Below are 72089 nucleotides of genomic sequence, written 5' to 3'. Positions count from 1 at the left end.
CTCCCTAGAAGTTTCTATCACCAAATTTGCCAATCTATTCATAAAAAATGGTCACTTTGGAACCCAGTGCATTGTGGACTCTGTTAAAAGAGTATGGATAGCCCCTTGTATAATTACTATAGCCTCTAAAGTGTGTTCATCCTGCTCTACCTGCCAGACATATCAACACTAACTTAAGTACTCCTACTTAGTACTTCACTAGACTGAAGACAGGATTAACTCCTTGTCTACTTTTGAATTGAATAAACAAAAGATTAAACACCCTACTTAGTACTAGATGAGAAGCTAGCAACACACTTGGAAAATTCATACACTTAGAAATTCAATCAGCTGGGAATCTGTGAATCTTTTTAATGAGAACTTAACCTTGAGAAGGTGAGAAGGTAATCCTACAGAGATTGTCCCCTAGGCAGTGATAAATAATTTGGAAAATGTGATTGGCCCCTGTGAAGAGGGGAAGGAACAAGAAGTCACCATAAAAAGGAAGCCCTGAACTTCAGAGCAGATTGTCTTTGAGAAGATAAGTCTGAAGAGATTGTTTTCTGGAGATAGCCTTAGATAATCTTCAAGGGAGCTTCACTGGAGACAATGGCTTGGCTTGTGGGCTCAGAGCTACGCTTCTACTTGGACTCTGACTCTTGGATTACTTCATTGGCTGAGTAAAAGGCTGACCCCTTTTCTAGCTTCTGGAGGGACTAGCCTCCATTTTGAAGGAAGCCACATAGTTACTCACTACCAGCCTTCCTAGTTGAGAGCTAATTAATCTCTGCCTGGATTAAGTAGACCCAGAGCAAAAAATTTGATTGATTGGATAGATAATTTCCCTATCTTGTTACATTTATATTATTGGATTGAATATTTAATTGGTGGTTGCCAGGGATTTAATTTCTGAATCCCAAAATGAATTACTCAAGTAAATGGAATTTGTGGTAGTTGATTTTTACAATAGAAGGAAGATATTAAGGAAGAGAGAAAAGGGGCGGGAGGGGGGGGGAACCTCTGGCTTCCTCTGAGCCAGGTAGAAATTCTAAGCCACCAGTCGGGGGAAAGGAGTCTCAAGAGTCTAAACAGAAAGGGCAAGTAACTAAAGTCAGCCTTTACACTTACCATGGTGACTGTCTAAAACGAAAGTAATCTGAGGTCTCCTGCACAAACTCCTCCAGGGGTCCAGTTCCACAACCAAGTGTCTTCACTCCAAGTCTGAGTGTCTGTCTTCCAGTCTCTCCTCCAAGTGTCTGTCTTCCCTCCAGCTACAAGTGAACTGATGATTCCAGTCCAACTCTGAGTGACTAATGAGCTTTACTCCAAGCCCAAGTGACTGATTCTTCCCTTTGTGTCACCTCCCCTAAATTCTACATCTACCAATCACAGCAGATGATTTTCTCTAGGACTGCCCACTTTTTCCAGATGTGAGTCACAGACCTCCCACTCAATGTATGAAATGGATATTCATATCTTTTTGTTGTTAGTTCACACCTTTTTGTAGTTGGTTCATGCCTTTTTGTAGTTAAAATGGGTAGATCTACTTTTAGTACTGGGTTTATACCTTGGGGGTTAGAATCTAAAAATAGACAGGAGATCTTCACAATAAAAGAAGAGCTAAGTACCTTCACTGTTACAATCGGGGAGAGCTAAATCCAATCTTCACAACCCCCTCACGTTTCTCTTCTTTATTGTTTCCTCTCTGTAAATATTTGTAAATAAATTTCTGGCTCAAGATATAATAAATACTGGTGAACACACAATTTCATATAATCATTCTAACCTTTATAATACACAGATAGACTATATAATATGTAATATATATGCCTATAAATATATATGTGATATGCATGTGTATACATAAATGTACATCATACATACATTTGAACATAAAAATATACACTACACTCCTAAAATTTAGTGCTATTTTAATCACATAGCTTATATTTTTGTGACTATATTCCAAACCATCTGAAATGAGGATATTGTCTCATGCATCTTTTAGCGCCTCAGAGAACCTTGAAAATAATAGAGTTAAAAAGTAGACTGGTTTGACTCAGGAATTATTGCTTCCATTTAATGGAAAGTACAAGCATTGTCTGAATGGCTACTTCTCTGGAATGCTATGGAAGGAATTCATATCTTAGATTCCTACACTAAGACTCCTTAATCAAAAGTGAATTCCTTTCTAACCTGTCTATGATTGTACATGCCTCTTAAAATGGGTGAATTATTTTATTTTTTGACATTTAGGGAGGAAGATAAAGAGGAAGACATTTAGATCATAAAGACACATAATTGAGCGGTCTAAATGATAATGAAAATTTGATAAAGAGTGATTTTATAGATAAATAACAGAAAAAGGTTCAAACATAAGTTTTCTTTCTAATTTAGCCATTATTTAGTGATTTAACTCATTTGGTTTGTGTTAGTGGTTTGGTCTTGACAAGATATCTAGAAGAAATATTAGAGAACACCTAGAGGACCTTCCTCATTTTATAAAGGAGAACCTGAAGCATGGATAAGTGAAGAGACAGATTTGCTTAACTGAGGCACATGGCATAGAATTAAAAAAAAATAGTTCCTGTACTCACATAAAACCTTACATCTATTTCTGGGCAGATATTTCACATCTATAGAGCACTGGATAATAAGGTAATGTGAACATGTGAATGATTCACTGGAAAGCCATTATTGCTACTGATTTAAGAACTTAGAAGCACCTGCCTTTTATCTGGCCCATGGACAGCATGTCATAAAACAATGAATCAGCTTATAAAATTTGAAACAAGTAGAGCAAGGTTCAATTTTATTCATTTGGTAAGATATTGCCTTATTTTCCTTGCTGGACTTTAAATATTACAGATATTTAAAGATGGCATTAGAGTTTTGTTTTGTTTTTATTTTTCCTGAATAAACTTCCAGAAAACCAGGTTATTTAAGTACTTCAAGTTTTTAGCCCATAAAATAGCCAGTTGTAATTTTGTGAAATGATTCCTACTTATGTTACATGGTGAGATATGTAAATTCTCTTTCCTCCAAATAATATTCTTTTCCTTATTTATATGCTAGAGCATAGCATCAAGAATGTCTTCTCAAGTGTAAACACACTGTGACTAAAATGTTTCTAAAGGAAATTCTGTTAATTTATTTCTTTTTCTTTTTTTTGAATTCTAAATGAAGTAATAAAATGAGGATACTATTTTGTTCATCTTAATAGGCTCTTTCTGTGATATATGTTCATTGAATATTCTTTAAAATAATTGTTATTTTAGTGGGAAATACATTCCCAGTTCCTTTATCAAGGTTGAGTCCATGAATAGCTTAGTTTCTTTTCATTTCCAGTTAACTCCTATGAAACTCAACTATGTCAGACTTTCTCCAAAATTTTTTACAATCCTTCTGCAATTGATTTTTCTCTTTAATACAGAGGTGGAATAGGAAAAAAATCTTTCTTCCAACACATCTATTTTCCATGGCATCTCATGATTTGCTGGCTTCCAAGTACATAAAACTTTTTTTTTTCTCCCCAAATCCTGTCCTTACATTTTTGTAATTAAAAAGAGTAGTTTAGATAAGTTCCTGTTGTGGACATTTTAGGCAGCACTAAGAAAGTGGAAAACAGTTTTCTGTGTGAATTTTGGATGAAAAGGAAAAACTAAAAAAATTTAAAAACCCATACCTTTTGTCTTAAAATCAATGATGTGTATTGGTTCTAAGTCAAAAGAGTGTCAAAGCTTAGGCATTTGGGGTTAGGTGACTTGCCCAGGGCCACATGGGTAGGAAATGTTTGAGGCCAGAGTTGAATCAAAGAGCTCCCATTTCTAGGCCTGTCTATCTTCTGAGTTACCTATCTGCCCTCAAAAGTATAAATATGAAATCTAAGGGGTAGTCAAATAACAAGATATGATGGTGGGTTTTCTCCATGTTACAAAATTTCAGATTTTTTTGTTAGATTGTTGAATCATTTGATTTATTTTTTAAATCTCTTAGGGAGTTATGTTGCCTCAAAGCAATGAAAAGCGGCATAAATGTAGCAATGGATATCACCACAGTGGAGAAAATCCCCAGATTTCTAGTCAAGACAACTAGGTTCAAATTTTATCTCTTCTGCTTATTTTTCATGTTTTTGGGGCAGGTTGTTTTTGCTGGGAGCCTGCCATCCTTGACTATATCTAAATTTTCAGCTGATAATAAAGGACCTACTTTTTAGCATTTTAAAATTAGACTGCATCCTCCCTTCTATCAAGAACAACTGTGTCCCAACAATTTATGGTGGCAATGAATTAAGGAGATATATTTTTGTTCCCTATAAGTCAAGACTTCATTGATTCAAAATCTTCAGGAGGTATGAAAAGAAAAGATAGTGGCATGTTTTAGCACTCAGAGCATAGAATGAAAAAGAACATAAGTTTTATATTCTAATATTTTAATAACTTTGAATCTGATATAATGAGAAGGAATATAGTTTGGGAACATTTTATTCAGGGTGATTCTAGAAATTAGAAAAAAGAAATAAAATACAAATTTCTTCCAAAGTTTCTGGCATTTTGTATTACTCTTTTTCTCCAGTGTAGGAGGGAGATGATAGATTTAGAGCTAGGAAAAAAAAATTAGCAGTCAAGATCATCAGAACAAGGAAGTTGTACAAAACAATTGAATAACTTACTCAAAGACACCCATATAGTTAGCAGCAAAGACAATAATCCCAGCTCAGTGTTCTGACTAGAAATTCAATAATCTTTCCAATAAAAACATTGCCTCTTCTGTTCTTGTTCACTTCTTGCCTTGCCTTCCCTCTTCATCTCAGAGGGAAATAAATTTCTCCCCTTCTTTCATTCTTTTTTTGGAGGAATGAGGAGCAGAATGTAGTTCCCTTTGAAAGACTTCATTTGTAGTTCAGAGATAGGCAGATAGATATGTTTCCTACATACACCTTGAAATCGGGTTACATGTTATAGTGTCTTTACACAGTAAAAGATATTTCAAATAATTTATGCAAATTAATGAAACAACTATTTCTAAACCTTTCAGTATAGAAAAATTGGAGAACAGAGAGCAGATATGTAAGGTCCAAAAATGGAGACAGATATATGAAGAAGCAAATACTCGTATCTTGGCAACAGTTAAAAGTCGGGTCTAGTTAGGAGCCTGTATGCAACACCATTTCTACAATGTACTGGTCTATTGCTTTCTCTTTCTTTCTCTTTGTTTTATGATTGCTTGCGTATATTTTTTTAAGAACAGTGACAGAAAAAATATCAAGTATGGGTGATCATCAAGAAATCATTAAGGACACATAATTCTAAAAGGTCACATAATCTTAATCTTTTAAATAACAAGAGTGATGTCATTGGAGCCATATGTGCAGTGCATCTGGTACATTCCGTCTAGACAATGCAATAAGGCACATATATGGTAACCTATGTATGTGTTTATAGACACTATGATACTAAATCTAGTGTCTTCGGTCATGTCCCCAAAAATTTGCTGCTACAGTACTATGATAATAAGCTATCACAGATCCATGATAATAAAATCTAACATTTATATAGCATTTACTATGTGCCATACATTGTGCTAAGCACATTAGAAATATTAGCTCATTCTTTTCTCACTCAAAATAAAACTGGGAGGTAGGTGTTATAATCATCTCCATTTTAGAAATGAGGAAAGTGAAGAAAAAAGGAAGATAATTTGTTCAAGGCCACATAACTAATAAGTGTCTGTTAGAGTTGAACTGAGGGCTTTTTAACTATTAGCCTAGCATTTTCTATTACCCTTCCTAGTCACCAGATCTGAGTAAACACTTTAGAGACACTACATTTAGAATAATACTAAGAGAGAGGCAGAAGTAAAATGGCCATGGGGTAATAGGAATGGTCCAAATCTCCTTCCTACAAATCAATACAAGTCTCAAAATGACAAAGATCAAAATCAGATGAGTAAAGGGACTCTCCCATGGGGTACAGCCTTAAAGGTAGGCAGTGTTTGGGGATTTCCACATTATAAGGGGATGAAACTATACCTATCAAAGTGTGAGATGATCACCCCTTCCCCATACCATCTACCTCACCAGCGTCACAGTGAGGGATTGACAGTCTCTAAATTCTCAGGGTCTGACTGAGGTGTAAAACTAAAAGATAAACTATACAAATAATAAAGCAATGATTTGATTATTGGTTTATAAAATGATTTAGATACTCTGCTTGCTGGGCTTACAAAGTATCTTTAGTTTATATCAGTGAAGTGAAGCTCATAACTGAACTTCTCTTCATGGCCAGGCACAAGGATGTGAAAGATCCTGTTGTTATAAAAATAAAATATTTATTGAAATATATGTGGATAAAAGAATTTCCAACTCTAAGGGATTCTAATTCCACCCAAATAAAACTCCCTTGTTCCTCAAGGAATAGCTGCTGCTCCTGTTTTCACAACCTACACTGATCCTTCTTGATCTGATTAATGCAAACTCTTACTATTCTAAATAAACCAACATTATTATCCTTATAATTCTTAACTTTGTCTCCAAGTTATAAAAATAGCAAAGGCTAGCTGGCTGAGTCTTTGCAGCAAGAACCAAGTTAGGACTCTGAGAGATAGAGAGAATAATTCCTCACTACCTCCCAGAGAGTAATTCTCAATTCCCTCTGAGTAACTGCCACACCAGAATATGTAACTGTCTGGTTACACAGAAAAAACACAGGAAAAAAAAAAACAGAAAAAAGTTAACAGAAAGACCATTAAACTGTCAACATTTGATATTGACACTCTGTCTTAGATCTACTTTAAACTCCAATTCTTTCTCAAGCCAGCTTCTCTACTTCCTATCTATAAACGAATATAACAAGACTTAATTCTAATATCATGTCAATAGAGGGCACCACATACTTACCCCTGAGAGCAATGCAAAGCCTTGGCGGTGGGACTTTTCACACAAAACTATATTGAAATAATTGGAAAAATATCAATTGCTGATGGGTAGCATAAGCTCATATAATAAAAATGACAATCCTACCCAAATTAATTTAGTTATTCAGTGCCATACCTATCAAACTACCAGGAAATGTTTTTACATAATTACAAAAAAATAACCAAGTTAATTTGGAAGAACAAAACATCAAGAATATTAAGGAAAATAATAAAGCGTAAGCGATGAGGGACTAGCAATACCAGATGGTAAACTGAACTATGAAGCAGTGATCATCATAATAATCTGGTACTGACTTGGAGACAGAAGGGCACATCAGTGGAATAGTTTAGGGATAAATTATCTTAGCAAGCTAATGTTCAATAAACTCAAATATCCCAGATTTTGGGATGAGAATCCACTATTTAAAAAAAAATGCTGGGAAAATTGAAAAAAAATAGACAAAAATTAGGTTTAGATAAATATCTCACATCCTATACTAAGATAAATTCAGAATGCATAAATGACTTAAATATAGTGTGAAAAAATAGATAAATTAGATGAACATAAAATAGTGTACCTGTTAGTTCTATGGGAAAGGAAGGAAACTGAGGCCAAGCAAGAAATAAAGAATATTAGAAGATGTAAAATAAATGATTTTTATTAAATTGAAAAGTTTTGGTACAAACAAAACCAATGCAACCAAAATTAGAAGGAAAGCAACAAACTGGGGGGGAAATAATGATAAAAACTCTCTGATAAGGTTTAATTTCCAAACATATAAGGAACTAAGTCATATTTGAAGAAAAAATCAAGCCATTACTCAATTGAAAAATGGTCAAAGTGATATGAATAGGCAGTGTTCAGATGAAGAAATAAAAACTATCAATAATCACATGAAAAAGTGTTCTAAATCCCTCCTGATAAGAGAAATGATTTGAAAACAACTCTGAGATATCACCTTATACCTAGTAGATTGGTCAGTTTGTCAGCAAAGGAAAATAATAAATGTTGGAGGGGACATGGCAAAATTGGGATGCTAATGCATTGCTGAGACAGTTGTGAATTGATCCAACCAGTATGGAAGGCAACTTAAAATTATGTCCAAAGGACTTTAAAAGACTGCCTGCCCTTTGATCCAGCCATCCCACTACTGAGTTTGTATTCCAAACAGATAATAAAGAAAAATGTTTGTACAAAAATATTTATACACACAGTTTTTATTGAGGAAAAAATAGGAAAATGTTGGGTTGTCCCTCAATTGGGGACTGGCTGAACAAATTGTGGTATCTGATGGTGATGGAATACTATTGTGCTGTAAGGAATGGTGAACTAGAGGATTTCTATATGAACTGGAAAGACCTCCAGGAATTGATGCAGAGTGAAATGGGCAGAACCAGGAGAATACTGTATACAGAGATTAATACACTGTGGCACAATCAAATGTAACCAACTTTTCTATTAGTAGCAATTCAATGATCCAGGACAATCCAGAGGAATTTATAGGAAAGAACACTATCCACATACCGAGAAAGAACTGTAAGAGTAGAAATGCAGAAGAAAAACATAGGATGGATTGCATGGTTTGATGGTTATATGATTGGAGTTTTGGTTTTAAAAGAACACTCTATTGCAAATGTGAATAATATGGAAATGGATTTTGAATAACGATACATGTATAACCCAGTGGAATTGCTTGTCAGCTCTGGGAGGAGAGAGGGAATAGGGGAGGGAAAGAACATGAATCATGTAACCACCAAAAAATATTCTAAATAAATAAATATGTAATATATAATTATATGTAATAAATTATAAAATATAAAAATATGCATTCATGGAGTTATAGACATACATGTAGACACATTTATATTTTGGTATAGTTGTGCTACATTTGTGTTTACATATGTATAGGTATTCATATATGTGTGCATGTTTATATCTATATAGATATGTGTAGCATATAAATTGCCTTCTCTATATGCCATTCATAGAAAGAGATGTCTCTTAATATACACATACTTCTATAAATCTGTCTTCATATATCCATTTCTTTATGGGTCTCTTTATCTGTATCTATTTGTCAGTAGAGAGAGACAGCGAGAGAAAGCACATAATTTTAATTCATTGGAAGTAATGACTAGGACCTATTAAGATTAATCACCTACATTACATACTTCGTTCCAAAAAGAGAAAGGTAGTATGTACACTTTCTTCTTTAAATAATTTGAATCTTAAAGTTTTCAAATTTTTAGGCTAGCAACAAATGTTTGCATCTAAATGATTTAAAAAATTGACACTTGTGATTTTCACTTAAACTGGTTTAATTATACCCTCTATTCCCATGGAAAAGGCACTTACCATATGCCATTCTCCACTCTTGGGTGCAAATTTTTATGCCAGTGGAACAAGATCATAATATGAATTAAAGTGTCATATCCCTTGAAACTAAACTATATCATGCCTATTTGAAACCACTTTCTATTAAATGCAACATGGAATTTTCTAGTTTCACAATCAGAATATTTGTTCTGCCATTTTAACAGATGTATCTATAACATTCTTATAATTCATTCATTTCTCCCCCATAAATAGGGATTGATACTCAGGAAGTTGATGTTGGTGATACCCTCCAGTTTGGCAATTCTGAAATGTAGGCAATATATTGTAGTTGCAATAGGTCTAAAGGTACCCACACTGATTCTAACACCAAACTGGGTCGGCCCTGGGAACCTGGCCCATTTGGAAGCCAAGAAGGTCAAAGCTCCTGGAGTGACAGTCAATGATGTCTGCCTATGACTGACTGGCCACTGTCCTTTTAACTTGAAAAAATAGAGACAGTATCAAATATTACGTCCTAGAAATTTAAATGTAGCTTTTAAACATAAGTTCAAAGGGCAGAATCTCCCAACTGTATTGATTGATGCCTTAGTGCCTAGTTGTCAAACCTTTTAGAGATTGTGTGATCAAATTGCACCCTCAAGCCACCTATTAAAACCTTACCCCCTACCCACCATATTACCCCAGACAGGGGATGGAGGATGTACTCATATTGGACTGGTGGGCAGGGGGTGTAGCATATGAAAAATATGGAGACATATGTGCCATGGGTTCACCAACAGGGCCCTATTGTAACAGTTTAATTAGCTCTTACAAATGCAGATAGAGCAGAAATGTTAAGTAAATAACCTATCCTTCATAGTGAACACAAGTAATAAGAGCTCTAGACAAGCTTCTGAAAGTCTCTTGGTATCCATTCATGATGACTCCATTGATCCACCATTCTATTTCTTAGCCAGTAGCAGATTGTTTTGATGATTACAGCTTTATATTACAGTTTGAGGTGTGGCACTCCTAGACTAGTTTCCTTCACATTTTTTCATTAATTCCCTTGATATTCTTAATCTTTTTTTTTTCTTCCAAATGAATTCTATTATTATTTTTTTCCTATTTCAAATCTCCAACCAATAGGGTCTATGTTGGGTTTTAACTATTGCTTCTTGACCAAAATACAGATTCCCCTGGAGACAAATAAGAAGATTTGGTATTTTTCACCTTTTAAGAACTTGCCACTTTTTATTGTAATATACAAAGTCAAACTTTTAGTGTAGTCAGTGAAACAGAAGCAGATTTTTTTTTTTTTGGAACTACTACAATTTCACTATAATCCAGTAAGTTTTGGAAATTTGGCTTGTAGTTCTTCTGTCTCTTAAAAAACTAGCCTATTCTGGTAATTCTTGGTTCTTAAATTTGCATATTCTTGGTTCACTTATTATTGAAGCCTATTTTACAGAATATTAATTATAATTTTTTATTATGTTACATGTCACTATTATTCAGTAACTTAAACATTTTTTGGCTTTGCCCTTCTTTAGGATATAAAATTATCTTTATCAATACAGAGACCATTGTTGAGTTTTCCAAGATTTCTGGAATTTTGAGTAATTTAAGGTGTCATTTGTAACCCACTAGCCTTATTTTTAGCAATGCTTTCTATAGTGCAGTTAACTTCATTCTTTAGTATGTTTGATTCTTGATCAGAAACTACAGCTTGTGTCATCAGTGACATTAATAACTTTCTTATATAATTTCTCCATGTATTTTTCCATCTCTTTTTAATTGATTTTATTTCTATTAAATCCCTATTTTAAACTTTTATCATGACTGTTTTTGCATGAAATATTTCATTAATATCTTTAATTTTATTGAAGAGATCTATTTGTGATTCCTTTGTTTTCTTGTATTTCTTAGCATTAGTCATTAAAAAAAACATTTTAATTGCTATTTAGTTGAATTCTTAATTCAGTTGAGTATATATTTCCCTTCACATTTCCCTTATTTTCTCAGCTATTTGTAAAGCCTTATCAGATAGCCATTTTGATTTCTTACTTTTTTCCCCTTTGGAATGTTTTTTTTTATTCCTCCTGGACAATATTTTGAACCTCCACCCATAGTTTTTCAGACATTCTATTTACCATATCTAATTCCTTAGAACTTTTAGTCACTACTACTTCATATTTATAATGAATTTTTTTAGGTCATACCTCTTCAGTGAGATAATTTCCATGCATTCTTCAATTGAACTTTGCATTTTGGAATTAGAAGTTCATGATCTGAGTCACAGTCATCTTCTGGTATTGTTTTAACTTACTATATAAATCTTCACTTTTAGCTACACAGTATATGATCAGATCAGTATTGATATTAACCTCATTTGTGATATTCATTTGTAGTATTGCTTTTGTGCAGTTATAAAAACTGTGTTTGCTATGACCAATCAGTTAACAAACTCTGTTAGTCTCATCCCTATTTTTCTTTGTGCTTCAAGGTCAAAGTTGCTCATTTGTCCAATTATCTTTTGATTTCATATTTTAGCAATGCAATCCCTATGATGAATTGGACATTTTTTGGCAGAAAGGGTCTTATTCCTAAAATATGTTGTAGGTCTTCATAAAATTGATTAATTTGGGTATATTCAGCATCAATTGGTGGAGCAGATAGATATTACTAGTATACTGAACAAATCCTTTGTATTTGAACAAATATTCTTTCATTTTTGTGATTATGCCCAAATACTGCTTTTCTCATCATTTTATTGACTATGAGAGCTATTCCATTTCTTCTAAGGGATTCTTGATCACATTAATATATTTACAATCACCTGAATTAAACTTGAATATTCCTAACCATTTAAATTTACTGATATCTAAGGTGTCAATTAATCTTTCCATCTGCTATTTGACTACATCCATCTTATTTATAGATATTACATTCCAGTTTGCTATGTAATATTTATATTTGCAGATTTTGACTTCTTTTGTCACCAGGCACATCTACACCTAGACTTCCATTCAGTTTTGGCCTTGATGCTTTATTATATTGCAACTACTTATAATTTTCCTCAGTTCTTCCACAGGAACTTGTTGCATATCTTCCAATCAAAGGGACTCAACATTTATTGTCATATTTTTAAAAATCATTTTATACTATTCCTAGGCTTTTTTTTTTTTGGCAAAGGTACTAGTGGAATTTTCCTTTTCCTTCTCTAGTTGTTGACCTTTAATCAGAACTTTCCACTTTGATCTTTCTCTCTTGGGTAATCTGCAAGGCATAGTTCATAATTTTATTTAGCTATGAAAGCCCTTGTGCCACAACAAAGGGAGGGAGAAGATTATATAATCATATCATCAATTATATTGTATAGAAATTTTCTACCATTATTCTTATTCTCAATGTTTGGTAGATTCCCTATGTCCATTTTAAATGATTCATTAATAACTTTGATGGACATTTTCCTTCCTTCTGTAATGTATTTATATTTTGGTGAATTTTAAATGCTATAAAAGGAATCATTCAAACATTGCCACATTTTGGAATGAACATAGAAACATAAATTTTAGGGTTTGCATTCAAAGCCATATTTTGCTTTGGTGTCTAAGATAACTATAGGATATGCCATGAGTTGGTGAGATTGCTTCAATATATAAATGGGGCTAAAAAATCTAAGTGATAATGAGTAGAATGTATAACATAACTATCCTAATTGTGCTCTGACATTAGGCTCTTGAAACTAATCCAATTTGAAACTAAAAAAATCAAGTTGCAACGAGAGAGTGATTATTTTCATTTTTACATTTTAAAGCACTTAAATCTGCATTTATTACTTTAATTATAATGTATAAATATATGCAAATGAACCCATATGTGTATATATACATGCATCTATATTTTTACATGATTTTTCTGTGAACATTTTCCCTGAATAACAAATTGATAATTTTTAATATAAAATATAAACCAACAAAAATAATTATAATTTATTTGCTAGCATATGTTACAAAGGTCTAAAGAGGAAAATATATTCTATTAACAGTTCAACAAGATCCTCCCAAATCAATCAATATGAACTTTAACATTCATTAGCCTAATTGAAAAAGAGGACAAAGGACAATAAGAAAAAATATTTTGGAAAATACAATTAGATAAGGAATGATTCCAAAAAGGTAGAGTACACAGAAACCAAATCTATATACTTTCCATTCCAAATATTTTCTTTAGGGAAAAATATTAGAAAGGCTCATATATAAGAAGAACAATAACATGGCAAAAATGATAGTTGTTATAAGTTATTATAATAAAAATAATGCATCAATGAAATGAAAGTTATTTCTGAATCAGCTGCCTGCATAAGTCAGCAACCTGTTAGATAGAAAGTTGTAAAATTAATATAAAATTCAGACACAGCAAGGTCACAATAAGTGCAATTGATGGATCCCAATTTTTAGTAAGGATTTCATATCATTATTGACTTTACTAACTAATCCAAGTGATCATTAGCTTGCCACTGGTCTCTTGTCAATAAGATATATAATTTTTCTATTTCCTTTCAATGATTTCACAAGTTGTATATTCATAGTTTTTTGTTTGTTTGTTTGTTTGACTTCTAAAAGCTTCTGTGCAACTAATTATTTATGTTTGTATTTGAAGTTCTTTCTTTTGATCTCTCCTAATCTCTAATTCACCATTTCCAATAGGCTTTTAGATGTGTTGCAATGGAAGTATTGTAGTCATTCACAATATGTTAATAACAAAACTCACTATACTACCTACTCCACCAAAATCCTCCCCTCCTTCTAACATCTCAATTATTGTCTTGAACACTGCCATTTTTTCAGGCATCTGAGATCATAACTTAGATGTCATTGTTTATTATGTTTCTCACTCCCATATCCAATTTATTTCCAAAACATATACTATTTTAATCTGAAAAGTCTAATATGCATAATTATTAATGTAATGCCAAGACTCTTATATAAGATAAAAAATTCTTATATATTCTGTCAAAACCAATTTTTCATGATTTTCTTTTTTCTCTCTTAATTAGTTTTATACTATGAGTAATAAGTGTCACTTTTGATAGTATTCTCTGATTCTAGGTATAGTGTAATTCTCACTTTTCACACTTGGAACCATATAACTTAAATGATAAAGATTCTATTTCTGATATTCCAGGAGCCCAGGAAATGTGTACTTTCACTCAGACCTACCCAGGCATAAAATTGCCTCTGGATCATTGTATCCTCAAACTCTCAGTCTCTCTTCAACAAAGACCTTTTTTTCTGGCTACTTCCATGTTCTAATAGATAATTGAGATTAACCTACAGAACTCTGAAATAGACTTGCCTAAATGATTTAAAAATTTTGAAAGATTTCTCCTTTGACTAGATCACTTTCTAGTATAAATATTTTAGTGCTAAATAAAGGCTGCTCTAACACCAAGACTCTCCCATATTTGTAGAACTAGGTATCTGGGTGACACAGTAGATAAAATGATGGACAGAGAGTCAAGAAAACTAATCTTTTTAAGTTAAATGGAGTCTAAATGTTAAGTATCTGGCTTCAGACACTTGCTGGCTTTGTAACCTGGGGAAAGTCCCTAAATGCTATTTGCCTTAGTTTCTTAATTTATAAAATGAGTTAGAGAAGGAAATGTCAAATCACTCTAGGATCTTTAAAAAGGAAATTCCAAAGAAGGTCACACACAACTGACCACCATATCACAACTGTAAAGAGTGAATATTATGGTTGAGACTGAAAAAATCTAAATATAAATGGTCGCCAAGGGAAATCGCAAATAACAAAATACCCAAGTCAGCTGCCAAATTTTTATGGTGATTTATTTACAACAGGAGGAAGAAAATATTAGAGGGAGATAAGGAAAGAGGGAGAGAAGGAAAGGAGTTTAACTCAGAACCACTCTGGCTCAGGATGCAAAGTGTACGTTAAGGCCTTGGAAAGTCAAGGCAAAGAAAGGGGTCAGTCCTTATCACTCACGTGACGGGTCTGAAGGAAAGCTGTCTGTGGGGCTCCTCCAAGTTCAAGCTCCAGAATCGAACTGAACTGTAGCCCTCTCCACAGGAAGTCACGAGAACTCCAGAGGCTATTCTCTACCTCACTTCCTGTGTCTCACATGTGCCAATGGTGGCTCAAGCTTGACTTAGGACCTCCCAGAGGTCTGTTCTTTTTTTGCTCCTGCAAGTTGAAGGACATCTCCTCAGATTATTAAATCTTGAGTTTAATGCAGACCTTCCTAATCTTGTTAAACTAAGAAGGGAGGAGAAATTTAGTTTCCAAGACCTGATTCTGTTATTCCAAGAATCTCTATTGTTATTGATGATGAAATAGCTAAATCAGATCTTCTAAAGAATAGTCTGATTAGGGTGGAATAGTTTTGAAATTCACACTACCAACATCATATCTTTTATACACATTCTTCTAGCTTCTGAAACTGTCAATTCCCTAGTCCACATTCTCATCACCTAATGCCTAAACTATTGAATAACTTTCTGGTTTTCATACCTGCATCATATCTCTCTACTGTATTCCCATCTCCCATTTAGGCATCACAGTGATTTACCACATAGTCTTGACTCAAAATATGACTTTTTCCCACTATAAAGGTTAAAATTATGGTTGAAACTGAATGTAATAATTATTTTGGTTGCCAAGGATTTTATTTATAAAATCCTAATGAAACACCCGAGTCAGCTGGAAATTTATGGTGATTTAATTGATATAGTGGAGGAGATTAAGAAGAAGGAAGAAGGAAGGGGCTAGTACCGGGTGGGAAGATTAGGAGATCTAGAAAGTAAGGTTTTAAGTGTGAAGGAGAAAAGAATCAGCCTGACCTCCAAAGGGGCTCAGCTAAGATGCCCAAATCTGAATCAGCTCAAGGGCAAAACTTACCACCAAACCCAGACAACTGCCACCACTCCAAGATTTTGGAACACCTAACACTCTGCCAGCCAGAGTCACCTCTCCAGGGAAAGAGGAAGAGAGATGAAGTGATGTGCCTTATATAGACATTTTAGGTCACTTTCCTGCATCTCATCTGTACTAATGATAGCTTAGCTTGACTTAGGACAGCCCAGAGGTCTGGCCACTTTTTCTGCAGATTTCCTTAGGCAATTTCCTCAGATAATTAAATCTTGAGTTTGGTGCAGACCTTCCTAATCTTATTAAACTAAGGAGGGTGGAGAAATTCAGGATTCCCAAGATCTGATTCTGTTAGTCCAAGTATCTCTATTGTTATTGATTAGGAAATAGCTAAATCAAATCTTCTAATATACAGTCTGATTAGGATGGAATGGTTTTAAAATTCACACCACTTATTAAAATCCCTATTGTCTCCACAGTCAAATATCCACATATATACATGAATACATGTGTATGTATGTATATATATATACACATTTATGTATATATACACATATATGTTTGTGTGTATATATATGCACTATATTATTTAAAATAATATTTTATTGTTACCAAATACATGAGAAAAATATATTGTTGACCTTTGTGATTTTTTTAAAATTTGAACCAAATTCTCATTCTTTCCCCTTTTCTGTTCCCCCTCCCTGAGACAAGCAGTTTGATATATATTTTATATATGTAATAATGTATGATATCTAGAAATTTTCCATAATAGTCAATTTGTTAAAAGTAATTAAAACAAAAAGAAAAAATATATAGAAATAAAATGAAATATTATATGTCTTGGTTTCCATTCAGACTGAATTAGTTATGTCCCTGGAGTTAAATTGCATTTATCTGCCATCCATAAACACTACTTTGCTGTGCACAATAATCTCCTGGTTTTTCTCACTTCACTTTTCATCAGTTCATGTAGGTCTTTCCAGGTTTTTCTAAAGTTATTCTTATAATTATTTCTTCTACCAGAGTTGTATTTCATTAAATCACATACCACAACTTGTTCAGTCATTCCCCAACTGATGAACATTCTCTCAGTTTCCAATTCTTTGCCACCATAAAAAAGGCTGATAATAATATTTTTGTATGAATGGATATTTTCCCCTATTAAAAAATCTCTTTGGGATACAAGGTTGGTATTATTATAGATACTTCAAAGGGTATAAACTATTTAAAAACCCCTTTGGCATACTTCCAAGTCATTTTCCTGCATGGTGATATCAGTTCACAACTATACTAGCAATGCATGCATTAGTGCCCAAATTTTCCCACAATCCCTCTAGAATGAATTATTTTCATTTCCTATCATTTTAGCTGAGGTGGTGCCTCATATCTATTTTATTTTGCATTAGTCTAATCAAGAGCAATTTAACCTGAATACTGTTTATTCATAAATTTTCACCACTTATTAGGGAAATGATTGTATTCTTATGAATTTGACTCAGTTCTCTATATTTTGGGGAAATAATGACTTTATCAAAGATATTTGACATAATTTCTCCCCAAGATTTCTCCTTTTTTCTAATTTGGTCACATTGGGTTTTTTGTTTGTTTTTTGTGGAAAACTTTTTTTAACTTAATGTAATCAAAGTTATATATGTTGCATTCTATAACTCTTTCTATCTCTTGTTTGATCACAAATTATTACTTTATTCATTGATTGATAGATATACTATTCTTTGAAACCATCAGTTGCTAATTATAGTACCCTTTATTTCTAAAAAATGTATCCATTTTGACATTATCTTGGTAAGATGTTGGTCTCTGTCTCTGTCATATCTTTTTTCTAAGTTTTCCCACTATGTAAAATAGTAATTTCTTATCCCAAAAGCTTGGATCTTTGTGTTTATTAAACACTAAATAACTATAATAATGTGTTATTATGTATTCTATAGCTAATCTATTCCACTGAGCTACAACACTATTTCTTAGCCTGCACCAGATTCCTTTTTTTTTTTATAGCTTTGAAATACTCTGAAAACTGGTACCGCTAGGCAACATTCTTTCACTATTTTTTCATTGTTTTCCCTGATATTCCTGATCTTTTTTCTTCTAGATTTATTTCATTTTTTCTCAATTTCAGTAATTTTTGTTTTGGGGGAATTTAATTGACATGGCACTTAAGAAATTAATTAAATTTGATAGGATTGGTGTTTTTATTATATTGCTTTGTCCAACTTATGATCAATTAACATTTTTCCAGTTGTTCATGTCTGACTTCATTTTTTTTTTTGCGTGAAAAGTGTTTTCTAATTGAGTTCATATACTTCCTGGGTTTGTCTTTGCAGGTAGATCCACAAGTATTTTATTTTATCCACAATTAATTTAAGTGGAATTTCTTTTTATATCTTTTGTGTTATATTTATTGTGAAAGATGGGGGATTGTAAAAATGGGGGATAACAGAAGGTTTGTAGCAGGGTATGGAGGAGTTGAGGGGAGAGAGGGAAGATCACTCGGTGAGGCAAAGGAGAGAGATGCCTCCTGCCGAGAGGATGCAGCAGGGGTCCGATAAGGACTGTTTGCCATTGAATGACTGAACTGATGTTCAGCTCCCTCTATGCACAGAAAAGATTGTCCACTTATATGACTGCAAATTCAAATAAGATAAAGATTAATAACCAGTTTGGATTTTAGAGGTATCAGGAAAAAGGGATAAGGCATGTCCCTAAATAAGGTTGGAGGCTTCCTCAGCTTTGGAGCTAAGGCCAGGCTTCACAGGCTAGTGGAGGGTTTCTTCCACTCCCATCCTCTGCACTGGTTTTGTCAATTTCAGAATCTTAGCAGTAGACAGAAAGCAACAAGAAAATCTGACCTTCAGAGGTGATTGGGCCTGTGTCTTCAGGCTGAAGCAAGTAGAGTTACTCCACTCCTCACCAGGCACAATGAGCTCCTTCCTCCTCCAACACCAGGAAGGAAGTAAAGCCCAGCAGGAAGGAAGTGCTCCTCACAAGACCCAACTGCCACTCCCAGTTACCCCTTCTGCAACCTTCAGTCTTGACAATTTCTTCTCTCTTGATATTCCCACTGTTGCTTGTTCCAACACAGTGGCAGAAAGTTCAGAACTTATTTCTAGTTTCCTTTCCATATTTGTTCCTGGGCTTTGTTTGTAATATAAAGAAATGTTCATTCCTTGTGTGGATTGTTATATATCTTTGAACTTTGCTAACAATCATAATTATTTCAACTAATATTTTAATTGGATCTTTAGATTTCCCAAGTATATTGTCATTTTCAAAGAGATAGTTTTGTTTCTTTACTGCCTATTCTAATTCTATCAGTTTCTTTTTCACTTATTGCTATAGCTAGCATTTCTAATATCACAGTCAAATACCAAATAACCTATTAGTATTTTAAACCACATTACAATATGATCTCTTCCATCCTTTTCAGGCTTCTTAAGCCAAGCCTCTTCCCTAGGACATCTGTTGTAAAGTTTTCCCAGCCTATTTCAGGGATGTCATCAGTTTTCAGGGTTCATATTTCATACAATTCTCATTTGTGTCTCCAAGAACCTATAAAATTCACAGAGGTCATATTCTCTTAAACAATCTCAGCATATGAACTAAACCAGGCTTAGGGTAAGTGATGGCATCACCACAAATCCACTGGTGAGTTGGGTGGCTTTTTATACCCAGAATGTGAAGCCAAGCCATATAGATGGGTGAATGAGAACAAAATTATCTGACAGTCATGATAGCAACAAAACCAAATACTATGAAATGCTTTGAAGTTGGACAGAAATAAAAAATAAAAAAGAATAAAAACATCAAGACCATTCACTGTATCCTGGGCGATACATCACCTGTCATTCAGACTTTTGTCTTGCCATTGAACTTTGCTGTCTCTGAAAGAGAGTGAGGCTAATGACTTCATAAAACTCTAGCTCATTTCAATTCATGCACAATTCAAGATATCAAGATACCACTTTTGATGCTCTTGGTCCTCTTCAAAAATGAATAGCAAACAACAGCCTTTTCTGTATAGCAAATGAAGTAATGATATACTCATATGATATAGATTTTGTAGCAGATATGATCAATTTTGTCACCTTTGGTTATCAGACATTAATTTGAACTCTGTCATGACAATTTATTATAGCTATAACTATAGGGAAGGAGCAAATCCTTCTTAACATTTCCTTATATGATATATGGGAATTATCTTGCATTCTCTCAGTATTTTTTAAGAAAATGGGTTCTTGGCCATAAAAAAAATTTAATATACCATGAAATCATTGCCTTGAAGGTGAAATCTAGAATACTGGTAAAATTTCAGGGGTGTAACTAAAATTTATAAATGTGTAGATCACTAATTTACAAAACACTGAGATGTTTCCTAGACTATGAAGAACATATTCCAAATAGGGGAATTTCAAAAGCAAAAGTATAGAATTATGAAAATGAATCATGGTTGGAAGAATGAAATAAGACACAAAATTTTCAACAAATTGAATACCTGATTGCATATAAAGAACCCCCCAATTATTTTTTTAGTTATTAGAATCCCAGAAGATAAATCAGTATGGGTAGGTTAGAAGAATTATACACAATGAGGTCAAAGGTCAATTAAAATATTGAGGCAAAAAGACCAAAAAAATAAAAAAAACCCTACTGAAATACATGACTGAATTGGGGTGAGAACAATGGCAATGAAGATGGAGCAATAGGTATAAAACTATAAAAAACTATAAAAAAACTATAAAAGCTATAAAAAATAGGTATAAAAATGTGAAAGGGGTAAAAGTTATAGGTGTTTGGATGGATAATATTGTGGGAGTAGCACAGATAGAGGTAGGAGTCAACATTATTGACATGAAAATCAGATGCCTTACCCTTATATGTTTATTATTGTCAACCACCTTACTGATTTTCTCTAATGTAAATATTGATGTACAGGAGGATTTTTCCCTATTGCTTTTATAAAGTTAATGAATCATTTTCCTAATATTTTCACTTCATAAATCTGATAATATAATCAGTACTTCAAGGTAGAAAAATAGAATGTATGTTAAGGAGTTCTTCAGGGCACTTTGATCACAAAGGATGCAAAATATTGTCATTTGTAAGATGCTTCTGGTAATAGAAAACAAATTGTTATGGACCATCTGTCACACTTTGCATATCTCCAAGATTGACTTGGATGGTAACATTCAGATGACTGACAGAGGTTTAATTACACTCCCAGCAGTAGTTTTCAGCTTTTACTCTTTGTTCTAGAAACCTTTCACATGAAAGAAGACAAGCCATGATTACATACCTTTGGATATTTTCATAAATTCTCTTATTTCTGATACATTTTACAAATAGGAGATGCCTTGATTCATTACCAACAGGTGGAGTCAAATTGACTCAGTTTTTTTGATGGTCATTTCATCTTCAACTTTTCTTTTAGTAATGAAATATGCAAAAGTAAAACAAAGATTGAAAACTACATTTCTTATGTCATTTAAGTGACTAGTATGTCACTTGGAAGAAACAGAAGGCTTCATATTTTTATTGAAAATATGAAATTCATTTTGTATCTCTCTTCACCCCTTTACTGATCTCCTTTTATTTTCTTTTAAGTTGGTTTTGGTTATTTTTAAAATGCCCAGAGTATAGAAATAGGGATTTTTTCTTTTTTAGTTTAATTTTCATTTTATATATTACATATAACTATATATACATATATTCCATTATCCTCATAAAATGTTCCCATTAAAATAATCATTGTATGTACCAAGGTAAATTGGAAGAAAAATCATATAATTAATCAATTTTAATAATACAATTAATTTTCTGTGAAAATTTAGAATGATTAATTAATGTACATATAAAATGATTTTTATCAACCTAAAATGATGCTAAGAATAATTTTGTATCAAAAATCTTGTTATGACCTTCTAAACTGGCATTTTCAACTATTAATGAAGGAATGATTCCTTGTCTATCCTTGTTCTTTTTTTATTTTGTTTTCTAAGTCTCTATCTTGTTTTTGGCTTGTAAAATGGATTCCAATAACCAATCTTGAGTGTTCTAACATATTTTCATTTCATTTCTTACTCAAAACAAAGATATAGAATAAAAGTGAAGGAAAATAAAAGATATTAGAATATTTAAACCAATTTATAAAATAATTAGTATATTTTCACACATTCTTCTAATTTAAAGCATTTATCATTTGTCTTAATATCTCAGTTTCAGATATGGTAGGGATCTGTGTTTAAGAAAAAAAGGCAACCAGGACTGCATTTTTGAACTTGTTACTAACCATCTCCCTCCAGCAATGAATACAAATAAGACAAATTAATTGTGCCTTTTACATGCCAGAAATATGTACTTTTTAAGATTCTGAATAGCATTTTCCTAACAAACATGATTTCTAGAATAAGAGCACAAAGTGTGAGGGGGCAGTTAGTACTTGATACTAGGATGGCAAAATCCAGTAACTTGTCAGAAGCACTTGTACAAAAAATAAGGCATGGCAATGGCAGTGTTTCCTCATTCAAATATATGTATATCTGCTATTTAATTATTACATAGAGGTTTTGCAATTTTTATATTTATTATTATCTTTATTTTACTATAAAAAACAAATTTACATCTAAATAGTACAGTGAATAGAATGCTGGACCTGGTATCAGGAAAACCTGATTATGAATTTGGTCTCAGAATTTACTAGCTGTGGAATTCCAGCCAAGTTACTATACCTATGTCTGCCCCATTTTTTTCAATGTTAAATGAGAATCATAATAGCTGCTATCTTAAAGTATTGTTTAAGAAATTAAAATATTTGATATTAAGGCAGAGTTAAGATGGAGGTGTAGAGGCAGCAAAAGTTCAGACCTCTAAAATCCCTTCCTTACCGATTACAAACTAAATGCTCTTAGGGGACTCAAAATCAAACCAAACAACAGGACAGAGTCAAGGGTCCCTCCTGCTGGACTCAACTTAAAAAGTACACTCCCCAGAATCCTGAATTCGAAAACACTCAGGTTTAAGGGAAAGGAAGTGGGAAGGTCCCAGACCCCTCCCCCACCTAAGAGTGCTGAGCCTCCAGTGGTGGCTGGAACCTCTGGGCAAGCAAGGGTGCTGGTCTTGAGGGAGTACCTTGCAGGCAAAGCTGTGCCAAGCTCAGAGCATCTGAACACAGCCAGTGGGGAAGCAGTTGGAGAAGAAGCACAGAATAGGCAGCCTAGGTGTTGCATTGGAGACACTCCATATTGCCCCTCCCCCTTTCCCGAGGTTTTGACCTCAGAACACATCCAGCTCTGCAAGTTCAACTCAGACTGGGCTTAATTTCATAAAACCTTTCAGAGGACAGGGAAGTTCAAGGTCCAACACCCCTCTCCCCTAGACTGTGCTGAGAGATTTGCAAGACAACCAAGAATCAACTACCCAGCAAAACTGACTATATTCTTATAGTGGAAAGTATGGTCATTTAACAAAATAGAAGAATTCCAAGAATTTGTAAAGAAAAGACCAGACCTGAACAGAAAATTTGATGCCCAAATAAAGAACTCAAGAGAATCATCAAACGGTAATTAAGAAATGGGGGAGAAGAAAAATAAAAAAAACCTTTTTTTAAGAGACCCAATAAGTTAAAATATGATCCCTATAAGAAAAGGGGTCATAGGTAACTCTTAAAAATTGTTATCATCACTTGGGCAGTCAGAAGAATTATACTTAGAGGAAACAGTTACAAATTGTATAGGATGAAATGCCAAGACATACACACACAAACACACAGACATGCACACACACACACACACACACACACACACACACACATATATATATATATATATACACACAACTAGAGCTAAAAAAGAGGTTAATACTAATAGAAATGGGAAAAGAAACAAAATGGGATAAATTTATATGTCACAAAGAAGCACATGGTGGTGGGGGAGAACATCAATACAATGGAAGGGTAAAGAGGTTGGAGATAGGAAATACTCAATTCTTACTTGCATTGAAATTGACTCAGAGGGAAGAACAATCAAATACATTAGGGCAGAGAAATGATTTGAACCCTATAGGGAAGTAGAACAGTAAAAAATATACTGAAAGGGAGGGAAGCAATACAATGGAGGGAAAGAGTGGGGGAGTAGTTTTAAAAGACTGTAAAGACAATAAGAAGAGGAATAAGAAGGGAGGGTGGTTAGAAAGGGAAGTAAAATAAGGGTAGGATTTAGGGAAACTGATTAAAAACAAAAACACTGCTGTAGAAAGAAATAGTGAAAGAAGAAAAGTCAGGACTAAGAGTGGAAATAAAAATGCTTGGAAATACAAAGCTGGTAATCATAACTCTAAATGTCAATGGAATGAACTAACCCATAAAATGCAAGCGATTAGCAGAGTTGATTAGAAACCAAAATCATACCATAAGCTGCCTACAAGAAACATACACCTAAGGAAGGTTGATATGCATAGGGCAAAAGTAAGAGGATAGAGTCAAATTTATTGGACATCAACTGATAAAAAGAAGGCAGGAGTTTCAATCATGATATCAGACAAAGCCAAAGTAAAAATAGATCTAGTCAAAAGAGATAGTGAAGGTAATTACATCCTGATAAAAGGCAGTCTGAACAATAAGGAAGTATCAGTACTCAACATGTATGCACCAAAAGATATAGCATCCAAATTTCTAAAGGAGAAACTAGTGGAGTTCAAGGATGAAATAGGTAGAAAAATTATACTAGTAGGAAAATTGAACCTTCCCCTATCAGAACTAGATAAATCAAACCAAAAATAAATAATAAGGAGGTAAGAGAAGTGCATGAAATCTTGGAAAAAATATGGTTAGTACATATGTGGAGAAAAATAGGGACAAAAAGGAATACACCTTCTTTTCAGTAGCACATGGTACATTCACAAAGATTGACCATGTACATGGCATAAAAACATTTCAAACACGTGCAAAAGAGCAGAAATAATAAATGCAACATTCTCAGATCAGAATGCAATGAAAATAATAATTAGTAATGGTACATGGAGAGGCAAATCAAAAATTAATTGGAAATTAAACAATACGATTCTTCAGAATCAGATGAAGAACCAATCATAGAAACAATTAATAATTTCACTGAAGAAAATGACAATGATGAAACATCCTTTCAAAATCTTTGGGATGCAGCCTAAGTAGTACTTGGGGGGAATTTATATCCTTGTGTTCATATATTAACAAATTAGGGAGGGCAGAGGTTAATGAATTGGGCATACAAATTAAAAAACTAGAATGTGAACAAATTAAAAATCCTCAGATGAAGTCTAAAATACAGATCCTAAAAATCAAAGGAGAAATTAATAAAATTGAAAGTCAAAGAACTATTGATTCAATAAATAAGAATATAAGTTGATACATTGAAAAAAAAACAAATAAAATAGACAAAGTACTGGTCAATCTAACTAAAAAAGGGAAAGAAGAATACCAAAATGACAGTATCCAAGATGAAAAGGGAGACCTCACTTCTAATGAAGAGGAAATTAAGGCAATCATTAAAAATTATTATGCCCAATTATGTGACATTAAATATGGCAATCTAGGTGATATGGATGAATATGTACAAAAATATAAATTGCCTAGACTAACAGAGGAAGAAATAGACTACGTAAACAACTTCATATCAGAAAAAGAAATTGAAAAAGTCATCAAAGAACTCCCTAAAAATAATCCCCAGGTCCAGATGGATTCATAAATGAATCCTATCAAACATTCAAAGAACAACTAATCCCAATATTATACAAACTATTTGACATAATAAGCAAAGAAGGAGTTCTACCAAATTCCTTTTGTGAAACAAATATGGTGCTGATCCAAATCCAGGCAGGTCAAAAACAGAGAAATAAAACTACAGGCCAATCTCCTTAATGAATAAAGATGCAAAAATCTTAAATAGGATACTAGCAAAAAGACTCCAGCAAGTGATCAGAAGGGTCATCCACCATGATCAAGTAGGATTTATACCAGGGATGCAGGGCTGGTTCAACATTAGGAAAACCATCCACATAATTGATCATATTAACAAGCAAAGCAACAAAAATCACATGATTATCCGAATAGATGCAGAAAAAGCCTTTGAAAAAATACAACACTCATTCCTATTCAAAACACTAGAAAGCATAGAATAGAAGGGCCTTTCCTAAATATAATAAACAGTATATATCTAAAACAATCAGCAAACATCATCTGTAATGGGGATAAACTAGAAAGATTTCCAATAAGATCAGGAGTGAAACAAGGATGCACATTATCACCTCTATTATTCAATATTGTACTAGAAATACTAGCAGTAGCAATTAGAGAAGAAAAAGAAGGTATTAAATTAGCAATGAGGAGACCAAGCTATCACTCTTTGCAGATAATATGATGGTCTACTTAAAGAATCCTAGAGAATCAACCAAAAAGCTAGTGGAAATAATGAATAACTTTAGCAAAGTTGCAGGATACAAAACACACCCAAATAAATTATCAGCAATTCTATATATTTCCAACATATCTCAGCAGCAAGATTTAGAAAGAGAAATCCCATTCAAAATCACCTTAGAAAAAATAAAATACTTAGGAATCTATCTGCCTAGACAAACACAGGAACTATATGAACACAACTACCAAACACTTTCACACAATTGAAACTAGATCTAAACAACTGGATATACATCAATTTCTCATGTGTAGGACAAACTAACATGATAAAAATTACAATCCAACCCAAATTAATTTACTTATTTAGGGCCTTACACATTAAAGTACCAAAAAACTTTTTTTAACTGAATTAGAAAAAAAACATAGCAAAGTTCATTTGGAAGAACCAAAGATCAAGGATATCCAGGTAAATAGTTTTAAAAAATGCAAAGGAAGGTGGCCTTGCAATACCATAACTCAAACTATACTATAAAGCAGTGGTCATCAAAACAATTTGGTACTAGCTAAGAGACAGAAAGGAGGGTCATTGGAATAGACTTGGGGTAAGTGATCTCAGCAAGGCAGTTTATGATAAGCCCAAAGATAGCAGCTTTGGGGACCAAAATCTACTATTTGATAAAAACTTCTGCAGAAATTGGAAGACAGTATGGAAGAGATTATGTTAGGATCAGCATCACACACCCTACACTAAGATAAACTCAGAATGGGTGAATGACTTGAATATAAAGAAGAAAACTATAAGCAAATTAGGTGAACACAGAATAGTATATGTGTCATGTCCTTTGGGAAAGGAAAGACTTTAGAACCAAGCAAGACTTAGAAAAAATCACAAAATGTAAAATAAATAATTTTGATTACATCAAGTTAAAAAGTTTTTGTACAAACAAAACCAATGCACCCAAAATTAGAAACAAATCAACAAATTGGGAAAAAAATCTTCATAACAAAAACCTCTGACAAACATCTAATTACTCAGATTTATAAAGAGTTAAACCAATTGTACAAAAAAATCAATCCATTCTCCAATTGATAAATGGGCAAGGGACATAATTAGGCAATTTTCAGTTAAAGAAATCACAACTATTAATAAGCATATAAAAAGTGTTCTAAATCTCTTATAATCAGAGAGATTCAAATCAAAACAACTGAGGTATCACCTCAAACCTAGCAAATTGGTTAACATGACATCAAAGGAAATTAATGACTCCTGGAGGGAATGTGGCAAAGTCAGGACATTAATGCATTGCTGGTGGAGTTGTGAATTGATCCAACCATTCTGGAGGGTAATTTGGAATTATGCCCAAAGGCACTAAAAGACTGTCCTTTGATCCAGTCCTAATTCTGCTGTTTTTGTATCCCAAGGAGATAATAAGGAAAAAGATATGCACAAGAATATTAATAGCTGCCCTCTTTGTGGTGGTAAAAACTTTGAAAATGAGGGGATGCCCTTCGATTGGAGAATGGCTGAACAAATTGTGGTATATGTTGGTGATGGAATACTATTGCACTGAAAGAAATAATAAAGTGGAGGAATTCCATAGGACCTGGAATAACATCCAGGAATTGATGCAGAGTGAAAAGAGCAGAACCAGGAAAAAAATTGTACACAGAGACTGATACACTGTGGTACAATCAATTATAATGGACTTCTCCATTAGTGGCAATGCAGTGATCCTGAACAACGTGGAGAGATCTATAAGAAAGAACACTATCCACATTCAGAAGAAAAACTGTGGGAGTAGAAATGCAGAAGAAAAATAACTGCATGATTACTTGGGTTGAGGGGATATGATTGGGTAGACTCTAAATGAACATCCTAGTGCAAACATCAACAAAATGGAAATAAGTTTTGATCAAGGACACATGTAATACCCAGTGGAATTGTGCATCAGGTATGGGAAGTGTGGTGGAGGGAAGGGAGGGAAAGAATATTCTTGTAACCAAGGAATAATATTCTAAATTGTCTAAATAAATAATTTTTAAAAATACATGATATTTATAAAGTGCTTAGCACAGTGTTGGCATATTTTAGATACTAAAAATAGTCTTTCCTCTCCTTCTAGGTCTCACCCTCTTCTTTCTCTCCCCTTCCCTCCCTTTTTTTCTTCATTTCCTCCTTTCTTTCTTCATCCTTTCCTGCCCCTTTCTTTCATCCCTTCTTTCCTTCCTTTGTTTCACCCCTCCTTCCTTCTTTCCTTGCTCTCCTCTTTCCTTCCTTCCTCCCTAAATTCCCTTTTTCTTCTTTCCCTACTTCTTCCTTCCTTCTATCACTCTTTCTTTTCCTCTCTTTCGTGTTGTTTCTTCTATCATTTCTCCCCTTTCTCTTTTGTTTAAATTTCTCCTGTCCTTTCTTTCACCACTTTCCTTCTTATTTCCATTTTAACTTTCCTTTCTTTTTTCCTGGTCTCTTAGTGCGTTTCTTTTTATTCTCTTCCCTTCATCTCAGGCCATACTTATTTCCTCCCAACTACTATCTCTGCCTTTCTCACTTCCTCCAAACATTCTATATTCCTTTGCCACTTTCTCTTTTCCTTTTGCCCTTATTCCTTCTTAAAAGTGGAAACAAATATAGTGATTTTCAATTTCTTACTCATTTAACTTATAAGCTAATTGAATCGTGCCAGAAAAATCTAATTATAATAATATATAACTAAAATTCAGTCATTTAAAATAATTTCAGAAATGATTGGACATTTAAAAAAGGGGAAAATCATGCCAGTTGATTTTGATTGAAAAGCACCTAGGAAGAAGCATCAGCATATGATTGTTGAAGAGATTATATGAAGAATTGAAATATGAAAGATTTTAAGGTATTGGATATGATAAGCATGTGCTGAAACTCAATGCTAAATAGTAATTTAAAAAAAAAACTAAATAAAAAGGACTTAATTGTGACTATTATTAACTTAAAAATATTTTTAAAGACCCACTATCTTTTCCAAAGAGCCAGGCCTTTGCAGTCCCCAGTACAACCCACAGTACAACCCCATAGGTACTCAGGTCCATGTGACTCATGGCATAGCTATATAGGCAGCTAAGTCTCATTTCTCCAGCCCAGGAATTTGGGGAGAGGACCCATTTATCCCAGGGACAGAGTCAAACTTTAGAATAAAAGAACAAATTATCAAACTGGAAAAATGAGGGGGGAAAAAGCTATGAGAACTATGAAGGTAAAAGGAAAGACTGAAAAATAAAATTAGAAGATAAAATTCACTCAGGAAGACAATTCCTGTAAAAATTGAATTCTTAAATGGAAAAGAAAGTACAAATGTTCAATGAAGAGAATAATAAAAAAATCTGAACTGGGTAAGTTAGAGTTAATAACTCCATGAGCTACCAAGCAACAAATAAAATCTAAGAATGAAAAAATGGAATAAAGTATGAACTGATTTGTTGGAAAAGCTACTGATCCAGAAAATTGAATGAGGAGAGAAAATTTAATAATTCTTAGATTGTCTGAAACCCATAATTTAAAAAAAGAATCTAGATATTATTTTATAATAATTTTTGCAAGGGAAATTTTATTTGACATTTTTGAATAAGAAGTGAAAATATAAATGTAAAGAGACCAGCAATCTCCTCCTTAAAGAGAGCTCAAAATGAAAATGGCTGTTACTCATATTTCAGATATCTCAGACAAAGGAGTATACTGAGAATATATAGAAAGAAAAAATTAAAATATTGCTAACAAACCCACATTTAGGATTACAAATGACTTAGCAGCTTCTATTTTAAAGGATTAAAGATTTGTAATATAATCTTACAAAAGATAAAGGAGCTAGGGATTCAAGAAAAAATCACTGACACACTAAAATATAATCCTTTGTAGGGTGATGAATATTTAATGAATATTAAATTAGTGTCTGAGACAAGATTTGAACTCAAGTACTTTATACATTGTGCCACCCAGCTGCTATAGTGACAATTAGCTACATATGATTTTCATCTCATTTGATGGAATAAGATAAAAATGTGGGTCATCTGACATCTTGGACAAGAGTCACTAAGGATGGACAAATCCCACACATGGTTTCCTAGGACTGTTGAATTACTAGGATGTATTATTTCTCAGATGGTTTCAAATCTGCATTACATTATTCAAAAGTATAGATTAATACAACATGGTTTCTTACTCTTGGGAAAAAAATTTTATTCCAAGATGATGGGATTTGTATTATCATTCAGGAAATTATGACAATGACCTTTTCAACATTCTGAGTCTCCATTGAAACATCAAATTCTTTTTTTCACCCTCAGAATTTTTCTTTATACTTTGGACTAATGCTTACATAATGAACCTTTTCTTCAATACAACAGAAGTACTTTTTAAAAGTCTTAAAATCTACACAAATATATTCACAAAAATATACACATGACTAAAAGTGAGTAGTTTGGACTTCATAAAAATGCATATAAATCACACAGACAGAAAACATTTTATACATTAAAAAACAATTCCCTCTCAATGACTTTTGATATAGATATTATTACATTCATTTTTTCTATGTGATAAATGAAATTCAGTAAGATAAAGACATTTTCCCTGCATTGATTTCCTACTGTATTTATAATCTTTTTCATTCTTACCATCATCTTTGGAAATTATTGTTCTCCTCAAGGCTTAGTGCAGATTTTACTTCCTTTTTGATGTCTTCTATTTTTTTCTAGCTGTTAGTGGTCTCTCTCTCTGTCCCTCCCACTAAATTACTTTCTATTCACATTTTCTTTTTCTTTTTCTCATCTGTTTTCAAGTTATTTACCCTCAGATTAATGTAATCTGCCTGATGATGGGAACTGTTTCATTTTCATATTATCTGCCAAACCCATTTATGTGTATGTTATACATAGTAGGCATTTGTTCATACATTGCAGTTTTGTCTGACTCTTAGTAATTCCATTTGGATCTATTTTGGCAAAGAAAATGAAGTAGTTTTTCAATTTTATTTCCAGGTCATTTTCCAGATGAGAAAATTGAGGCAAACAGTTAAACGATTTGCCTAGGGTAATACAGCTAGCTAGTGAGTTACTAAAGCCAGATTGAATTCAGATCTTCCTGACTCCAGGTCTGGAGTTCTCCCCACTGTGCCAGCTACTTGTCCCTTGTAGAGATTTATTGCCTCCTCATTGATAGGAATGGATGTTATATTTTGTAAAAGACTTTTTTTGCATCTATTGAAATAATCATGTGATTTTTGTCAGTTTGCTTGTTAATATGGTCAATTATGTAGATGGTTTTCCTAATATTGAACCATCCTTGCATTCCTGGTATAAATCCTACCTGGTCATAATGAATAACATTCTTTGAATGTTTAATAGAATTCATTTGTGAATCCGTCTGATCCTGGGGATTTTTTCTTAGGGAGTTCTTTGATGTCTTGTTCAATTTCTTTTTCTGATATGGAGTTGTTTAGGTATTCTATTTCTTCTTCTGTTAGTCTAGGCAATTTGTATTTTTGTAAGTATTCATCCATATTGCCTAGATTGCCATATTTATTGCCATATAATTGGGCATAATAATTTTTAATGATTGCTTTAATTTCCTCTTCATTAGAGGTGAGTTCTTCCTTTTCATCTTTGATACTGTCAATTTGGTTTTCTTCTTTCCTTTTTTTAATTAGATTGACCAGTACTTTGTCCATTTTATTTTTTTCAAAGTAACCAATATCTAGTCTTATTCATTCAATAAATAGTTCTTTGACTTTCAATTTTATTAATTTCTCCTTTGATTTTTAGGATCTCTAATTCAGTTTTCATCTGAGGATTTATAATTTGTTCACTTTCTAGTTTCTTTTTTTAAATTTGCATGCCCAATTCATTGACCTCTGCCCTCCCTAATTTATTAATATATGAACTCAAGGATATAAATTCCCCCTTGAGTACTGCTTTGGCTGCATGCCACAGATTTTGAAAGGATGTCTCATCATTGTCATTTTCTTCAATGAAATTATTTTGCCTCCTTATTGAACTGTTTTAAAATAATCCTCTTTCAATGCCTACTGAGTGAGATACAGATTTCTCAACATTATGACATGGAGCTGAGAACTTTGTGTTATATTGATATGACTTGATAAAAATAAAATGTTTCTTTGTAGGGAAATGCAATAAATCTTTTCAAGTATTGCTACATCATTCATAGTGTGAGAAGTGCATTTTTGATGCTTTAAAGAATAATTCACCCTATAAATTGAAAACCTTTCTAGCCTTCTTATTGGGGATACCTGGTCATGTATCACAGCCTAAACAATGAATAAAATTCCCATTTGGGAGTGTCTATGATGTTTTGAATATAAAAATAATTTGACAAATTAATTTAACTAACTTCTTAGAATCTCAAGACCACTCCAGGACTGCATCTGATACAAAGTGTATGTCTAGTAATCAAGAGTAAGCATTGAGCCTGTGATCTCTTGATAACTGTTTCTAGTACAACTTTTCAAAGTTGGGTCTTGATTCCCTTGTCTTTGTAGTAACTGCATCCATAATTTCTTCAAACTTTTAGTAGTGTTTCCATTTTCAGATATAATGATGGTTATTCTCTCACCATTTTCTGATTTGTATCACTTTCAGAAACATTTTTGTTTACTTAGACTTAGCAGTATATTATATCATTTTTTCCCCTTACTACTATATAATATATCATGGACTGTGCTGTTAGTGTCCAAATGTGATATATTATATAATTGATAGAAAAACTATTTTATCATAAAATTTTGATAATTTCTACTTTTCCATTTTCATTGTATTTTGTTTTCATTCATTATTTTTCATATGATCTGGCTTTATATGACTATTGAATAACTTTCTTAATTTTATGGCCATCTGTTTCTTCTCATTGTTTCATGAGGTGATAATTGTTATCCTCAGAATTCTGTCACTGAGATGAAAGTCAAAACCATTTCATGGTAATAGAACTTATTATAACTTAAACTGCTATGGCATAGCTTCAAAAATTCAAATTTTTCTCTAATGAATCTCAGAGCTGGAAAAAAATCTGAGAAGTCGTTGAATAATATCTTAATAATATAGGCATAAGAACTTGAATAACATTTTTCATTAGTATCAGATGAGTGCAAACTTCTAAGTGAGGAAATGCCTCTAACAAGTGTAGCTCAGCACCTTATAGTCCTACAGAGACCCTTAAAAGCATTGAAAGGCTAAGTAAATTAACCAGAGACAAACAGTCAATTCAAATAAGAATCTAAACAAGCCTTTATTAAAGAAGGTCATTGAAGAAGTCTATGGTATAAAATCAGTTTTTTTCAGAAGTTGATATATATCTATTTTTCATTTTATATATCTTACATTTTCTCTAACTAGAGTAAGGCATCTCAATAATATATGTCACAATAGAAGTTGAATACATTCATGTAACATTATTGAAATCTATTCGCAATACCTGAATTAATATAAAAACATTCCCACAGTGTATTTAATATTTTAACACTGGTCATGGCATATGATAGGCTATAAAGAAAAGATCAAACCATTTGTTAATTCCTTTCTAATTTAGAAATAGTAATTTTCTTTTAGTATAATATAGATCAAAACAAAGAGTAGATGACAGTTAAGTCATTTTTAGGAATAATATTGTAAAGTTACTATGGTTTCACAGTGCATCAATTGTATATCTTTCTCTACTATTTGTAAAATATTATTATAACACACTTTTCTTCTCTTCTTTGAAAGAAATATAAAGAACTGGGCCAGCACCCTGAGTCAAGAATCAGACTTTATTGTTTTGGCACAAAATACAGAAGTCAGAGGTCTGTGTGCCAGGCACATTCTGCAGCATGAGACATCTGATGTCCAAATAACAAGGGTTGTATCAGCTTTGGACAACTGCTTAACAGATATAATTGACAAAGGTAATATTCAGAACATATTCCTAATGTGTGTTTGGGAACATTTTGCTGAAATGTTTAATAAAGTCCAGTAAAGGAGTATAGCTGGGTCACCTGGCTTTTCTCCTTTCCATTCTTAGGTCATTGGTTATGTCATTGCAGGAATAGGGGCCTAGTTTCCTCTTGTCACATCCTTTACAATGTAGAGCAAGGAGAAATACCAAAAGTATACAAACACTATCATCATTTTAGCAGCTCTAAATATTGTTCCCATTCCCATTTTATCTTATTTAAATCACAGTTACATCTTATCAAACTATTATAAAGGAATCTTTAGAAGTGATTAAAATTACTTCATTAAATTTCCTCTTAAATGGTAGAGACATGTATGATTGGATACAGAATGCTATATATATGTGTATATATATAGATGACTTAATTATTTTTGTCTATTATATTTAACTTTTTAATTTTTTTAACAAGACAAAATTAAGTTTTGTGTTGCAGTGGTAGAAATAGTTTAAATATTTTATAATATTTAAATATTTTAATTAATTAAATTAAAAACCAAAATATTTTAAAATGCAGTTCTGCTCTTAATTATGTATAATAGAATTAAGGTATTTATAAAATACAGTGAATTAGTTTTGTTGAATTAAGTAAAGCCATAACAATGATTGCTGAAACTTGCATATCTTGACTTTGGACTAGAGCACTCTTAGTTCACATAATCCTTTTACTCTTAAAAATAGTGTATTTTTCTAGAAGCAGTAGCATCTCAGGCATTATAGTACTAATCATCCATGGGGTGAAAAATTAGATTTACTTCTTTTTGTTTTGTTTTTTTGGTGGTTAAAAACATCCCTCAATCTTTATTTTATGGTTAGAAAACACATTCTTTAACAATCTTCTCTTGAACAGTGATTCATTTAAGTGAAATTTGTTAAATAAATCCATTTATGAAACTGAGCTACTAAGCAATATAAATGCCTTCCATAAATAATGAAAAGGAGGCATCTTGAAGGTTTCAACACTAGAAGTCTATTGATTAATAACTGTTTTTACATCTAGAACTTAATAAAGGAAGTCAAATGAAAGAGATTATTGAATAAGCATTTGTAATATCCAAGTCATTCACTCTAACAAAGCTCCTTTTACATAATAACCACAAAAGCCTTATTTCAAAGGACTAGGAAGTATTTTTAAGTAGTAGGCACATAGTAGAATAAAAACAATTTCTAAAAGGTTTTAATTTATATTTTAATTCAAGTTTGTGTGTAAGTCTTTCCCTTCTACTACCTATGAATAACTCTTCTAACTACTATGATAACTAATAAAGTTTTTGAGAGTTACAAATATCATTTTTCCATATAGGAATATAAACAATTTTACCTTAAGCCCTTAAAAGAAATTTTTTCCTCCTTTTCTTGTTTACCTTTTCATGTTTCCCTTGAGGTTTTTTTTTTTTTTTGACATCATACTTTCCATTTAATTCTGAAATTTTCTTTAGGAATGCTTGGGAATCTTCTTTTTTGCTAATTTCCCATACTTTCCCCTGAAAGTATATAGTCAGTTTTGATGGGTAGATGATCATTAGTTGTAGGCCCAATTTTCTTGCCTTTCTGATATCATATTCCAAACCTTGTGGTACTATAGTGTGGAGGCTGCCAGATCCTGTGTAATCCTGATTGCTGCTCCTTTATATCTGAATTGTCTCTTTCTGGCTTCTTGAAATATTTTCTCCTTAACTTTGAAGCTCTTGAATTTGGCAATTACATTCCTGGAGGTTGTTTTTTGAGGATTTAATGTAGAGGGTCATCTATAGACACTTTAAATGTCTATTTTGCCCTCTTGTTCAAGAATATCAGAACAGTTGTTTTGGATAATTTCTTGTAGTATGATGTCAAGGTTTTTGTTTATTTTCAGGTTTTCAGTTTGGTCTATGATTCTCAAATTGTCTCTCTTTGACCTGTTTTATAAGCCTCTCATCTTCTCAATGAGATATTTCATGTTTCCTTCTAATATGTCATTCTTTTGACTTTTCTTTAATAGTTCTTTTCTTTTTCATTAAATCATTAGCTGCTACTTGCCCAATATTAGCTTTTAAAAACTGGTTTTCAGCTATGATCTTTTGATTTTCCTTTTAGGTTTGGTCTATCCTGCTTTTTGTGGTTTAGAGCAGGTCATTTCTGGTCTTCAATTTGCTTATAATTTCATTTGATTTCTGGGCTTCTTTTTCTAAGTAGGAGATTCTGTCTTTTAAACAATTATTTTCTTTTTGAACTATTTTCCACTTTGCTTGCCAAGTTTCTTCTGTCTTTCTCAACATCTCAAATCTGAACTCTTCAAGAGCTTTTGTCCAATTTTCAATTTTTTGGAATGTTTGGATGTGTTTTTTTGTTTGTCATCCTCTACTGCCTCCTTGGTAGTCTGCAGTTTTTCTCCATAGAAATTACCCAGAGTTAGAGGTTTTTATTCTTTTCCCCTCCTCCTCTTCCTCCTCATCCTTCTTTTTGGTAGTTGTAGATTGGATTGTAGTTCTTGAGTGTTGATGGCCATTGCTTTGTTAGTTTCCTCTTCCCTTCCCAGTCAGAATTCTGAGTAAAGAGAGTAGGCAGGTCTCTTTGTATCAAGCTACAGAGTGGTTTTTTGCCTGAGGCTATTTTTTAGTCTCTGCTGAGTCTCCTGTGTGCAGCTCCTCTCTGCCCTATCTCTGTGCCCAGGCTCTGTGTTCCTCAGTCTTCTAGGGTTCCAAGTCTTGCTGATTTCTAGGGTAAATCTATGGTGTCCTCAGTCAGTCTCCCAAGAAATTAGTGATTGCCCTGTGCTTGCTCCGATTCTGGTGCACTTGCTCTGACAAAGATGAACTGGGGGAAGGGTGATCAGTTCATGCTTTGGTAGTAATACTTTTATCCCCTTATAGCATGGAAATGCCCAAACCCTGCCTACTTTCATGGCTGCACCCTACAGAAGAGCCCCTTCATTAGATTTTGGTTTTTGTCCTTTTGAAGCATTTTCTATCAGTAGGTAGTGAGGAGAGGAAACCCCTTGCTTCTATACTGTAGCTATTTTAACCTGGAAGTCATAAATCCCTCTTGATTAGAAAAATGCAAATAAAAGCAATTCCAAGGTATAACCTTACACCTATTAGATTGGCTATTATGTCAGTAAAGGAAAATGATAAATGTTGGAGGGGATGTGGCATAATTTGGGACACTAATACACTGTGTAGAATTGTGAATTGATCCAATCATTCTGAAGGCAATTTGGAATTATGCCTAAAGGGTCTTAAAAGAATGTATACCTTTTGATTCAGGAATACTGCTACTAGTTCTGTATCACAAAGAGGGAAAAATAGCAAAGAACCTGTTTATACAAAAATTTTAAAGCTGAGATTTTTGTTGTGGCAAAGAATTGGAAACCAAAGAGATATTTCTCAATTGGGGAATGGCTGAACAAGTTGTGGTAAATGATGATGATATAATACTAGTATGCTTTGAGAAATGATGAATAGGATGATTTCAGAAAGAACTAGAAAGACCTACATGAACTGATGCAGAGTGAAAAAAACGGAGTCAAGAGAACATTCCACATAGCAACTGAAATATTGTGAACTGATCAAATGTGATAAACTTTGCTACTAACAGCAATAAAATTAAACAAGACAATTCTATGGGAATTATGAAAAAGAAGTCTATCCACCTATAGAGAAAGAACTGCTGGAGTAGAAATGCAGGTGAAAACATATGATTTATGACTTGTTTATTTAAGTATATGACTTGGGGTTTTGATTTTATAAAATTATTCTCTTAAAAATGAATAATATGGAAATGTGTTTTGAGTGATAATGTATGTGTAACCCAGTGGAATTGTTTGTCTACTCCAAGTGGGGGAGGGAAGAAGAAAGGGGACAACATAAATCATATAACTTTGGAAAACTTATGTATAAATTTATTATTGAAATAAAGTAAAGATAAAATTTAAAAAAGAAATATGGAATTAATATAGCACAGTCATGAAAACTGAGGATAGGCTATAGATAGAATATAGAGGTCAATATTGTTAAATATTGACAGTAGTTCAAGAAGTAAGAAGATTAAAAGTGATCATTTGACAAGTAAGTGATCATTGGGATCACAGGAGAGCATCATTTTAGTTGAGTTAAGGTGTTGAGCCAAACTGCAAATCAGTGCCTAAGATGAGAAGGTGTGCAATTAATGTGGTTGGGAAGTTTATTCATGAAGCTTAAAAACAGAGGGTGATATATAATATGATAGCTTGCAAGGATGATAGGATATTGTAAAGATCAATAAGATTTTTAAAGACAGAAATCTAGTAGCTTTAAATATCTACTTAATATTTAGTAAAGCTATGATTGAAAGTCAAATCATTATTCATCACCAGAAAATCAAAGCTTCCTTGTTCCTGTCAGGAATAAGTACAAAATTTACCCTGAATCCTTTTTGGACTCAGCAACTTGAAAAATGAATACCTGTCTCTGCTTCCCCAGCCCTGAGACCTAAGGCATTCAGAGAATTTTTGGCATTGAAAACAGTTATCATATTTAATCCAGTCTTTGATCTCTTTTGGATGTAAGGCCTTATACAACATAATTTATCAGAGAAAAATTGTTGAGATGAATCCTAGAACTCACATTTTGCTCTTGAAACACACTTTCTAACTCTTCATGCTCTCTACATTTTCATAAAGAAAAAATTGTCTTTCTGATCCATATGGCTTTTAAATCCATGAACCTTGGCTTAAGCAGTGGGGAAGATAAGACAGTGATGGTAGGTTAAAATTGCAATGGGCATGACATTTGGTACCATATGGCTGGCTTTTTCCAATTAGGAGAAAGTTATCCTAGGAAACAGACTTACTACCTTGCTCATCTCCTTCTTCCACTTGGATCAATCTTTAATCTCCATAAAATTGTTTTTATATTCACAAACAGATCAATATAAATTGTGCCATCTGACTGAATTTTCTACTTTAAGCACCCTGGTCTCTTTACTTTCAGAAATCTTTAAAACAGTTAATCAGATCGATCTCTGAATAGAAATTTATTACATCCATATACTTTTAAGAATTTCTATGCTGAATGAGCATGAGATATATAAATACCCTGCCAAAATGTGGGTAATGGGACTTATATGTATCTCCTTTATATATTCCCTGTTTAATTTTATTTTTCCAATTTCAGAAGACTGAAAGAAATGTATGTTTTCCTGTTAGTATAAATTCTGCTTGCCCACTATTTAGCTCTTTCCTCTTTATTTGAAGTATAACAACTTCATTTATCAATCTTTTAACTTCGGTTTTGAGCTAGAAAACATAGTGAAAGAGGATGATTTAAAGCAGTATTTTGTTATTGCCATGGAGCAAAATATCTTATCTTGTTTGAACTTAGGCCAAAAAAAAGGAAAAGATACTAGCTCACTTTGACCCCATCCCTAAGGGAGTCCTTCAGTTAGCAAGCATTTTTTAAGTTCCTGTTATATGCCAAGATTACTGAAAATCGCTGGGTAAGCAAAGAAAGATAATTTCATGCTACTTGCCCTAAAGGAGACTATATACAAATAATCATATGTACAAGATAAATAGAGTGGAAATGTATATTCTAGTCTCTGTCAAAAGCATAGCAGAGGAAATATGGAAGTATGGGAAATGAACTAAAAAAAGGTTTCATCATATCTGAAAATTCATGGTGGAAAAATGACAACAGAATTCTTTGGACATGAAAGCATTTTTGGTAATAAGTCTTCTGGACTTATCCTGGATTTTCTTGCTAAATCTTAAAGAGTTGATATACTTCATAATACTGTAATGCTGTGTAATATTCTTGTACTGCTCATTTCAATTTGCATTACTTCATATAAATATTACAGGATTTTTTAAATTCATCTTCTTTATCATCTGTATATTTGCAAAAATATTCTATCACAATTATATGCCACAACTTGCTCAGCAATAAGCATGATTTCTTTCTGTCTAATTGAAATAATTTTTCATTCTCCTTGAAGCTCTCTAACTTGGCTATAATATTTGAGGGAATTTCACTTTGGGATTTCTTTCAGGAGGTGATTGGTTACTTTTTTAATTGCTTTTTGTACTCTAGTTTTATGCTATCTGGAAAAATTTCCTTGATAATTTCTTAAGATATAGCTCTGCATTTTTACCATGATTTTCAAGTGTGATAATAATTGTTAAATTGTCTCCTTAATCTGTTTCCAGATTAGTTGTTTCAACGAAATATTTTACATTTTCTTCTATTTTGTCATTCTTTTGATATTATTTTCTTGTTTCTTATTATCTCATGGATCCATTAGTGTCTACTTTCTTAATTCTATTTTTAACAAATCATTTTCTTTAGCAAACTTTAGTACTTTTTTGTCTAATTAGATTCCTCATGTAGTTATTTTCTTTAATATGATTTTGTGCCAGTTTTCTAGTTGGCCAATTCTGCTTTTTAAGGTGTTATTGTCATCAGTGTATTTTTGTCTCATCATTTGACCAGTTCTGTGTTTTTAAAGGTGTTATTTTCTTCATATTTTTGTGACTCTTTTATCATACTATTAACTATTTTCATAATTTTCTTGAATCACTCTCATTTATTCTCCCTACTTTTACTCTAGCTTTCTTATTTGTGGTTTTAAATAATTTTTGAGCTCTTCCAGGAATTCTTATTGTGTTTGTATAAAATTCAGATTTTTGGAGGCCTTACTTTCTTGTGGGCTTCTATTTTGGTCTTCTCTGTCAACAAAATAATTCATTACAGTCAGGTTACTTTTTTGTTGCCTTTTTTCTGATTTATTTTCTTATTTATTGACTTTTAGCTTTATGTTAAAGTTATGCTTTGGTCCTTGAGTGAAGGAGGCACTTCTCCAAGTTTCAGGTCTTTATTGATATCATTTTCAGAGCTATATCTGACCATCTGTAGGTTTTTGGTGCTTCCAAAATGATATGATCTAAGCAGAGGTGTGCTCACTGTTCTCCTAACCTGTGTTCAGATATTTAAATGGGAAGGGATCCTTGTAGCCAAGATTCCTACTCTATGGTGAAGGAGCATAAGCATTTCTCTTTTCTTGGAACCACAACCAGTCCCCTTTCACCCTTCGACCACAAGTGCTATTATTCCTTTTGGTCCTGATTCTGTTACCCACTGCTAAGTATGGACAATACAACCAGCTTCTGAATCCAACACCATAAAAGAGTCCCCATCAAAACCCTTCTATCCAATTTACTGTTCTACCCCACCTTCATCATCTCTAAGAGCTACCAAATTTGCTCCTGTGGCTAATGCAGCTGCCTCCAAGGTTTGCTACTGGTGTTATAGTTGGGTTTGTGCTACATGGACGTGACCATCAATCACATGAAACATACCTTTATTTCCTCTGTTACCACCTTTTCTCAGAGAACTATGGCAAGTAAAAAAAAATCTCAAAACCAAATTAAGAGAAGGAAAAAATGATAACCCATTAAAACACAGACAAATCTAAAAATCAGTGCAATATCCCACACTGATGAATGTTTTTCTTTTGAAAAGATGTTAGAAACCATTTTCTCACATATCTTATTTGAGTCCATGCTCATAGTTTAAATTTTCAACATTCATTTTCAATCCTTTTCTGTTTTTTTTTAAATTTACATTGTTGTAAACTTTGTGTATTTGTTTTTCTTGCCTTAATTTATTTAATCCTGTAGTTGTTGAAGATGTTTCCATATTTCTTAGTATTTATATCTATCATAGTAATAGTACATTACATTTAAATACTACTACTATGTAATTGTGATCATCAGTGGGCACCTATTTTGTTTCCAGTAATTTGCCATTAACAAAAATGTTTTTTATATATAGGAATTTTATTTTTATTAATGAGCTCTTTGGATTAAAATCCTAATAGTGAAATTTCTGGTTCAAAGTATATGGGAATTTTAGTCAACTTACTTGAATAATTCTAATTTTATTTTCTCAGTGGTTCATAGAATCACAGCTCTACCAATAATGGGTTGATTTGTGTTTCTTTCCATAAACCCACCAATATTGACTATTACCAATTTTGTGATATATACAATAACTGAGTGGAAATTTCAGCTTTATTTTGATTTTATTTCAATAATACTCAGTGATTTAGAATATGATTTCATATGTTTCTAATACATTTCAATATTTGTATTCTTTAACCACTACCTCCAGGGAGATGATTTTGTCTAAAATATTTATTTTAATTTTCTATATATCTTTAACATTAAACTCTTAAAGAGAAAAATGATTAAATTATTTTCCCAACCATTATTATCTTAGATGTTATATTTTTGTTTATTAAGAAGACTTTCACGTAATCAAAATTATTTATTTTATATTTTGGAATTACTTTTCTTCTTTTGCCACTGATATACTATAATAATATCTAAACAAGTATGACATTGTTTTAGTTATTACTACTTTATAATATAATTTCTGTTTGGGGAATTTTATTGTACTTAATTTCTAGTTTGTTTCTTCATTTGCCTTGAGTTTTTATATATTCTACCTTTTTAGATGAATATTCCTTTTATTTATATCTAAAATTTTTTTTTAATTCTTGGTTAGACATATTACCATCACAAACAAAGTCTTTATTATATTTATATACTTTTTTTAAGATTTCTTTTTTTATTTTATTTAATTTTTAAATAATATTGTATTTGAACCTTTCCAAGTATTATTCATTAAAGACAAAGATCATTTTCTTTTCCTCCACCCCCAAACCCCATAGCCGATGAGTGATTCCACTGGGTATCACATGTGTTCTTGATTTGAACCCATTGCCATGTTGTTAATATTTGCATTAGAGTGTTCGTTTAGAGTCTCTCCTCTGTCATGTGCCCTCAACCGCTGTAGTCAGTCATTTGCTTTTCCTCAGTGTTTCTACTCCCACAGTTTGCCCTCTGCTTATGGATAGTGTTTTTCTCCTAGATCCCTGCAAATTGTTCAGGGACATTACACCGCCACGAATGGAGAAGTCCATTACATTCGATTATGCCACAGTATATTAGTCTCTATGTACAATGTTCTCCTGGTTCTGCTCCTTTCGCTCTGCATCACTTCCTGGAGGTCGTTCCAGTCTCCATGGAATTCCTCCACTTTATTATTCCTTTTAGCACAATAGTATTCCATCACCAACATATACCACAATTTGTTCAGCCATCCCCCAATTGATGGGCATCCCCTTGTTTTCCAATTTTTGGCCACCACAAAGAGCGCAGCTATTAATATTCTTCTACAAGTCTTTTTCCCCATTATCTTTTTGGGGTACAAACCCAGCAGTGTTATGGCTGGATCAAAGGGTAGACTTTCTTTTATCGCCTTTTGGGCATAGTTCCAAATTGCCCTCCAGAATGGTTGGATCAGTTCACAACTCCACCAGCAATGAATTAATGTCCCTACTTTGACACATCCCCTCCAGCATTCACTGCTTTCCTCTGCTGTCCTGTTGGCCAATCTGCTAGGTGTGAGGTGATACCTCAGAGTTTTTTTGATTTGCATCTCTCTGATTATAAGAAATTTAGAACACTTCTTCATGTGCTTATTAATAGTTTTGATTTCTTTATCTGAAAACTGCTTATCCATGTCCCTTGCCCATTTATCAATTGGGGAATGGCTTGATTTTTTGTACAATTAATTTAGCTCTTTATAAATTTGAGTAATTAAACCTTTGTCAGAGGTATCTATGAAGATTTTTTCCCCAATTTGTTGCTTCCCTTCTGATTTTGGTTACATTGGTTTTGTTTGTATAAAAGCTTTTTAATTTGATGTAGTCACAATTATTTATTTTACATTTTGTGATTCTTTCTATGTCTTGCTTGGTTTTAAAGTCTTTCCCCTCCCAAAGGTCGGACATGTATACTATTCTGTGTTTACCCAATTTACTTATGGTTAGCTTCTTTATGTTTAAGTCATTCACCCATTTTGAATTTATCTTGGTGTAGGGTGTGAGGTGTTGATCCATTCCTAATCTCTCCCACACTGTCTTCCAATTTTCCCAGCAGTTTTTATCGAATATGGATTTTTGTCCCAAAAGCTGGGGTCTTTGGGTTTATTGTATACTGTCTTGCTGAGGTAGCTTGCCCCCAGTCTATTCCACTGATCCTCCTTTCTGTCTCTTAGCCAGTACCCAATTGTTTTGATGACTGCTGCTTTGTAATATAGTTTGAGGTCTGGAACTGCAAGGCCCCCCTCATTTGTGTTTGTTTTTTTTTTCATTATTTCCCTGGATATCCTTGATCTTTTGTTATTCCAAATGAACTTTCTTATGTTTTTTTTCTAAATCAATAAAGAAATTTCTTGGGAGTTCAATGGATATGGCACTAAATAGATGAATAAGTTTGGGTAGTATGTTCATTTTTATTATATTGGCTAGTCCTATCCATGAGCAGTTAATGTTTTTCCAATTGCTCAAGTCTAGTTTTAGTTGTGTGGAGAGTGTTTTGTAGTTGTGTTCATATACTTCCTGTGTTTGTCTTGGGAGATAGATTTTTAGGTATTTTATTTTGTCTAAGGTGATTTTGAATGGGATTTCTGTTTCTAGTTTTTGCTGCTGAGCTGTGTTGGAGATATATAGAAATGCTGATGACTTATGAGGGTTTATTTTGTATCCTGCAACTTTGCTAAAGTTGTTGATTATTTCAATTAGCTTTTTGGTTGAATCTCTAGGATTCTTTAAGTAGACCATCATGTCATCTGCAAAGAGTGACAACTAGGTCTCCTGCTTGCCTATTTTGATGCCTTCAATTTCTTTTTCTTCTCTAATTGCTACTGCTAGTGTTTCTAATACAATGTCAAATAGTAGAGGTGATAATGGGCATCCTTGTTTCACTCCTGATCTTATTGGGAATGCATCTAGTTTATCCCCATTGCAGATGATATTAGCTGATGGTTTTAGATATATACTGTTTACTATTTTTAGGAACGACCCTCCTATTCCTATGCTTTGTAGTGTTTTCAATAGGAATGGATGTTGTATTTTATCAGAGGCTTTTTCTGCATCTATTGAGATAATCATGTGGTTCTTGTTGGTTTACTTGTTGATGTGGTCAATTATGTGAATGGTTTTCCTAATATTGAACCAGCCCTGCATCCCTGGTATAAATCTTACTTGATCATGGTGGATGACTCTTCTGATCACTTGCTGGAGGGTTTTGCTAGTATCCTATTTAAGATTTTTGCATCTATATTCATTAGGGAGATTGGTCTATAGTTTCCTTTCTCTGTTTTTGACCTGCCTGGTGTTGGAATCAATACCATGTTTGTGTCATAAAAGGAGTTTGGTAGAACTCCCTCTATGCTTATTATGCCAAATAGTTTATATAGTATTGGGATTAACTGTTCTCTGAATGTTTGATAGAATTCACTGGTGAATCCATCGGGCCCTGGGGATTTTCTCTTAGGAAGTTCTCTGATGGCCTCTTGGATTTCATTTTCTGATATGGGATTATTTAAGAATTTTATTTCCTCTTCTGTTAGTCTAGGCAGTTTGTATTTTTATATATATTCGTCCATATCACCTAAATTTGTGTATTTATTGCCATATAATTGGGCAAAGTAATTTCTAATGATTGCCTTAATTTCCTCTTCATTGGAGGTGTTGTCTCCCTTTTCATCTTTGATGCTCTTAATTTGCTTTTCTTCTTTCCTTTTTTTAATTAGATTGACCAGTATTTTGTCTATTTTGTTTGTTTTTTCAAAGTACCAGCTTCTAGTCTTATTTATTAAATCAATAGTTCTATCACTTTTGATTTTATTAATTTCTCCCTTAATTTTTAGGATTTCTAGTTTGGTTTTCTGCTAGGGGTTTTTAATTTGATTGCTTTCAAGTTTTTTTATTTGCATTTCCAATTGATTGATTTCTGCTCTCCCTAGTTTGTTAATATATGCACTCAGGGATATGAATTTACCTCTGATTACTGCTTTGGCTGCATCCCAAAAGGTTTGAAAGGATGTCTCACCATTGTCATTTTCCTTGATGAAATTATTAATTGTTTCTATGATTTCTTCTCTAACTAAACAATTTTGGAGTATCATATTGTTTAATTTATAATTAGTTTTTGATTTGGTTTTCCATGTACCATTACTGATTGTTATTTTTATTGCCTTGTTATCTGAAAAGGCTGAATTTATTATTTCTGCTTTTCTGCATTTGTTTGCCATGTTTCTGTGACCTAGTGTATGGTCTATCTTTGTGAATGTGCTATGTGGTGCTGAGAAGAAGGTTTATTCCTTTTTGTCCCTATTTATTTTTCTCCATATATCTATTAATTCTATTTTTCTAAGAATTCATTCACTTCTTTTACCTCTTTCTTATTTATTTTTTTATTTGATTTATCTAAATTTGATAATGGTTGGTTCAAGTCTCCCACTAATATGGTTTTACTGTCTATTTCTTCCTTTAATTCTCCTAGTTTCTCCATTAGAAATTTGGGTGCTATTTTATTTGGTGCTTATATGTTGATTAGTGATATTTCCTCATTATCTAATGTCCCTTTTAAAAGACTGTAATTACCTTCCCTATCCCTTTTAATCAGGTCTATTTTTGCTTTGGCTTTATCAGATATTATGATTGACACTCCTGCCTTCTTTCTGTCACTTGAGGCCCAAAAGGTCTTACTCCATCCTTTTATTCTGACCTTTTGGGTGTCCACCCTCCTCATGTGTGTTTCTTGAATACAATGTATGGTAGGGTTTTGGATTCTAATCCATTCTGTTATGTGTCTATGTTTTCTGGGTGAGTTCATCCCAATCACGTTCAAAGTTATGATTGTCATTTGTGGGCTCCCTGGCATTTTGATATCCTTCCCTAATTCTAACCTTTCCTTCTTCAGCTCTAACTTTTTAATCCAGTGGTTTATTTTAAATCAGTCCCCCTTGTCCCCTCCCTTGATATATTTCCCTTTCTAGCCCCTCCCTTTCTGCTTCCTCCCCCACCCCTCTCTTCTTCCCTCCCTTTTTTATGTTCCCTTCCCCCCTAACCCCCTTGGTTTTCCCTTCTCCCTACCCTTGTTGGGTAAGATTGAATTCAAAATCCCAATGGATCTGGATGTTCTTCCCTCTCAGAGTTGATTTCCCTGAGAGTAAGGTTTAAGTGAAAACTCTCTTCCTCTCCTTCTTATAGGAGTTTTCTTCCCCTCCCCTTCCCATGTGAATCTTTGTGTGAGAAAGATTATTCTATTTGGTCTTTCTTTTCCCCCTATTTACACATTACATTTTCTCTACACATTAATATACATAGATTGATATAAATATAGTCCTTATTGAAGAGAGTTTGAATAAAAGAAAAAGATAAGATTTTTCTCCTTTTCCCTTTTGTTCATATTTACCTTTTCAGGTATTCCATGCTCTTTGTTTTTCAATATCAAACTTTCCAGAGAGCTCTGGTCTTTTCTTTGCAAAAACTTGGAAATCTTCTATTTTGTTGAATGTCCATAATTTCCCTTGGAAGTATATAGTCAGTTTTGATGGATAGCTGATTCTTGGTTGAAAGCCCAACACTCTTGCCTTTCTGAAAAATCATGTTCCATGCCTTACAGTCAATCAGAGTGACACTTGAAAGGTCTTGTGTGACCCTGATTAGCATTCCTTTATATCTAAATTGTCTTTTTCTGGCTTCTTGTAAGATGTTTTCTTTTGCTTGAAAGCTTTGGAATTTGGCAATTATATTCCTGGGAGTTGTCTTTTGGGGATTTAGTGTAGAGGGTATTCTGTGAGCTCTTCAATGGCTGTATTCCCCCCCCCCCCTTGTTCTAGACTTTCTGGGCAATTTTCTTTGATTATCTCTTGTATTACAATGTCAAGTTTGCTGTTTATTTTTGGATTTTCTTGTAGTCCAATTATTCTTAAATTTTCTCTTCTCCCTCAATTTTCCAAGTCTATGACGTTGTCAGTGAGATATTTTATGTTCTCTTCTAATTTCTTGGCCTTTTGGCTTTGCTTTATTAATTCTTGCTCGTTTTCTTCCAGTTGGCTGATTCTGACTTTTAAAGTCTGGTTTTCCTTTTCCGTTTTGTCAAACTGGTTTTGTAGATGTGTGAATTTCTTTTGCATTATTTCCCACTTTTCCTCCCAGAAGGCTTCCATCTTTTTTATCATTTCCAATTCAAATTCTTCATGGGTTTGTGGGGAGTTTCCATTTTCTTTTGGAGGTTTCCGGGCATTTGCTTGTGTTTCCTCTTCTATCTCCTCTGTATTTTGTATTTTTGCTCCATAAAATGTGTCCAAAGTCTCCCCCTTCTTCTTGTTTTTCTTGGAGTGTTTAGGCTTTTTTGTGCTGTTTGCCATCTCTATCTGAGTGGGGAGGTCTTGCTTTTCTTATCTCTGTCTGGTTTCACAGGCTTTAGCCCCAGGCAAATTGTCTGTTCGTGGGTGTTACTGCTCTCAGTTCCCTCCCGATGCTTCTTTGTTGCCTCACTGCCATGCTCTGCCCCTGGCTTTGCACTGTCTGCGAGGTATCTCAGAGCCTTTGTGGGCCAGAGAGGCCTGCACTATGAAGGGGGAGGGGCCTTGGCTTCCTGGAGCTCTGAGGGCTCCTGATAGGATTAACTTCAGTTGGGTTGGATTGAGTGTGTCTTAAAGCAGGCACCTTCCCTGAGACTCGGATGGAAGGAACCAGCCAGGGTTCTACAGGCTCCCCTCTGTCTCTCTCTGTTTCCCGGCTGTCTGGGTGCCCCCGTGACTGGCTCAAGTTGTTTTCAGGGTGCGGCCTTCAGAGTAGATGGGCCTGGGGTCCTTTTGCTGGCTCTTAGATTCCCGCTGCTGCCTCTGACTCAGTGCTCTGGGTTGGGGGGGGGATGGGTCCTGGGACCTTCTTTCTGCCTACCCCTTAGACCCGAGTGATCTCGGGTTCTGGCTTTTGGGGTGCCGTACCTTTTGATCCAGGTCCAGGAGGAGGGTTCCCTGGATCTATCCTGTTGTTAGTTTTGAATTTCTGTGTCCTAGGAGAATACAGTTTGAGATCATTAAGGAAGGGGTTTCCGGAGATCTTAGCTCTCTCTAAGCTGCCATCTTGACCGGAATTCCTCTATTTATATACTTTTAACAGAACTCTTTCTTGAAATATATTGTCTACACATGAAAACTTTCTCCCATATTTAGATATACAAATATTTGTATAATTCATATATATTAACATAAGTACAAACATAAATATAAAATATTCTATGTTGCCATATTCTGCTAGTGTTCACTGCTATGTCTATTATCTGAATACATGGCTTTGTTTGCTCTAATACACGAACATTATGTCCCTAGTGGGTGCCACTTGGAGGAAGTGAATAATGAAAAAGCTATGTAGTTAGAGTCAATGTAGCACTGCTTTATTTGAATTATTCTCTCTGAACACACCCCTAATATCCTGTCCCCAAATAAGAAGTACTTGAATGCTTTTGGAATTGTAATATTGAAGCAAGCATCTTATATTATTTCTCAATTTTATGAATATGGAAAATGAGACTTAGATATATTAGTCACCTAATACTCTTTGGCTTATAACTGTTATTAGAACTGCAACATGAACTCTAAATTTTCTGACTTAAAGTCCAGTGTTTGTTTCCTCTACATTATTATTTTCCTTGATAAAATATTTTGTTTGTTTTTTTGGTCTGGACCAGTTATTTTTGGTATAGAGAACTACTGGAAAGTTCCTCTAATTATGCAAATCAGTAATTTGTCAAGAAATTATGGTCTAAGAATTTTACCTCTATAGCAATTAGACATACTTCACCTATAGTCACCACAATGAATATATTTCTGAGAAGAGATTTGAATCAATGTGTTCCTGCTGATTCTAAGACCAACATTTACCCACTCTGCCATACTTCATCTCTCTCTCTCTCTCTCTCTCTCTCTCTCTCTCTCTCTCTCTCTCTCTCTCTCTCTCTCTCTCTCTCCCTCTCTTTTCTCTTTTCTCTCATTCACACACACATTCATACATACATATAAACAGAAATATATATATATAAACCTATAAGCACACATACATATCTGTATATAAATACTAAGGAGAAGTAAAATAACACACTAAGAATATTTTCTCTTTATTAAAATCAATGTCAATGTCAGCTATCTTACTTAGGTTTCCTACTTATTTATCAAGGTATTATTTGTTAATGCAATGCTAAGGCAGAACATAACAATATGTTACTATTTTCATGGATATCACCTGTGAGACTCTTGGGGACTATTTTATTTCATTGATGTTTTGTGCTGTACCAGTTTTTTTCCCCTTGTTGCTTATTAGATCTTGAATCTACAGACTATAGAAATGTTCCATTATCTCTTCTGTGTCTCATTCTGTAGACACTTCTAGATTATGATCATTTACCTGGAGTAGTTCCTGAATGACTGTCAAAAGAAATGAATTCCAGTTTCCAGTTTTCTAGTTGTGCCCCTAGAGATTGGAACATAAACTAGATGTATGAAAATTGGATCTCTTTCTATGGAATAACTCAAGAATGTTTATTATTTCTATTATGTAGAATGATCATCCCTTTCATCTCTGCAGAGGATAACATTTTTTAAGTTTCAAGATTTTAAATTTAAGCTTGAACTAAGGATGGAATTTTTTGATACAAATTATACCCTGGAAAGTATTAGTAAATGAGGTTAGGGAATTTTCTCTGAAAAATCTAAATCTTTATGGAATAGATAATTCTTCTTTACCTGGTATAGTTTAGGTTTTGTCTTGACTCAGGGCAGACACAAAAAACAACCTAAACTAAACGAATATTTTCTTTTTCTTATTCTGATAGAATTATTGAATAATTATACTAATAGATCAGAGGAATCCTGTAGATTCAATGTAACTGGATTTTCTTTCCATGCAAAGTGGGGATATTTAAGATTATATGTATAGTGAGGTGACCAAAACCAAAGAGTGCTAATTAGGCATTCTTCTTAACTCTTCAATAATGACTCATTACTGGTGGGAATCATTCATTATGTAGTTGCCTGAGTAAATCAAACCAATTTGCAGGAGCAATAATTCAAGTAGAACAAGGCTAAAGGAATAAAAAAAGTAAAACATAGCTGCAATATGCAATTTAAACTACTCCATCCTGACATTTAAAAATATATTTGATGATTCATTATGAATAGGGGAATTTAAAAAAGGCACTACAACTATATATATATATATATATATTTATATATATATACATGTATATATTGATATAATTTTCACTAATGCTAATCAGCTTTCATAATGAAGGGGTCAAAACTTCTAAAAATCACAGTTAGTAAGAATTGGACTTACTTGTCAGGAAAAAGATGCTTTTAAAATAAAGAATGATTTGTCAAAATCCTATAGAAATGGATGCTAAACTTCCATGAGTAGTATTCTTTTCCATTGAATATTGCCTGAAATTTATATTCTCAAAACAAAACAAACAAAATAAAACAAATTTTCTAATTCATTAAATTCCTCTTTCTTCAAGATCCAGCTCCCATGTGACCTTACAAATGAATTTTTTCTTATGTCCAGCACATTTAATACTATCTCAATATAACTCATATATATAATTCTTTATTTTAATCTTGTAGCTTTTTTTATCTTCAAAATTATATATTTATTTCTTCCTCTTTTAGAATGTAAGTTTTTAAAGTAGAAATAATTTCATTCATTATGTTTATATGCCCAACATTTAGCATTCTTCCTGGCACTTAGTAGGTGCTTAATAAATACTTGCTAAGAATATCAATATATGATGCCTCATGTCTATGAAAAATCTTTTTAAACTAGAATCACTTTTTTCTTCATGAGCCCAGTAATGAACTGTGAAGATGTTCAAGCCAAGTTGACTAAAGGATAGAATAATTTACAGAAGCATCTCTACAAGATCACAAAAAATAAATGTTTTGACCACAGCAGTCAAATAAGACCACTAAGGTAGTAGCAATATTGTAATTTTTGCATAGGGTACCATTTATTATAATTAAAATCATAGCCTTTTGAAATGTTTGAAAAGTATCCAAATGAAAGTAAGTTATATTTTCACTTTTTCCTTGACCTGATTGGACCATATAACATTTTTTCAGGTTCTAACATTTTTGACAAGCCTATGTTTCTAGATAGTGACTTTAACAATGATCTTAGTTGCATTCTTTTCTCCTTTCTCCTCTCTCTATCTGACCATTCCTCTGTCTTCCTTTATTATCTATTATCTATATTTGTTCCCTGAGTGAAATTGAGGGTATCTTTCTTGTACTGCCTGAGTCTAATTTTTTCTTTCTTGTTTTTTTACCTATTATCTTACATTTTATTATAATCTTTATAAATCTTGCACATATATCTATATAACAAGTATTGACATGCACATATAGTACATTGTTTAAATGGATACATGCACATATGCATGTACATATATGTTTATGTATAGCACTTTTTATATGTTATTAATATAGATGATTTCCTCCCTCTCAATTACAACTAATAAGATATGGTGTGATATGGGACAATAAATATCTGACACCCAAGTTTATTCAATGCTACATATATATATATATGTGTGTACATATATATATATGTATATAAGTGTATATATGCAGATGAAATTTTTGTTAAATGGAAAGAATACTTTCCTAGTAGTTATGCAGTAGATATGAGATCAATATCTGAGTTCCTACAAAATTTTCATTCATGAAGGAGTAGACTAGGTCTTCTCCAAAGTACTTCCTAGTTCTCAAAGAATTATATTTCATTATATAATACTGAGGAAGGGAATGACTTTTTATTCTTTAACATATTAAGATGACAATTCAGAACGCTGAACAAAATATATGGAAATTAGAATTTCAGGTGACTCCTGAACAATGAAAAATAATAGAAGTAACAGAGCTCTCCAGATTTCATCAATATATAATCATATATTATAATGTCAGTTCATCATCTTTTGGGAGTATTAGGACTTCAATGAAAAATTAATTGAGAAAATTAACCCATTAAGTGATTTCTTACTTTGAGTTTATCATACTGTTAACTGGAACTCCAGATGTGTAGAAAGTTGCAATGTAATATTTTCAGAGCAATTCCACATGGTTGTAATACAAAAATAGTAACTTAAATTGGATATGTGAAGCTTCTTAAAGCTATTGTTTAGAATTGGATTCCTTTTTTAAAAAATGTTCATATTTTCATCAGATTCTTTCCAGTAAAAATGAAAATATTGACACTTTTTATTTTTTCTCAAAATAAGGGTGGTGTTCTCCATTTACTGAACCTACCTGATTTTTTTAAAGTTCTCTTTCCTATTATAATTAAATATTATTGATTTGGGCAGAGGTCTGCATTTACAGGATAATGTTCTTTTATTTATAAACTTAGAGAGCTAAAATGTTACTTAAAGATTATCTAGTCCAAGCCACTGATTTTGTACATGAAAAAAATTGAGACTTGAAAAGTCAAGTGGCTTGCTAAGGGTTACATAGGTATTAGGAGAAGAACTGGGACTTGAGCTCAGTAATCTTTCTACTAATATAGAGTCCTTTCTACCAGGCAAAATTGTCTTACTCGCATTATAAATTAAGGGAGGAATAAAAAGAATAGGACTTGGTTGTTTTGAATATCTTGTAATCTTGAAGAGGAGAAAAGATAGAATCCCTTATTAAACATAATTCCCAGGTTATGTTAAATGTTAGGAATAACAATAGAAGCCAGCAAGATGACCCTTAAGGACATAAATTGTAATGGAGGAATGTAATGTCCACAAAAAGATATGTCAGAGAAGAGGAGGATAGAATGGAGGATTGATTCTGAATAAAATAAGTCAGAATCTGAATTATCAGAAACCAGAAGGTTCCAGAGTCAGGTGTTCACCAGAGACTAGGCAGCATAGTGTACTATTTTGTGTGTAGTTATTTTATTTTTAATTATTTTAGTTAAATAATACTTTTCCATTGTTACCTGATTCATGTTATTTCCCTCACCTTCCCTCCATTCTCCTGGAATCCATGAGCAGTTCCACTGGGTTTTATATGTATCATTAATCAAAACCTACATCCTTATTATAAATACTTGTAATAGAGTGATCATTTAAAGTCAATATCCCCAATCTTATCCCCATAGAACCATGCGATCAATCATATGTTTTTCATTTGTGTTTCTATTCCCACAGTTCTTTCTCTGGCTGTGGATATCATTCTTTCTCATAAGTCTCTAAGAATAGTCCTGGATCATTGCCTCAGTGCTAGTAGAAAAGTCTATTACATTTGATTGTACCACAGTATATCAATGTCTCTGTGTACAATTGTCTCCTGGTTCTGCTCCGTTCACTCTGCATCAATTCCTGGAGGTGTTTCCAGTTCATATAAAATTGCTCCAGTTCATTATTCCTTTCAGTACAATAGTATTCTATCACCAACAGATACCACAATTTGTCCAGCCATTCCCCAATTGAGGAACACCCCTTTATTATCCAGGCTTTTTGCCACAACAAAGAGTGTAGATATTAATATTTTTGTATGTATATTTTCCCTATTATCTCTTTGGGGTACAAACTTAGCAGTGGTCTGACTGGATCAGAGGGCAGGCAGTCTTTTAAAACCTTTTGGGCATTATTCCAAATTGCCTTCTGGAATGGTTGGATCAATTCCAACTCTACCAGTAATGCATTAATGCCCTTATTTTGCCATATCCCCTCCAACATTTATTACTTTCCTTTGCTGTTATATTGCTCAATATGCTAGGTGTGAGGTGATATCTCAGAGTTATTTTGATTTGCATTTATAAGAGTCTTAGTATACTTTTTCATTTGCTTATCGATAGTTTTGATTTCTTTATCTGAAAACTGCCTATTCCTGTCCTTTGTTCATTTATCAATTTGGGAATGGCTTGATTTTTTTGTACAATTGATATAGTCCTTCTAAATTTGAGTAATTAGAGTTTTGTCAGAGGTTTTTGTTATAAAGATTTTTTCCCAATTTGTTGCTTCCCTTCTAAATTTGGTTGCATTGGTTTTGTTTGCACAGAACTTTTTAATTTGATGTAATCAAAATTATTAATTTTACATTTTGTAATATTCTCTATCTCTTGCTTGGTCTTAACTTTTTTCCTTTCCTAGAGATCTGACAGTTATACTATTCTATGTTCACCTAATTTACTTATAGTTTCCTTCTTTATATTTAAGTCATTTACCCTTTCTGAATTTATCTTGGTATAGAGTGTGAGATGTTGATCTAAACCTAATATCTCCCATACTGTTTTCCAATTTCCCAAGCAGTTTTTGTCAAATAGTGAGTTCTTGTCTGAAAAGTTAGAATCTTTGTGCTTATTGTACACTATCTTGCAGAGTTCATTTACCCCACTTTGATCCTCCCTTCTGTCTCATCCCCAGTGCCGTATTATTTTGATGACCACCACTTAGTACAGTTTAAGATCTGGTACTACTAAGTACCCCTCTACATTTTTTTCACTCGTTTCCTTGATATTCTTGATCTTTTGTTCTTCTAAATGAACCTTGTTAAAATTTTTTCTATTTAAAAATGTCTCTTGATAGTTTGATAGGTATGCCACTGAAAAAGTAATGTCTACACTATTGAAAATAAGTTAATAAGGATTTTGCAAGATCACAAGATATTAAATAGCAAAATTAACATTTGAAATTCTATCCTCTAACATTAAATTAATTTTACTTTCTACATACCCATCTTTCTCCTTCTCTTTCCATTTTCTCACTATTCCTCTTCCTCTCTACACACTTTCACATATAGACATATAGATACCTCAACACAAAATCCTATATATTCACACACACATATAATGTCTATATTATAAAATCATAAGCACAATAATTTAATTAGAATTTAAAAAATATATGAATTATTTCTACACAGAGTAGTTATTAGAAAACGGTATGGGCAGCTATATGAAGAGAATGTTAAGATTGATTTTCCTGATTTTTTATCTTACCCAAGACATTTACTAACTGTGTAACTCTGGTAAGTCATTGACCTCTGTGCCTCAATCTCCTAATCTGTAGAATGATCTGGAGAAGAAAATGGCAAGGCATTTCAGTTTCTTTGCCAAGTAATTCTCCCAAAGACATCATGTAGAGACATGACTGAAAAATGTATGAACAAGAGAAAGTAGAAAAATGAAAATATTATTTTTTTGAGTTTTTTGGATTATACCTTTAAATTTTATATGTACATTTCAGAAGTATTAGATAACTTCTTTTAGGACTTGCTAGAATTAAATTAATGAAGCTTTACAAAATAAAGATTAAGATTTAAATTGATCTACTCTCTGCAATGCTACCTTTTTTGTCAAGCTTTACATTAAACTAAACCAGCAAATACAGTACTAATTATTCATTTATTGCTGCTAAAATGGCCATAGGAAGCAGATTATAAAAGCAAAGAATCTAACTAGAGAATATCTTCCATAGGTATTACATTTTTCTCAGTTATTCTGAGCTACGCAAAGGATACACTGTGAAGAAAGTGGATGTTAACTTGAAAATTGAGATAACTTTTTCTATTAGTACTTAATGTGAAAAAATAACCACAAATTGTGTTCCTTATAAATTCAATGATTATATTATAATGTTGAATATAGCATCATAGATTTGTATAGTTGAAAATGACCTTGAAGATCAAATAATCCAAGTTAGTCATTTATAGATGAAAGCTCAAGTTCATGGAGTTGGGGGGGGGCAATGATAAAATGTGCTTAGATCTCTCATACTTTTTAGAATATGTACATCATGCTAAAATTCCCCCCGAAGACTAGGATGACACATGTACAATACATTTTATATTTAATGACACAATATTTCTTCATCTTGTTCCCCATTTCTTACTTAGTTTTACCTATTCCTTCATCATTCCTACCCTGTGTTGAATTAAAGGAAAATAGATGAGAAGTTAGAATGGAATTATTGTAATTTCCTTACCTTCTATCATGCCTTTACCTAATCCTATTATCCCAATCCTAATTCTTTTTTTTAAATAATATTTTATTTGATCATTTCCAAACATTATTCATTAGAGACAAAGATCATTTTCTTTTCCTCCCTCGCCCCATAGCCAATGCGTGATTCCACTGGGTATCACATGTATTCTTGATTCGAAACCATTGCCATGTTGTTAGTATTTCCATTAGAGTGTTTGTTTAGAGTCTCTACTCTGACATGACCCCTCAACCACTGTAGTCAGGCATTTGCTTTTCCTCGGTGTTTCTACTCCCACAGTTTGTCCTCTGCTAGTGGATAGTGTTTTTCTCCTAGATCCCTGCAGATTGTTCAGGGACTTTACACCACCACTAATGGAGAGGTCCATTACTTTCGATTATACCACAATGTATCAGTCTCTGTGTACTCTCCTGGTTCTGCTCCTTTTGCTCTGCATCACTTCGTGGAAGTCGTTCCAGTCTCCATGGAATTCCTTCACTTTATTGTTCCTTTTTTCACAATAGTATTCCATCACCAACATATACCACAATTTGTTCTTTTCCCTTATTATCTCTTTGGGGTACAAACCCAGCAATATTATGGCTGGATCAAAGGGCAGACAGTCTTTTATCACCCTTTGGGCATAGTTCCAAATTGCTCTCCAGAATGTCTGTATCAGTTCACAACTTCACCAGCAATGAATTAATGTCCCTACTTTGACACATCCCCTCCAGCATTCACTGCTTTCCTCTGCTGTCCTGTTGGCCAATCTGCTAGGTGTGAGGTGGTACCTCAGAGTTGTTTTTATTTGCATCTCTCTGATTATAAGAGATTTAGAACACTTCTTCATGTGCTTATTAATAGTTTTGATTTCCTTATCTAAAAACTGGCTATTCATATCCCTTGCCCATTTATCAATTGGAGAATGGCTTGATTTTTTTATCTCTTTATAAATTTGAGTAAGTAAACCTTTGTCAGAGGTTTCTATAAAGACTTTTCCCCCAATTTGTTGTTTCCCTCCTGATTTTAGTTACATTGATTTTGTTTGTACAAAAGCTTTTTAATTGGATGTAATCAAAATTATTTATTTTACATTTTGTGACTCTTTCTGTTTCTTGCTTGGTTTTAAATACTTTCCCTTCCCAAAGGTCGGACATGTATACTATTTTGTGTTTACCCAATTTACTTATGGTTTCTTTCTTTATGTTTAAGTCATTCATCCATTTTGAATTTATCTTGGTGTAGGGTGTGAGGTGTTGATCCATTCCTAATCTCTCCCACACTGTCTTCCAATTTTTCCAGCAGTTATTATTGAATAGTGGATTTTTGTCCCAAAAACTGGGATCTTTGGCTTTATCATATATTCTCTTGCTGAGGTAGCTTGCCCCCAGTCAATTCCACTGATACTCCTTTCTGTCTTTTAGCCAGTACCAAATTGTTTTGATGACTGCTGCTTTGTAATATAGTTTGAGGTCTGGAACTGCAAGGCCCCCTTTCTTTGTGTTTTTTTTCCATTATTTTCCTGGATATCCTTGATCTTTTGTTATTCCAAATGAACTTTGTTATGTTTTTTTTCTAAATCAGTAAAGAAATTTTTTGGGAGATGTTCAATTGGTATGGCACTAAATAAATAAATAAGTTTGGATAGGATGTTCATTTGTATTATATTGGCTCATCCTATCCATGAGCAGTTAATGTTTTTCCAATTCCTCAAGTCTAGTTTTAGTTGTGTGGAGAGTGTTTTGTAGTTGTGTTCATATAGTTCCTGTGTTTGTTTCGGGAGATAGATTCTTAGGTATTTTATTTTGTCTAAGGTGATTTTGAATGGGATTTCTCTTTCTAATTCTTGCTGCTGAGATGTGTTGGAAATACATAGAAATGCCAATGACTCATGCGGGTTTATTTTGTATCCTGCAACTTTGCTAAAGTTGTTGATTATTTCAATTAGCTTTTTGGTTGAATCTCTAGGATTCTTTAAGTAGACCATCATGTCATCTGCAAAGAGCGACAACTAGGTCTCCTGCTTGCCTATTTTGATGCCTTCAATTTCTTTTTCTTCTCTAATTGCTACTGCTAGTGTTTCTAGTACAATGTCAAATAGTAGAGGTGATAATGGGCATCCTTATTTTACTCCTGATCTTATTGGGAATGCATCTAGTTTATCCCCCTTGCAGGTGATATTAGCTGTTGGTTTTAGATATATACTGTTTATTATTTTTAGGAACGACCCTCCTATTCCTATGCTTTGTAGTGTTTTCAATAGGAATGAATGTTGTATTTTATCAGAGGCTTTTTCTGCATCTATTGAGTTAATCATGTGGTTCTTGTTGGTTTGCTTGTTGATGTGGTCAATTATGTGAATGGTTTTCCTAATATTGAACCAGCCCTGCATCCCTGGTATAAATCCTACTTGATCATGTTGGATGACTCTTCTGATCACTTGCTGGAGGCTTTTTGCTAGTATCCTAGTTAAGATTTTTGCATCTATATTCATTAGGGAGATTGGTCTATAGTTTCCTTTCTCTGTTTTTGACCTGCCTGGTGTTGGAATCAATACCATGTTTGTGTCATAAAAGGAGTTTGGTAGAACTCCCCCTTTGCTTATTATGTCAAATAGTTTGTATAGTATTGGGATTAACTGTTCTCTGAATGTTTGATAGAATTCACTTGTGAATCCGTCGGGCCCTGGTAATTTTTTCTTTGGGAGTTCTTTGATGGCCTGTTGGATTTCATTTTCTGATATGGGATTATTTAAGAATTCTATTTCTTCTTCTGTTATCTAGGCAGTTTGTATTTTTATATATATTCATCCATATCACCTAAATTGGTGTATTTATTGCCATATAATTGGGCAAAGTAATTTCTAATGATTGCCTTAATTTCCTCTTCATTGGAGGTGCTGCCCCCCTTTTCATCTTTGATGCTGTTAATTTGCTTTTCTTCTTTCCTTTTTTTAATTAGATTGACCAGTACTTTGTCTATTTTGTTTGTTTTTTCAAAGTACCAGCTTCTTGTCTTATTTATTAAATCAATAGATCTATCACTTTTGATTTTATTATTTTCTCCATTAATTTTTAGGAGTTCTACTTTGGTTTTCTGCTGGGGGGTTTTAATTTGATTGGTATCGAGTTTTTTTATTTGCATTTCCAATTGATTGATTTCTGCTCTCCCTAGTTTGTTAATATATGCACTCAAGGACATGAATTTACCTCTGATTACTGCTTTGGCTGCATCCCAAAAGGTTTGAAAGGATGTCTCACCATTGTCATTTTCCTCGATGAAATTATTAATTGTTTCTATGATTTCTTCTCTAACTAAACGATTTTGGAGTATCATATTGTTTAATATCCAATTAGTTTTTTATTTGGTTTTCCACGTACCATTACTGATCATTATTTTTATTGCCTTGTGATCTGAAAAGGCTGCATTTATTATTTCTGCTTTTCTGCATTTGTTTGCCATGTTTCTGTGACCTAGTGTATGGTCAATCTTTGTGAATGTGCCATGTGGTGCTGAGAAGAAGGTGTATTCCTTTTTGTCCCTATTCATTTTTCTCCATATGTCTATTAATTCTAATTTTTCTAAGATTTTATTCACTTCTTTTACCTCTTATTTATTTTTTGATTTGATTTATCTAAATTTGATAATGGTTGGTTTAAGTCTCCCACTAGTATGGTTTTATTGTCTATTTCTTCCTTCAATTCTCCTCGTTTCTCCATTAGAAATTTGGGTGCTATATTATTTGGTGCATATATGTTGATTAGTGGTATTTCTTCATTATCTAAAGTCCCTTTTAACAGAATGTAATTACGTTCCCTATCCCTTTTAATCAGGTCTATTTTTGCTTTGGATTAATCAGATATCATGATTGACACTCCTGCCTTCTTTCTGTCACTTGAGGCCCAGAAGGTCCTTTCCCAAAAAATTTTACAGTTTTTGGCAGAGCCAGCTAGGTTTCCCACCCTATTTTTGTCAAGAATTTGAAAAAGTTGGGCCTGCATACATTTCAAAAGCCTGTGTGACTGTGAAAAGTAACCATTTTGAGAGCAGTTATGAGTGCAACTAATTTGCCTAGTGATACCACGCCCAAAAGTAACCACTCCTCCTGAAGGGAGGAGGCAACTCTTAAAGGGCCAGACTTAAAAACTGTAATATTTATTTGGGAATGGAAATAGGATTGGAAAACAGGGGGATAATGGGGAATAATGGGAGATTTGTATGGGGTAATGAGGAGTTAAGGGGAGAGAGGGAACACTGTTTGGTGAGGCAAGGGAGGGAGATGCCCCCTGCTGAGAGGAAACAGCAGGGGTCCAATAAGGATGCTTTGTCTTTGAATGATTGAAACTGAAATTCAGCTCCCTCTATGACCAGAAAAGATCATCCACTTATCTGACTGTGAATTCAAATAATATAAAGTTTAATAATCCAGTTGGAATTGGAGTTTTTCCTTAGCTTCAGAGTATAGGGCCAGGCCCTAGTGGCTGGTGGAGAGTTTGTCCCACTCCTGTCTACTCTCGTTGTCCTAATTCAGTATCTTAGCAGTACACAGGAAGCAAACAAGAACAATTCTAACCTTCAGAAGCCTGGGGCTGAATCTTCCAGCTGAACCAAGGAGAGCATGCCACTCCAGACTGGGCTGAACAAGCTCCACCCTCCTCCAGCCCCCGGAGGCAAGACCTCCCAGGCAGGAAGGAAGTGCTAGTCACAAGACCCAACTGCCACTCCCAGTTGGCCCTTCCCCCACACAAACTGTCAGTCTTGTTTCCTTTCCACATTGCTGAACAATGAAAAAGTACTTAACCCATACTTATAGTGAGGCAAAAGCCCTTAAGCTAGGTCTATTTTTAGATCTAATACAAAAGGGTGTTAAGTACCTACTAAGGTTAAATTAATCACTAAAAGGGTAAGCTTAGCAAAGAGAGGTGAATTACTCAGAAGTTTTAGTCTACCCAGGGAAGGTGATAACAAGATGTGAATTAAGAATGGTCAGTCATTTGCAAAATGTCTACTGTGTTTGGTAGATGTGAAAATTTAGGGGAGGTGACACAAGAGAAATTTCTCTTTAAAAGGAGCTGTCTGAACCAGTGGAAGGGAGTTTGAGTTAGTTCAGCTTTGGTAGCTGATTTGGAACTTGGACTAGTTGGAGTAGCTTGGTCTCTTGGTGGCTCAATTTAATTCAGCTCTGAAAGCTGAACTGGAGGGTCTCTCTGAACACTAGAGTTTTGCTTGGAAAATTTTGTGGTGAGTGATTAAATACTGATATAGTTTCTCTCTTAAAGAGAAAGGCCTAGGCCATTGGCCTAGGCCCTAGCCTTTTCCTATTATTTCCTCTTACTCTGTCTCTCTCCCTTTCCTTAATTCCTTCATTTGTATTATTTAAAATTTCCATAAAACCCAGCTGAATTGGGTATTTCATATTTGGGAATTTTTCCCATGGTGACAACTTATTTTTTATATAAAATCAAGACACTAAAAATTATCTTTACAGTTTGGGCAATTCACAGTCTTAAAACCCATATTTTTGCAGTCACAATTTATGGCAACCACTCTTTTGGCTGTAACAATACCATTGTCTATTTATGCCCTGGCTATCTTCTTGAGATGGAAAGCAAGTAAGCAGGACATATAAACTGAAGTCTGTGAAGGAGTGTTTTTCTTAAGTTATTTATGTATTTTACTGACACTATTTTAGGAGGGGAATGAGCTGAAACATGTAAGATATGGCTAAAGTAGTAGGATTTATAAATATCCTCCTAATACATAGCTGTCTGCCAAATATGATATACACATCATTTTGAAGGTAGCAAGAATATTTAGTTTGTTGCTCCTAATTACAACCATGATGTTACAGGGGAATCCTATATGTAAAATCTGTCTTAGTTTGGACCAATCACTCTGTATTTATGTTTCTCTTTTTTTCAGAATTCTTCTGTCACAAGAAACTTATCTGCTGGAGCTGTTAAAATGAATTTCTATTCATTTTAACTATAAATTTTATTTATTTTAAAGGTATAAGTTCTAATAGATTTGTTCATACTGATAAAAAAGTTTAATGAATATTATTATTATCCATTCCTCCTCTGTATGAAAGTCAAAATTATCAAACTTCTCTCTCTCATTGGGGGTTATAAGATTTATGATCAGCTCATGTTTATCCCACAAAGAATTGAAATGAAAACTTGTGCTGAATGTGAAATGGAAAGAACTTAAAATTTATACTATTTGCATGAAAACAAGAACTTTTTCCATATTTCTTGGATCACCAGTTTTCTTTTTAGAAACCCAATTGCCCCCTTCCATTTTTCTTATTAAGAACAAATATTGTAGCAAACATATTTTCATTGTATAATGAATTAAGAACCAGAGCAGAAATGTTAATGAACTTACATAACTTGGAGAAAAAGTCTACATGAGTCACAGATGCAGAAAGAAATTTTGAAATGAGAACTAATTAGAAAAAAACTTAAATATTAAAAATTATATTCAGTTAGTGACTCTAAAAAGAAGTAATTTTTCAAATTAAATTAAGAGTTTTATTTAAAGGAATATACTTTACTGATGACACACATGCACAAATATGTTATATACATATGCTTGTTTATATGTGTATGAAGAAATTGTACAGCTTAACTTAGAATTTTTTTCAAATCATAATTTTTTCCCTTTTGAGTAGATTACTATGAAGTGTAGTATTAAACTTTTGGTTCAGTGACAGAAGTATAGTTAATTTTTTATTACATAGTAGTTTATGGTTCAGTTTATGAATTTTTTACACCTTTTGCTAATTCTATTCCTGACTTCTTTTTTTGACATTCTGCTAAGAAAAAGTGCCAGGCTGAAGTGTGTTTGGAACTGATCACCTCAATGGGGGAGGGGACCCAGGATATTGGAATCTTGAGGCTCAGAAGATTCTGGCTGGAAGGGCAATTGGTCTCTTAATCTGGAGAAGCCTAAGAGAGAAGTTTGAATAAGATTTTCTCTTGAGGGTTACCTACTTTTTCCTGCTTGTGACTGGAAATCTTTCCCCTCAACATTTCCAATTGAAAAAGACAATTGAAGAGAAACCTGAGAAAAAACATTTTTAATCTCTGTAAGACTTTACCTCAGCTCCTGTTGTCCAGGGGCTGACCTGTGGCCAAGGGGCCAAACACAGGGTGAGTCAACTTGACTTTCAGGAGGCTTAGGATGCCAAGGCCTTAATTCCCCTCAAACTCGAGGAGGAAGGAAAAAGGGTTTTAGAGACAGGGACCCCCTTTTCCCACTTTCCTTTTGCATTCTTTCCCTGAGAGTTATTCCTTTGTATTACCCTGATTGAATTGAAATTAATGTAGTTATCTTTTCTCTAAGCTGTGAATCAATTGGGAGTGAGCAGATCAAGGGGAAAGACATCTTCCAAAGAAGAAACAATTTGGTCTCTAGTAGTGGGGAGGGGACAAGAGGGACAAGAGAAAATCTGGGAGAGAAGCCATAGTTAAGGAGGGAAGTAAGAGGGGGAAAAATCTTCAAAACCCCCTCTCCTTTCTCTGAGCCAACCCTAACCATCAGCTGTCCTCTCCTAGATCCTGTTTCTTTTACTGATCCCCAAAACCTTTTTTCTATTACATCTGCAGTCTCCCTTGAACCCCACTTTGAGAAGGGATGTCTCCATTCTTTTTCTCCCTCTCTATACTGAAAGTCTTAACACTCAATTATAATTCCTGAATGTCTTTTTTGGACATTCTACTATTTGTTAGTATCAGGACGTAAGCAAAGACAGGTAAAAAGAGAGGATGTGGTTCTTAAGCCAGTCCCTTTTGTTGCTTATTAAAAGCTAACTCAGAAGATTCAGGAAAGAACTAAGTTAAATAGCTAAAATTAATTTTAAATTAGTTGAGAGCTTCAATTATTGTTGTTAGTATAGCTAGGTTGACTGCAGCTATGCCTAGATTCAATCATGGAATATATAGAGACACTAATTGGTAGATTATATGGTGCTTTAAATGACTACACAGAAATAGTTTTACTATAAACTCTACTACTTTAATTGGTTAGGGGCTATTTAATAGACATAGTCAGAAAAGGGATGAATTGAGTTGAAAATGGACTTTCATTATTTTCATTCATTCAATTCTTTGTAAAAATTTCTGCTATATTGAGAACAGCATGATTTTTTTTTCAGTCATTTTCTGTTATGTCTGACTCTTTGTGAATCCATCTGGGGTTTTTGTGTACTTGAGGGATTTGCCATTTCCTTCTCCAGATCATTTGACAAATGAGGAAACTGAGTCAAATAGGATTAAATTACTTGCCCAGGGTCACATAGCAAATAAGTGTCTGAGGCCAAATTTAACTCAAAGAGAAGAATCTTCTTGACTTCACACACAAAAATAATTGATAAAGTCTTTCAAGGAACTCGGGCCATCAGATAAGATAAAAAACATGAGAAACTATACTGTATAACATAATAGAAAGTTCATATTTACTGATTTATGAATATTTCATTCTTCTAGCAAGATAAAATCCCTCTCAAAGTGAAGATAGTTTCATTTTTGTATCACAAATACTTGCACAGAAACTAGTGGTAGCAAAACCTAATTGATACTTGTTGACTGAATGAATATTGCCAGCAATATTAAAGGGAAAGATCATTAATTATTAAGAGGAAGCAGCATTTAGAGATTTATTCTCAGAATATCCACAAGTGTGTTTTCAATATATCCTTATACATACAAACTGGTTTTTTTGGAGATCCCATGAAATAATTCTCAGACTTTTATACACAAATGAGTATGATCTCTTGATGGCAGAGACACTATCTGGGAAGAAGTTAAGCTATTTTCTTCAGGTAAATCTCTATAAAATGGACACTGAATTCAAGGAAATACTTAGGTTTCAGTATCACTTGTGTGTGAAACACTACTCCTGCCTAAAAGCCATTGAACCCCATAACTTGTTGGTTGATTGGGCCTTTATAATTCCATTGTTCTTTCTTTCCACATTCTCTGACAGATATATAGAAGCTTAGTACATTGATGACCTTTGTAGACAGGTTCTGCTGAAGTTCCACCAATACTACCATGAAACCTTCAGTTCAACTCAATAGCAGTTACCCAGGCTTAATTTGTCATTCTGTTTCTGTTCCATAGGGAGAATGTCATTTTTCATCTAAAAATGAGGTTCTTAGCTTGAGATATGTGAATTCATTTTAAAAACTAACTTGTATGCAAAATCATGTAAGCAGAAGCAGAACATTATACACAGTGACAGCAATAAGATGGATTGTAAATGACTTGACCATTAGCAACAATACAAGGATCCAAGATAACTCCAAAAGGCTGTCCTCTGCCACTGAAGGAACTTATGGAGTATTTTATGATAACACATGTATATCCTGTGTCATATCATATTACCTGCCACATTGAGGAGAGTGGAGGATTGGGAGGAAAGGAAATAATATGGAAATGGAAACATCAGTAAATTATTATTAAAAAATTATATCAACATGAAAAAACAACTAACTTGTTAATTACAATGCACTACAGTTGGGTTTTTCTGTATTTTTATATTTTTTTGTTTTGTGTATTTTCAAAAATTATTTTTCTGAAACATTATTTACTCACCTGATAAAAGAGTCAGTTATGAAAAAAAGAAGCAACAAAATAGCAAGAATCATTCTTATAGTATAAGACTGCTCAAGTGAATATGCCTCAGGGATGATCAACTGAATTTCAACTAATGTTAATTAGTTCTATAACATTGCTTCTGATGGAATATAAAGGAGTCATCCAGGCAATTATTTAGTCAAGTCTAGAAAGGAGAGATCCTGAATTCAAATCTGGCCTCAGACTTGGTGGGCAAATAATTTACCTACCATTTTCTAACCTTTGTCATTCTTTTGCCTTGGATAAATATACATGGTGTGATATTTTAACTTGCCTGTGAATTGGATTTAAGTGAGGCAAAGGAGCATAATGTTATCAGATTCACTTTTATTTCCAAGTTTCATTGAAATCCAATGGCAGGACAAGTCACAAAAACTGGCAATGGCTATGGATGCCGTGGATGACCTTGGTGTTTTTGATGTCTCACCAAGATCTAAATACCCAACAGTGCCTACTTTAGTCACTTTTCTAGCCATTACAGCAAAATTTTTCATATCAAGCAATTTTACCAGAAGTCTTCATATACTTAGGGTTGTAACAGTTAAATTAGTTTCTCTACTAAAAGTATTATAGTTTTAGAGGTTTATTAAGATTATTAGAAATCAAGGATACAAAATAATTAACCACGTGCCCGTGGCTGATTTTGACAAATTCAAATCCCCCACGCTTAGTCTACTCACTATATCCTTGGAATCTCTGAGTACAGGAAGAGAGGGAGTAGACATTATAGTCAGCTTAAATACAAATTGTGATCTTGGCCCAGGTAGGGATCTCATGTGAGATTATAGGGCATTTTGGGAAGTGCCAAGGACTTCTGGGGATTGAAGTCTGGGGTTCAAGTCTCCATTTTTATAAGGTAGACACCCCCCTAACTCACTAAGGGGTTTGAGATCTCTTGACTACCCTCAACCTGATTCATTCCACCTAAAGAAATGCTCTTACTCTAGTGTGGCTGTTGTGAAAACTACAGATTCTTGTATCCATGAATAAGAGTTAAAGGGAAGGATGACAAAAAGTTGATAAGCAACTTTTAAAAAGACTTGACAAGACCATATATTAGATATGTTCAGCTTCATTGAACCCTTCCTAGAACCTAAAATGATATAACCATCTTGAGGATAAGTTCCTTATGGCATCTAAGTGGCATACTGGAGAGCATGCCAAGTCACGTAGAACTAAGTTCAAATCTAGCCTCAAACATTTATGATCTTTATGACCCCAGAGAAAGTCAATTAAACTATATTTTGCTTAATGTTTTATTCATTTTTAAACAGAAAATAATAACTCATATTCCCTAAAGTTGTTGTGAGGATCAAATGAGGTCATAACTATAAAATGTGTAGTATAGTGCCCCATTCCCTATCCTTTACTACTCTTATGCCTTAGAAACCCATACACAACATACACAGTATTTATTCTAAGACAGAAAGTAATGGCTTGAAAAATTATGAGAAAGAGGCAAAGCATTACTTTGGGGAAAGTTAGATTTCTAAATGTGTACATCAATTAAAGGAAGGAAATTCAATTAGCTGGGCATGAAAGTTAAAAAAAAACTACACAAAGAACAAATTATAATTTTCACATACACCAAGTTTTTGAAAATCAAATGCAATATGACTAAAGTGGAAAATGAAAAAGAATCAATAAATAAAAGTAGAAAGTGATTTTATGAAAAACAAAACAAAATAGATAAATCCTTATTTTCCTTGAGTTAAAAAGAAAGAAGAAAGTTAAATTATAAATATAAAAATTAAAATGGTGTTTAAATAGCCAATAAAGTCAAAATTAAAAGCAATTATTAGGAGCTATTTTTGCCCAGTTATATTCTGGTTAAACTGACAATTTAAACCAAAGAAATAAATGTTTACAAAAATATTAACTGCCATAGGTTTTGATATCTAAACCAGGTAGGGAAAAAAAAAACAGAAAAAAACAAGGTACCAATTCCATTAATGAATAATGAAAAAATTCTAAATAAAAGACCTAGCAAGATCATGGAAATATATCAAAAAAACATAATACATTATAACCCAGGTGGGATTTACTTATACCAAGAATACATGCCTGGTTCAAAATTAGGGAAAGATTAAAAAGAGCAAACATATAACTTGTTATTTCAAAAAGAATATGAACAACAATAGTATAAGATGCTTAACTTTGAATGACTGACAACTTCATGGGATTCATGAGAAAAAATGTACCATCATAGAAGGAATTGATAAAATATGAGTGCATCTCATAGCATACTATATTCTTCACTTTATTTCCCCTTTGAAATTTTGGCTAGTGTAAAGAATGTGTCTTCTTTCACAGCATTATGAACATGGAAATATGTATTGTTTAACACATACACAACCTTTATCTTATTATCTGCCATCTTGGGGAGAATGGAGGGATAGGAAGGACAGAGATAACATGGATTTTAAAATGTCAGAAAGTGATTATTAAAAATTGCATTGAGATATAATCAGGAAAAAATAGAAAAAAAATTGGAACAAACCATCAGTGAGCTCCCTAAGAAATACCCACCTAAATAGATGTATTACAAAGTAAATTCTCACTTTTTAAAAGAATTTAAAATATTTAAAGTACAACTAATCCCAATATTTTACAAATTGGTTTTAAAAATCAGTAGAGGAGTCCTACCAAATTCCAGTTGTGACACAAATATGGTTTTGATATCTAAACCAGGTGGGAAAAAAAAACAGAAAGAAACAAGGTACCAATTCCATTAATGAATAATGATAACAAAAATTTTAAATAAAAGACCTAGCAAGATCATGGAAATATATAAAAAAAACATGATACATTATAACCCAGGTGGGATTTATACCAAGAATACATGCCTGGTTCAAAATTAGGGAAAGTATCAGTATAATCAATCAAATCAATTTAAAAAATAAAAAAATATGATTTTTATCAATAGATAAAGAAAATCTTTTTGGGAAAAACAATGCTCATTTCTATTACAAATATTTCAAAGCATAAGACTAAGTAGAGTCTTTTTTAATTTGATAAATGTTTTATTTTCCTAATTAGGTGAAATAATAAGCTTTTACATACATTTTCCAAAACTTAGTATTTACATTGTCTCCTTTCCTACCTTCTCTACCTCTCTCTTATATGGTAAGCAACTTGATATGGGTTTTGGAAGTAAGTCTTGAAAAACATATTTACATATTGTTCATTTTGTAAATGAACATTCATATAAAACCCAAATCCAAAAATAAAAGCATACACAGATAAACTAAAAAATAACATTTCAAACTGGATCCAGATTCCATTGATTCTTTTTCTGAAAGTGAATGGCATTCTCTGCCATAATTGCTTCAGAATTGTCTTGGATCATTGTATTGCTCAGAATAGCTAAGTCTTTCATAGTTGATCTTGTACAACAGTGTTGTTACCACATCTCATTCTACAAGGCCCTAAGGGCAGGAGCTCAAAACCCATTGCTAGGAAATGATGGACTCTGGAGGCTTGAGGAACATAGATTATATACCTGCTCTATTTCAGGCTGTGGCAGCAGTAGGAGAAAAGGAGTGGGGAATGAACACACACCAGTGAATGTCATTGCTCTGAGACATGGACTCTCACAGGAGAGTGGAGTTTCTGGATACTGCCACAAGGGAAGGTGAACAGCCGGCTTGCAGTTATAGTGACAGAATTACTGTAGGATCTTGTGAAAGCATCTGAGGTCAATAATAGACTGAAGTTTCAGCAGGAGACCAGGGGTACAGCTGACCCTGGAATATAAAAACTGGAATAACTAAATCAGACTCAGGAAAAAAAATGAATGTGAAAAAAAATTTCTTGAATGCTGAGGTAACATATCTCAAGAAAATACTAACTTTAAACTTTAGCAGAAAGCTAATAAATAGTTCTTTTTAGCTGACCAGTAAAATTATGAAAATAAATAAATAAAAATGATCAAGCAAAGGATAAATAGCTCAACTATTGATAACTATTATGGGGACATAGTAGAATTAGGTTCAAACTTAGATGACAGTGAAGTAAAAACACTTATATTAAAAACAGCAAAGAAGTAAAATAAAGGACCATGAGTTCATAAAGAACTTTTTAGAACAAATTAAAAAGGTCTCAAAAACAAAATTAGAGAGCTTGAGGGGAGAAAAAGGAGAAATAAAAAAAATAATGTAAGAATATTTTTTTAATCAAAGAAAGATAACTAAAATAGAAAGAGAACCAGAAACACATAGAAGAAAATAATGTGTTAAAATAAGAACTGGAAAAATGAATTAGATAATAGGAAGCTAACAATTTCTTAAGGCAACAAGAAATAATGAAGCAATATCAAAAGAATGAAATAATAGTAAAAATATGAAAAATCTTATCACAAATACAATTGATCTGGAAAACATAACATTTGAACTTCAAGAAAATTATGATAAAAAACACCAAACTCCAAGAAAACTTTTCAGAAATTCTAGAATCATAGAGTAAAACAGAAATTGAAAGAATCCACCAATCAGCATCTCAAAGAGACTCAGCAATGAAAATGTACAGGAACATCATTGCCAATTTTCATAGCTCCAAGTTAACTTATACTACAAGTAACAAGAAAAAACTAAACTGTGGCACTACAGTCAAAATAACACAATACCTAGCAGCAATAACATTAAAAGAACATAGGAGGACTTCCAGGGAGAATGGCAGCAGTCTAAACGTGGGATGCTTCCTCTCCCCAGAACCCAATGAAATAGACTACCTCAAAAGAACATAAAAACATTTTTAGAAGAATGGAGGGGCTCAACAGTAGGATGCAGCATTGAAGGTACATGGGGTTTGAGCATTTCCACATGATAAGACTGTGAAAAAAGCTCCCACCCAAATATAAGCCGATTTACAAATGCCCACCCCACCTATAGAGCCAGTGCACCCCAGAAACAGGGAGTGAATGAGGGACATCTCTAGAGTGAGCAAGGGGCACCTCTAGGTCCTTGGGAGCTGACTAGGAATGCCAGGGATGTACCCCTGAGAGCAATAACACTGGAAATCCCTGTGCCCTGGGGAGCACAGACCATGGGCCCTCTCGCAAACAGCTGAGTCTGCGGAGATTCGAGACCTTGCCTCAGGCAAAAACCTTGCTTCTTAACTCC

The sequence above is a fragment of the Monodelphis domestica genome, chromosome 2, assembly GCF_027887165.1.
Source record: "Monodelphis domestica isolate mMonDom1 chromosome 2, mMonDom1.pri, whole genome shotgun sequence".
Lineage (NCBI taxonomy): Eukaryota > Metazoa > Chordata > Mammalia > Didelphimorphia > Didelphidae > Monodelphis > Monodelphis domestica.
Note: the sequence above shows the minus strand (reverse complement) of the source record.